General features: G+C 45.6%; 1 protein-coding gene and 1 pseudogene across 2 annotated transcripts; both read left to right on the forward strand.

The window, feature by feature from the left end:
- The first annotated feature begins 10,275 nt into the window (after positions 1-10,275).
- On the forward strand, positions 10,276-30,497 carry LOC143987852 (olfactory receptor 5AR1-like). The gene is made up of 3 exons (XM_077486950.1): positions 10,276-10,298; positions 21,412-22,464; positions 30,421-30,497. Exons 2-3 carry the CDS (start codon positions 21,627-21,629, stop codon positions 30,495-30,497), a joined length of 915 nt encoding a protein of 304 aa, XP_077343076.1. The 5' UTR covers positions 10,276-10,298; positions 21,412-21,626.
- Positions 30,498-40,448: 9,951 nt separating this feature from the next.
- LOC143985989 (small ribosomal subunit protein uS7-like) lies at positions 40,449-51,874 on the forward strand (annotated as a pseudogene). Its single transcript, XR_013276218.1, has 5 exons — positions 40,449-40,597; positions 43,855-44,062; positions 46,190-46,318; positions 50,701-50,799; positions 51,749-51,874. The product of XR_013276218.1 is annotated as a small ribosomal subunit protein uS7-like (transcript).
- Positions 51,875-72,089: the final 20,215 nt, after the last annotated feature.

Here is a 72,089-nt window from a genome sequence, read left to right on the forward strand (position 1 = left end):
ACTCGCTACCACATGGTACTTACCACTGTGGCAGTTGTTCACGATCTCCCTGGGTTCGGGAGGGCCCAGGCATTAGAGTACCTAATGGCCAGTGGCACAAATCAAGTACCTTTTCTAACTGCTCGACACAGGGTGTCATATATATTATGACCTGTCGGTATGGAGCATTCTACATTGGCAAAACAAAGTGACAGCTCGGACCAAGGATTGGAGACCACAATTACTACTAGAAATTATTACCCCAGTCACTAGACATATTGATCTTCACCACAAATACCATACGGAAACGGTCTCCTTCTTTGTCCTCAAAGTAATTTCACCAGATCCCAGGGGAAGGACTGGGACAAGCGTATACTTCAATGTGAGACTCTATAGATCGAACGTTTAAAAGCTATGATGCCCCCTGGGCTTAATGAGGTCAATTCATATAAGTCTTTTTTATGAGTTGAGACTAAGTTTCATATGACTTAATACCCTCAGTAGTAATTTTTCTTAAAAATGTTTTCTTACATCTTTTCCTACATCTTTTCTTCCTTTTTTTCCTTTTGCTTCTTTTTCTTCATGTTCTTTTGCTTCTCTCTGCAGCTATTGTTATATGTGATCCACAATCTGGTCCAATTAATGTGACACACCAAGGTCCAGTGTGTGTCATAGGCCAATGCCCAATTTCATCATGGCTGTCATGGGTCTTTGTGTTTGGGAGTTGACAGGGCCAGCGCAAGCTGGCATTTGTATGTTCTTGCTCCATCTTGCCCACTTTCATCATGGCCGCCGTGGGCTCTGTCCACCTGGGATGATGTTTCTTGTGTGGTGAACTGGCTGCGTCTGTTCTGGTGGATGTGTGGATCCACAGTGAGGGGCGGACGACAGCAACTTGTGGACCTCCCCTCGCTATGCTTTGGGACACTGGCTCGCTGGAGTAGGTATTACATTCCCTATGTGAGGTCGTGCCCATCACAGACTTCGTGCATGGGCATTGCGTGTGCGCACTGTATATGTCAAGCCTTTGTACGGTACCATGAAAGTCCACAATAGCCTCTATTAATCTTCTCTCCATTTTTATAGGACTTGGGTATCATGGCCAGTATATTTTATAGGACTTGGGTATCATTTCTAAAAAACTGGCAATTCCTTTCAATATGTATTACTTACTTACCTGTAATGAAGTATATTCCACAATGTGCAGACTACTGGATTCTGTAGAAATCTTCACTGCGGGGCTGCCCTGTCCTCTTCCTGCTGCTGAGTTTGTGGAACTGTGCAGGTTAACAGGTGTGGGTCTCCCGGCTCTGTAGCACTAAATTACAGGAACTACACTACATCTGAAAACCACAAGTCTAAAATGCTGTTTAAGGAGAAGTTCTAGCCTGTTAAAAAAATATAAAAGTCAGCAGCTACAAATCCTGTAACTGCTTAATTTTAATATAAGGACACTTATCTGTCCAGGGAGCCTACGATGTGGCACCCGAAGTAGACCCATCCAACAGCTCCGGGTGCAGGCACCGACAACCTTACTAAGAGAAACCGAAAGTGAAGCCTTGCAGCATCACAGCCTGTTTCCTACTGCGCATGTTTGAGTCGTGCTGCATGCGCGTCCCAGTCGAAGTCACGTGGCGTGACGTAACGCGTAGGATACCAGAGGCAATAGAGACACCGGAACAGACGGATAGGTACGAGCGCGGCGCTCGTTTTTACAATGTACTACTGATACTAAGAAAATTTTAATTTTTTTACCTGTTTTACTTAAATAAACGCTAATACTGTTTGCAACATACTGCACTATGGCAGGCCTCTTTTATCTTCTTTCTAACACATTGAGTACCTGCCTGAGTGAGTCAAGTTACTGACGCGGAAAGCGGAAAGGCAAAGGAAGGAACCCCCCCCTTCCCCCCCCGTCCTCCTGGTTTCATCCCATAGGAACGCCTAAGAAAAAGGCCCATCCGGAGGGATCCATTCCTTCAAATTTCACTACATGCTGTATACCTTACAGCAGTAAGGTAATCATTCATTTTAGCCACAGGTGTCAGTGACACTGAAGACCTCTAGCACATCACTTAAAGGCACAGTACCACCGAATATTAAGATAACAGCACAAAGTGTCCTTGTGAAACACTTCCACACTTCCACTACTATTGCACTTTGGACCAAGAAATAGACGTCCAATAATTTGCACTAAGAGACTTGATACACCTATTTTATTTTAAGATATATCATTTTTTATATATATATATATATATTTTCATTTTTTTATATATATATTTTCTCCTATTTCTTTTATATATTTTTTATATTTAATCTTGTTTATTGATCTCTTCTTAATAAGTACTGTATGAATTATTTATATATTTTGCACAATTATCACAGATCACTCACTCGCTGATTTATTTTTTGCAATTTTGCACATAATGGATATACATTCCATATATAATTTTTAAGACTCTTTGCACTTTCGATATTTTAATGGTGAATATTTTATTGGTAAATATTTATGTCCTTTTTAATGTATTTACGTATTTATGCAATTCTCTTTGGCATACGATATTCATATATTTGCACCTTATGCTTGTAATATATGTCTTTCTAGTTAGTATCACCAGTTGATAATTTCACAAATAGGATTACATAGAATTCTATATAAGGAGAGTAATTCAGTGTTCATATTCAGTATGGCTAACTGTGGAGAAAGTTTGATGGGGAGGTGGCATATATCCTGTATAATATGCTCCACCTCATTCCATAGGTCTCCAGAAGGTAGGTGTGGAGTGTGGGTGGAATTTGGCCATTCTCTGTGGTGTTAAGTTCCACCTCGTATGAATTTTGTGGGTTAGTTCCCATAGAGAAGTGCAACTAGTGGTTTTGTAAATTGATTTCAAGGCTGTTTGCCATTGTTGTTCAGAAAAATGTAAGTCTTTCTTCCAGTCCACAAAAGGTTTATATTTGTGGAATACTGTTTTTCTTGTAATGTAGAGTAGATTAACCACTTCAATACCAGGCACTTAAACACCTTCCTGCCCAGACCAATTTTGAGCTTTCAGCGCTGTCGCACTTTGAATGACAATTGCGCGGTCATGCTACACTGTACCCAAATGAAATTTTTATCATTTTTTTCCCACAAATAGAGCTTTCTTTTGGTGGTATTTGATCACCTCTGCGGTTTTTATTTTTTGCTAAACAAATAAAAAAATACTGAAAATTTTGAAAAAAAAATGTTTTTTTTTGTTTCAGTTTCAAAACTTTGCAAATAAGTAAGTTTTCTCCCTCACTGATGGGCACTGATGGGGTTACACTGATGGGCAATGATAAAGCGGCACTGATGGGCACCGATGAGGTGGCATTGATGGACACCAATATGTGGCACTGATAGGCGGCACTGATGGGTGGCACTGATGGGCGACACGGATGGGCACTGATAGGTGGCACAAATTGGCACGGATGGGCATGGATAGGTGGCACAGGTGGACATGGGTAGGCGGCACAGGTGGGCATGGGTAGGCGGCACAGGTGGGCATGGGTAGGCACTGATAGGCGGCACAGATGGGAACTGAAAGGCGGCATTGTATTATAATATATTGTACTAATGGATGCCAATCAGTGCCAATCAATAATGCATGCCAATCAGTGATGCCCATTGTGGGCACTGATTGGCATCCATTATGGGCACTGATTGGCATCCATTGTGGCACTGACTGGAATCCCTGGTGGTCTAGGGTGGCATACCTTGTCTTTGGCATCCCTGGTTGTCTGGTGGTGTCCCTGGTGGTCCAGTGTGGGCATCCTCGGGGGGGTTGTGCTGATAATCGATCAGCACAGACCCCCCCTGTCAGAGGAGCAGCCGATCGGCTCTCCTCTACACGCGTCTGACAGACGCGAGTGAGGAAAAGCCGATCACCGGCTTTTCCTATTTACACTGTGATCAGCCGTGATTGGACATGGCTGATCACGTGGTAAAGAGTCTCCGTCGGAGACTCTTTACAGAGATCGTAGTTGCCGGGTGTCAGACTGACACCCCGCAACAACGATCGCCGTGATGCGCGCCCCTGGGGGCGCGCAGCGGCTCATAATGCTGATCACGTCATATGACGTCCGGTCAGGATTATGAAACCACTTTGCCGCCGTCTATTTGCTATAGGGCGGGCGGCAAGTGGTTAATGAGGTGCCTTTGGTAGGTGTGTTGCTTGAGAAGTAGAAGTTCCATATTGTGAGTGGTAGTTCTCCTTCTAATAGTGGGTGAGCTGTGAGACATTTTTGAATTCTATGGTAGGTAAAGAAATCTGTGGTGGGTGTTTTATATACTGTTTGTATTTGGGTAAAGGATTTATGCAGTATCTCAGATCTCAATTCTGCGGTGTAGGATGTTTGGTTTGTTAACCATTTGGGTATGAGCAGATCAGGTGACAGTAATTGGAGGGTTTGGTTGGTATTTGTATGCATTTGGTGGGTAATTGGGACCATTTGGTGGAGTGTAATATTCTCCAGGCCTTGAAGGAGAAGGGATCTCACCGCTCCAGGAGCACACATGCAGGCTGTAAACTGTCTCTTCGGCTGGGAAGCCACAGGTGCTGGCTATTACTGCTAGTTTGAAACGTCAGCAATTTTTCCTTGTTTGCTGTGTTTGTTGAGCTGTGATGTGATTTTCCAATAAAAGAAAGTGGTCTTCTGAAGAGTGCGGCAGTCCAGAGCTTATTTTTCGTCTATTCTGCAGGCCTTGACCAAGGCTTGTATGGTTGGTGAGAATAAATTGAGATTTGGGTGTCTGATTGTGCTGCTATACAGCCAACATTTAGGCTGGGTTCACACTGCTGCGGGGGGAGATCCGGATGTGATTCGCACCGCAAATCACATCCGATCTCCGTAGCGATGCGAGTTCAGCCATACAGATAGTATGACTGAATTCGCATCGCTCCCGCAGCAAACTCGCACGGGACCCTTTTTTTGGTCCGCAACAGAATCGGATCGCATGGGGGTTTACACCATGCGATCCGATTTCTGTGCGAGTCGGCAGATCGCACTGCGATATGCGGACGGATCTGGGGGTGTCATTAACATATCATTGACACTCCCAGCCGTCCGCATAGGCCAGTGTGAACTGCCGGCGGGAGTAATGCGATGCGGGAAAACGCCGCGGATTCGCGGCGTTCCCGCATCGCAGCGGTGTGAACCCGGCCTTAAGGTTGTGTCCTGGTGTCATGGTGTTCTCGATGTTCCCCCATAATGTGGTTGGATGTGTGTTTACCCAGTTCTTCATTTGGTGGCTAAATATTAATCCTTAATATCTACATAACCCATGCCTCCTGCCAGTTTGTGTTTGACAATTTTTTTGTGACTCCATCTGGATTTTTTTATCTTGCCAGACGTATTGGTGTATAAAGGATTGGATAGATTTGATGTATGAGTTGGTAAGTGGAATAGGTAGTGTGCGGAACATGTAACGCAGCTTAGGAAGTATGAGCATTTTAAAGGCTGCTAGCCTACCAGACCAGGTGAATTCAAATTTGGAGAGTTTGGAGGTTTTCTTCAATAAGCATCTGTTTTGCTTCAGTGTAATTGCTGCTAAAGAGGTTTCTGGTAGATGTGATGATTGTAATTCCTAGATAAGATATACCTGTTTCACCCCATGGGTACGTATAGAAATTACAGAGAAGGTTGCTAGTTATAGCATCTAGGCCGAGGTCTAGAATGTATGACTTATTTTCATTGACCTTGTAATAAGAAATGGCACTAAACCTTTGTATCACAGATTGTATCGAAGCCAGGGAGGATATAGGGTTAGTTACCATCATGATTACATTGTCGGCAAACTAATTGTTCTACTAATCCAATCTTGAATCTTGTAATTGATCTGGTTGTTCTGATATATTCAGCCAAGGGCTCCATTATTAAATTGAAAATAAGGGGCGATAAGGGGCAGCCCTGGCGAGTGCCATTAGAGATTGGAAATGGTTTAGCATCTCGTATGTGTACACCTGTGCTGAAGGTCTCGAGTATAAAGTCATTATTGCTGTGGCCTTGGAGTCCAAACTTAAGAAGTGTAGCTCGGAGATATGTCCAGTTGACTCTATCAAGTGCCTTCTCTGCATCCAAGGATAGAAGCAGAGAAGACGTTCGCTCAGACTCCGCATTGTGAATTATATTGATAATTCTGTGGGTTGCATCATACGTTTGTCTACCTTTTCGTGAACCCGGATTGGTCTGGGTGAATTAGTGATGGCATAATGTTTACTAATCTTGTTGCTATGAGTTTAGCGTATATTTTTGTGTCAATATTGAGAAGCGATATGGGTCGAAAATTTTGTGGGGAGGTGGGATCCTTACCTGGCTTCAGTAGTGTGATGATTAGTGCATTTAACATTTCCTGTGGGAAAGAAGAGGAGGCAGCGTCATTGCACATTTGGGCCAAGAATGGAGCAAGAATGTTGCGGAATTGTTTATAGTACTCCCCGGTGAGACAGTCTGGTCCAGGGGATTTGTTAGACGTTACGGACTTGATTACCTCTAAAATTTCTGTTGGAGAAAATGGGGCATTTAGCGTTTCCAATTGATCCGGGGATACTTTTGGAAAATTGATTTATTTTAGAAAGGTTTCTATTTCCTCTATGGATGGTTGACTAGTGGTGGAGTCATCTTTTCAATTATATAGTTTTTATAATAATGACTAAACGCCTCTGCAATGGCTTGTGGGTCTATTCGTTTTTGTTTTGTGGAGGGGTGATAGAGGTGTGGTATTTTTGTTTTAATATGATGGCCTTTGATACTAAGTGCCATGGCTTTTCCTGCCTTATTCCCTGTGGAATAGTGATTAGCTTTAAATCGTTTTTGGGCTCTGTCATATGAGTCAAATAGTAGATTACGTAATTCTTGTCTGAGAAGTACTAGTTTTTCTTTAAGTTTAGGATCAGACCTTTTTTGATTTTGTTTATCTGTGGTTTCAATTTGGGAGATGAGGGTGTCAAGACGCTGTGATCTCCTCCATTTCTCTCTAGCACCTATTTGGATAAGAATCCCTCTAATGACTGCTTTATGAGCATTCCAAAGTACTGTGTTATTTGATGTCGTTCCCTGGTTTAGAGCAAAGAATTCTTCTAAATGTTTACGAATAGTGGCAGAATGCTCAGGTGATTGTAGGATTGAGACGTTGTCCACAGCTTCATACGTGGGGAAGTTGGCAAATCGTTGATGGTTATTGACACTGGTGCATGGTCAGACCAGGTTATTGTGTCTATAGATAATTCAGATACTTTGGGTCGACTTGTCGACTAGGAAATAGTCAATTCTGGTGTACGAATTATGCCGGTGGGAAAAAAATTTGTAATCTCTTTCAGTTGTATGGTGGCATCTCCATACATCGTATAAGTCATTGCTGTGTAGGAAGTTTCCCAAAGGTGAAGTACATCTGGTTTTACGAGAGGAGTTATCCATGGAAGTATTCGGTACAATGTTGAAATCTCCACAAATAATGAGGTTCCCTTGGTGGAATTTGGCGATTTTGGGCATCAGTTAAAAAGGAATTTGATTTGTTTGGTGTTTGGTACATATAACGACACAATAGTGTATCTAGCGTTGTCCAGAGTACAATCCAGGGCCAGATACCTGGCATCAGGATCAATCAAACTGTTGTGGAGTGTAAAATAGATTTTATTTTTGATTGCTATCATAACCCCATTTTTCTTAGTGAGGCCTGAAGCCTGGAAGATGTTGGTAAAGGATTTGTTAGTGTATTGTGGCTCTGCAGATTTTTTTAAATGAGTTTCTGGTACGCATATGATGTCACAATTACATTTTTGGGCTGTGTGCCATAGAGAGGTTCTCTTCGCCAGATGGTTCAGCCCTTTGGTGTTAAGTGAGATGAATTTTGGCATTTTGGCGAGGGGTGCAGTGTAATATATGGGCTATAATCTTACTCACAGTTAGTGGTGGTGTCCGTCTGTGCAGGAAGATCAGTTGATTGAAGTTCTCGTGCCCTTCTGCTTTATGCTCTCTCAGGGAGGGAGGGATGTGGGGTAAAGAAAATTATAAGATGAGGATAAAATAAACTTTAGCAATGAAAAAAGGGGTAAAAAAAATACAACAATAACTGACAGCAGTGAAGTGAAACTGGTACTGTTGTGTTGTTGTGGGGTGAAAGCTTGTGGAGCAATTTGCAACGAGCAAGGCATCCGACCGGGTTTTTGGTAGAATGGATTATGTGTGATCCTACTATTCTGGTAGAAGTCAGCACCCACCAGTATGGCAGGTTTCGTTGGAGGGTTGAGTGCTTTCCCTATGATTGGTTGGTGCTGGGTTTGATGGATTAGGAATCTTCAGGTATCTTCCACCATGGAGATGTTGTGTTTAATTCCATTTTTGGTGACTATTAGTTTGGTAGGAAAGCCCCATTGGTAAGGGATCTTGTGGTTGTTGAGAGGTTTAGTAATAGTGTTTAGTTATATTTTAGTTGTTGAGTATGCTGCGAGAGATCAGCGTACAATTGGAGATTAGCATCTGGTGCCGGGAGTTGACCAAGATGTCTGGATTTGAATACAAGTTGGTCTTTAGTGTGAAAAAAAAATATTCTCATCAGGACATCACGCAGGGTTTGGGGAGACGATGAATTAGATCGATTATAGTTCCCATAGGTGTGAGATCAAGTAGGAGCATGGAAATTAGTTTTCTGGCATATGCGTTAAGATCATGTGGGAGGACAGTTTCAGGGACCCCTCTGATCTTTATATTATTAGGACGGGACCTGTCCTTGAGGTCCGCCATCTTGGCTCTCATCCATTGTTGTTCATTGACTGTTTCGGGCATTTCACCCACATGTTTTTCAACAGTGTGCAGTTTTTGTCCCATATGATGTATTTGGGAGGAGAATCTGTTAAACATGTTGGAGATGTCATTGTGAAGGGCGCTCTGAAGGGAGATGAGCATCTCCTTCATTGTAGTGTCCGAAACAGGCTGATTTGAGGTAGGAAAGGCTGCTATGGGGGATATTATTATGATGGAACCTGTCCTCGAGGTCCGCCATCTTGGCTCTCATCCATTGTTGTTCATTGACTGTTTCGGGCATTTCACCCACATGTTTTTCAACAGTGTGCAGTTTTTGTCCCATATGATGTATTTGTGAGGAGAATCTGTTAAACATGTTGGAGATGTCATTGTGAAGGGCGCTCTGAAGGGAGATGAGCATCTCCTTCATTGTAGTGTCCAATACAGGCTGATTTGAGGTAGGGAAGGCTGCTATGGGGGATGGGAGAGCAGGGATGGTATTAGATGCAGGGCTCACCTCATTCCCTGCCGAGTCTGTATCCACGACTTTACTGGGCTGTTGCTGGTCAGTGAAGTGAGGGATGATGGTTGTGGCATCTGAGGAATGTAGTGGAGGTGTTATTTCCAAATCATCAGCATCCGGGAGATCTGTATAGGCCGCCGTTGCTTCATGATCAGGGCCGCGGGAGCCATCTTGGATTCTCTGCATTGAGAAGAAGTCTGTCAGTTTTTTAGACTGATGGAAATCTTTTTTCATGTGGTTCATTCCGGATGGTTTCGGAGTGTAATCTGGTGTTCTGACGGTCCGTGCAAGTGCTGAGGGCCACGAGAGCAGCGGGGATGCTGAGATGAAGTCTGGTCGGTGCAGGAGCTGTGTAATTACACGTCCATCTTGCTCGGCGGTTGGCCACGCCCACACACGGAAGTGTTTTTGACAGGTATCCATCCCCCCCCCCTCATTCATATAGCATTTGCTTTTTGTAATCCACCTGCCCTTGGCTCAAACATGCAAACAGGAGGGTGTTCTTAGCACCTTCTCCCCTTCTGAAAACTCTTGGGATGTATTAAACCATTTGCCTAGGTCAGAAAAACCAGGAAGTATCTGAAGAAATGTAAAAATAAAGTTTAAAATAAATCTGATATACTTTCCTGTCTATTTACTAATGCTAGTAGCATAAGGATTACAAATAGTCAATGTTAAGTAAGAGAGTGAAGTTCAGATTTTTTCATTTTAAATAATTAATTCAATGAATGATTAAATTAAATTAAAGTTTTTTTTTAACATAAGGAAAAATGGTTGAATAATGAAAAAAAAATATGATGTAATGATATTATCTATCACCTGTCCAAGTATGTATACTTTTTTTGTTCATCCTAGAGCTCATTAAATATTATTATTGTATAATGCTGCATTTAATAATGTTAATGACTTCTTGAAACAATTGGTCTCTGGGGGAGTTAAGCCCTTTGGAGACAAGGCCTCAGGTATATTTGATAATAAATAAAGTCTCGGCTCAGACACAATGGGATTAAGCGGTGAACCATCTTCATAGCTGGTAAGTGCACACAGATCAATGAACATTACATGATCCATTGACTGGTAAGAAGATAATTGATCAATGGAAAACACAATCAAGAAGTGACAACCTGAGTGTATAAGCAGTGTAAGCCACCTGCACATATATACAGTATATAATGAGATGATCCATAAAAAGAGGACTGTTGCATTGAGCACCAAAGCCATGTTCAACCAGAGTTCCATGGAACTCTAGGGTTCCTACAAATGTTGCTAGGGGTTCCTTGATCTGTGGCTGATTGACCTTCTATTTCATGGCGCCTGCAAAGTTCTAGGACCAACACCAATTGTCAGAGCCAGCTGTATGAACTGTAAATCTGTCTGTAAGGGTGGCATTGTGACCACCACTGCAACAGGGACATGCTATCCACTGCTCCCAAATTATCCCCTTAGAACCTAATTTTTTTCAAGGGTTCCTCTGCAGTAAAAAGGTTAAGAAAGGATGGGCTTTAGGGTTGAATTTTCACGTATTTGAGTAAAATGACAAGCAGAAAATCCGGTTTAACCACTTGTTGACCAGCCACCATCGTTATATACAGCGACAGGTCGGCACGTTCCTGCAAATCGCCATAGGTGTACATCAGCTCCTTAAAGGAGCCGTAGGAGGGGTGTGTGCATGCCCGCTGTACGGCGGGGCACCCGATGCACGTGGCCGGTGACAGCGATGTCCGCTGTCCATCTGGCAGGAACAAGAGCCTGAACGGGAATCTGTCAATGTAAACAGACAGATCCCTGTTCTGACAGGGGAGTTAAAAAGAGATCTGCTCTTCCTCCAGTCAGCCCAGCCCCCATGCAGTTAGAGACACATCCAGGGAACACACTTAACCTCTTGATCGCCCCCTAGTGTTAACCCCTTCCCTGCCATTTATACAGTAATCAGTTGCTATTCTTAGCTCTGATCACTGTATAAATGTCAATGGTCTCAAAAAAAAAGTGTCAAAAGTGTCTGATCTGTCCGCCGCAATGTTTCAGTCCTGCTAAAAATCACAGATCAACACCATTACTAGTAAAAAATAAAAATGCCATAAATATATCCCCTATTTTGTAGATGCTATAACTTTTGCACAACAAATCAATATACACTTATTGCGATATTTTTTTTACCAAAAATATGTAGAAGAATACATATTGGCCTAAAATGATGAAAATTTATTTATACATTTTTTGGGGGGATATTTATTATAGCAAAAAGTAAAAAATATTGTTTTTTTTTTTCAAAATTGTCGCTCTTTTTTTGTTTATAGCACAAAAAATAAAAACTGCGGACGTGATCAAATACCACCAAAAGAAAGTTCTATTTGTGGGGAAAAAGGACTTCAATTTTGTTGGGGTACAGCTTTGCACGACCGGGGCAACTGTTAGTTAAAGCGATGCAATGCCGTATCGCAAAAAATGGACTGGTCATTAAGGGGGAAAATCTTCCGATCTGTACAAAATATATGTATACTTTTTAAATTTAGCTGTATAGTTCTTGTTTCTATCATAACCTACCACCAAAGAACAACCCAAAATAAATTCTCCTGCTCCCGACAATCAAAGCAATACCACATGTGTGCATGTTATTTGTTGTTTGTACCCATAGTACAGCCCAGAAACAATAGTGTGCATTTTACTTTTTTATCCTGCATAAAGCACACGAATACTAATGAAATTTTTTTTTAATCCTGCCCAAAATATATTGACCATGACCTTTGACCCTAACCTTTACCTTTGACCCTTACTTACACACTACACACACACTAACCTTGGTACAAACCTAGACCAAACCTTCATCTAGGGCAGGGATCTGCAATTAGTGGACCTCCAGCTGTTGCAGAACTACAAGTCCCATGAGGCATAGCAAGACTCTGACAGCCACAAGCATGACACCCAGAGGCAGAGGCATGATGGGACTTGTAGTTTTGCAACATATCATATCCCTGATCTAGGGTGTTTTTCTTTATTTTATTTCTTTCTTTATTTTTTTTATACAAAGTTGTTTCTTTCTCTCTCTGCAAGAAGAGGGAGATATACAATGTATCTTTCCTATTCATTCACAAAGAGAGAAATACAGGGGTATCACTGTGTTAGCCAATCAAAGGCTATCACAGCGATCAGGTTACCCAGAACCAGTGCTGGATGCACACTGTGTGGCGTGCTCCCTGGACAAAGACAGATACGCATATATGCGGCTCCATGGAAAAAGAAGTGGGGCCGTATATATGCGTACTGTCGGCGTAAAGGGGTTAATGAATCCCTATGTGTCCACAGGCCATTATGATGGAAATACAGCCATGGTTCTGTCTATACAAACATTATGCACTGAAGGATCATGTAGGGTGACGCTACTTACGCCGCAGTCTAAAAATGTAAATTGCTTGGCTTCCATGATGAGCTAATGTCTTCAGAAATTTTGATATGACTAACCTGAAACAGATACTCAAATAAGAACTTCTGAGTTCACTCCAGTTTTATTTCAGCGACATCAGTTTTCGTGTTTTTTATACATATTATATTATGTATTTAAACATTAACATCAGTCTACGCTCTCAGCACCTACCAGCATGTTTTTGGAAGGTGCAGGCTCAGGCAAAATATGCAAACTATGTGCAGGTAGTGCCAACAAACCTAGTGCTGCCAAGTAGAAGTGCTGACCACTAACCCATTGTGCTACTCAATTAGCTGCAACTTTTGTGGATCATTAATTGAATGTATAGCACACCATGTTTTAAAAATAAGTCTGCTTTTATTCCATGAATATATATAATCACAGCAAATAATTCAATGTTTCTGACCTACGACTTGATGGAGGACCGGTGACACTCTCCAATGTTGTTGTACACAATGTCAGTGGTTGGTTGTTTCAGCCCCCACGTGATGATGGTTAAGGAGAAGCTTGGTTCTAGCATTTTCAGAAAGCCCCTAAATCCTCACACAAATCCACATTCATGTGACACTCTGGCTCCCAAGTCCTCTTTCTTAGCACAGCAAAGTTGGAGGGTCATTCTCCAGGACATTTCTCAGTGCCTATCCAGTGGCAGGTTCCTCTCTGGCTCCAGAACTGTGGCGACGTGATGACGACACCGCAAAAAATACAGTTTGGAGTGGGCACATACTGCAGCTCTAGATCCATGTTTCTCAACCATTTTTCAGTCAAGGCATCCATTAAAATAATGGACACTCTCAAGGTACCCTTTAAAATTATGGAAAGTCTCGAGGCACCCCATTCTAAAATGTAAAAAACTATACTAAAAGTTTTACATAATGCGGCAGCATCAACACATGGACATTAAATGTTTGAGGTGATTTATTCTTCCAAAGCAAAGACAATTTTGCACACTGGTACTGACCGCTATCCCAGTGTTTCTCCTCTCCCTCAGTTTCTCTCCATCACTCCGCTAATGAGACCCACAATGCTGATGGAGAGGGGCAGGAGAGAGTCATACAAGGATGTTGGGCAGATGATCAACACCCTTCTTATCAACACTGATTGACATCACTGGTTTTACTCATTTTTGGCCAATTCTTAAACATTTTGTCAAGGCACCCTGGTTGAAAAAGGCTGCTCTAGATCACCAATTTCCAACTGAACAGGCACCAAAGCTGTACTCATGACAGTGGATTTAGGTCAGTAATAAATGGATTTCTTAACTACTTCAGTCCCAGAGCCTTTCTTTCATTGTTTGTACACATGTTAAAATTCACATTTTAGGACTGAAGATTAGTGTAGTACCTTCTAGTGAGTGCTAGAAGTACTGTTAGGGTGGGTATGTTTTGTTTAGCTCAGGGCTAAGCCTGAGCTATGAATCTGGGTCAGGGTTCAGTGAATCAGGGCTGCATGACTCATTCTGACAGCTCCTCTACTGTCTCCCCCTGGTCTAGAAGGTTGTAGAATCTTCTAGAGCTAGCGGGTGGATGTTAGGAGGAGATGTCTTGAATATTTATGAGGCCTCTGCCAATCCCCAGGAATGGGCTGGCAGCGGGCACAACTTGCCTCATAAACAGGCATGAGCATGCCAGCAGGGGCAGTCGGGTGGAAGATGGCGATATAGTGCTGAGGAGGCTGCCGGTGGCCCTCAGGGGTACCTACTAGTCTGGGGAGGGAGGTGTCCTGCCTGGGACCGGGGTATGGGTGCTGGAAGGATCCTGCCACAACACACAGAGGAAGCCCTTCCAGGAGGCATGGGAGCAAGAGAGAGAGGACGGCGTGAGTAGGTCAGTACTACTGGGACCTGACAAAGGGGGGAGACTGCCACATGTAGCCAGTTCTCCCTGAAAATAGTAGTGGGCTTAGTCTTCATCCTTCCCCAGGAGATTTCCTGAGAGTCAGCTGGGTAGGCTGGTGACATGGGTCAGCAAGATGGGCTGGTGAAGAGTTGGTCTGGAGGACTGCTGTGAAGAAGTTAGCCTGGAGGGCTAGTGAAAGTGACATCAGCAGCCAAATGGGCTGGTAGTGACTGAAGAGGTGGTGTTGAGGTCAGTAGCCACAGGAAGAGAAGTACAAGTTGGTTACTGTATTCTGCTACACAATAAGGGGCTACAAATTCCTGCCTGTAAAGGGTTATTGCTTAAATCTGACTGAGAGCCTGTCAGATCCACTAACAGGGATCGAGCTGGAACCAGTTTACAAATGTGGGCAGGAGGAAAGTAGAGGAGACTGTGTATAGACTGTATATAGGAAGATGCCCTTGAAGTTGTTACCGAAGTTTGCCTAGTCAAGTGGGCATCCCATACCCTTCCATCCCTATCCCTAAGGCTCGGTTCACACAGGGGCGGCACGACTTGCAGCGCCGCGACCTGCACACGATCAGCGGTGACTTGCAAAACGACTTCTGCATAGAAGTCAATGCAAGTCGCCTGAAGTCGCCCCAAAGTAGTACAGGAACCTTTTTTCTAAGTCGGAGCGACTTGAGTTGTTCCTATTAGAACGGTTCCATAGTACAGAACGGAGCGCGCCTTGTCAGGCAGCGAAGTCGCCTGGATAAGCCGCCCCTGTGTGAACCGAGCCTAAGTTATTATCCCTCAATAAATAACAAAAACAAAGTCACGGACTGTTCCCTTTCCTGGGGTGCCTGGGAAAATGTGGTGTGCCTGGCTGTGCAGGGGTGGGGGATCAAAAACTCATAATAAAAACCCTGTTTGGACTCAACTCCAATGACATAAGGGGGATAGGGAAAAGGGAAATGGAAATACACAGTCCACTGTGCAAGTGCAAAATGAAAAAATGTATTACGGTATATCAAAAACACAAAAAAACAGGATTTTTAAAACAGCTTACCTGTAAAGTCCTTTTCTTTGATGTACATCAGGGGACACAGAGCCATAGTACTTATTATGTGGGTTATGTACTCCCTATATAACCCCTCCCACTACTGGGAGTCCTCAGTTTTGTAGCCAAGCAATACAAGTGTATGTACATCAAAGAAAGGGATTTTACAGGTAAGTTGTTTTAAAAATCCTGTTTTCTTTTCTTACATCGGGGACACAGAGCCATAGTACATATTCTCATAGCAATGGCAAATGAAGGGAGGGAGAGACAAAAAAAAAAAAAGAGGCCAGAGGACTGCCCAAAGGCAATATCCTCATGACCTTTAATATCGATTTGATAAAATCTGATAAACGTATGAACCCGAAGACCGAGTCGCGGCCTTATAGATCTGAGCCATAGAGGCCTGATGATGCACCACCCAAGAGGCACTAATCACCCTGGATGAGTGTGCTCTAACATAAGAAGGAAGAATTTTCTTCTTTAAGCTGAAGCTTGAACAATCACTGACAAATCCATTTGGAAAATAGTGAATTTTGACACTGCCTGTCCACATTTTGGACCCTCTGGCAGTACAAACAAAACGTGTATTTTGCGAACCTGAGCGGTCGCCTTTAAATAGACTCTGATCGCCCTTACTACATCAAGGGAATGTAGTGCCTTCTCTTCCCAGTGTCTTTTATGGAAACCCTGACGCTACATTTTCAACCAACACCCCATGACACCACTCATATTCTACTGTGCTACAGACCACCGGGACCAAAGTCCAATCTTCTTTCACCCCTCACGGAATCCTTTGCAATGCACACCCTAAAATTCAAAAATTTCCTGGCACTCGGAGATTTCAACCTTTGGGCAAACGAGCCTAAAGACCCCATCGCGACTGCCTGCATCAATCAACTAGAAGAACTGGGTCTACAGCAACTGATAGACTCCACGCATGGGTCAGGACACACCCTGGACCTCATTTTCAAACAGAACATCGACGTCAACATACTCGACAACATAACTCTGCCATGGACGGATCACCACGCCATCAAATTCAAAATCACTACCAACATCACCAATGCAAAATGGAAACCTGTAACAACGCACTGGACCAGATCGCATAAAAAACTGTACTCCGAAGCCTTCAAAACCACTCTGTCCAAAAAGATATCTACAATAACCTTAAACCACTCTACGGAGGAAACACTCAACTCCCTGAACAAGGCATTACTGCAATCAGCAGACTCGGTAGCACCAAAACGCAGGGCTCTCATCAGGAAGAAAAATGCTGGATGGTTTAATAGCTCCCTCTCCATACTAAAGCAAGAACGCAGAAGAGCGGAAAGAACATGGAGAAGAAATCACACCGAGGAAAACCTATTTAACTACAAAGGTCTGACAGAGAATTATCGGAAAGCAATCTTCAAAGCCAAAAAGGAAGGGATTGTTCCCAGCATCCTCAAACAAGGCATCGTCAAACCTCTACTCAAGAAACCAAACCTGGACCCTCAGGATCCAAACAACCGTAGGCCGATTACAAGCCTCAACACCATCTCTAAGATCATGGAGAAAGCTGTAGTACATCAGCTACAACTTCACCTGGATACTCACAAACTCCTGGACCCGCTGCAATCAGGCTTCCGCCCTGGTCATGGAACAGAAACCGCTCTCCTCAAGATTTGGGATGACGCCCTCGAAGCAGCAGATGACGGAGAGCCGTGTCTCCTCGTACTGCTAGACCTAAGTGCAGCGTTTGATACAGTAGATCATAATACTCTACTCGTCCGCCTCACAGAAGTAGCCGGAGTCCAAGACATGGATCTCCACTGGTTCGCGTCCTTCCTAGGAAATCGGTCACAGACAGTGAAACTAGGAAAATTCCTCTCCGAAACTCGGGCAGTCACCTGCGGAGTCCCTCAAGGCTCTCCGTTGTCACCCGTTCTCCTTAACATTTACATTCGCCCACTCCTTCAAATCATCAGATGCTCAGATCTCTTCTTCCACTCTTACGCTGACGACACGCAACTTTATTTCCGGATCAATGGAAAAAAAGATCACCAACAACAACTTGAAAACTGCCTCAAATCAATAGAGGACTGGATGACCACCAACTCCCTCCAGCTGAACCAATCAAAGACAGAGCTTCTTATCTTACACTCAAATCATAAGCCCGCAACCAAAACCTCCTGGTCTCCACCAACCGTCTTTGGGCAGACTATCTCCCCAAAGACCAAAGCGAAGAGTCTCGGGGTTATTTTAGACGCACAAATGTCAATGGATGCGCAAATAGGATCTGTAGTCAGTCGATCTCACCATCTGCTGCGCATGCTTCGCAGACTCATCCCTTTTATCCCAAAGAATGACAAAGCAGTGGTAGTTGGAACAATCATTAATTCACGACTGGACTACGTAAACTCGCTTTACATAGGATTACCACAATATCGACTTGCGCGATTACAACTGATCCAAAACACGGCGGCAAGGCTGATAACAGGAAAAAAACCCTGGGAATCCATTTCTCCTTCACTGAGGAGCTTACATTGGCTAACCGTAAAAAATCGGATCACGTTCAAGACCCTTTGCCTCACCCACAAATGCGTGCATAGAGAAGCTCCGCAATACCTAATGGAGAAAATAAATCATTACACACCAAACCGCAGTCTTCGATCAGCCAACAAAAACCTCCTCCTCGTGCCCAAAGCCCGGTATAAATCCAAGGGGGATCGGAGATTCGCTGTCCAAGGGCCTCGGCTATGGAATGCTCTACCAATCAACATCCGCCTGGAAGAAAATCACCTGGCTTTTAGGAAAAAACTCAAGACCTTCCTCTTCTAGCAGATGATCAAAGCTCGCCACAGCGCCTAGAGGCGATTCAGTTCGCAATGTGCGCTATATAAGTATTTCATTCATTCATTCATTCATTCCCCAGATTGAGGATCTGGGGAGAAAGGAGAAGGAATAATATCTTGGTTTAAATGAAATGCATATAGAGACCAAAATTAGCTGCGCTACCTACCCCCACTGAGGCTATTACTGTTTGTGCAAGGAAATTAAAATTAATCAGATAATTCCAATAGATTAAGTGAACAATTCATGTACAATCAAAATTAAGTGATAAATGCTCAAAAATGTAATATGATTAAATTAATATAGTGATTAATAACAGTTGATTATATTCAAAAAGTGAATAAATAATTATAAATGAATAAATAAATTCATTAATTATTGACTATAAGTAAACTAATTTAAATTAATATATATTCAATAAATAATTATAAATAAATACAGTGATTATTAATAGTTAAATAAGATAAAAAAACAGTGACAAATTAATAAAAAATTATATCCATAAAGAAGGTGAACCAGTGAACCACAACCAACGAGAAAAAGTCCAAACAAAAAGTCTTTATAATGGAAGAGATATCTCTTTAAGAGGGTGCCAGTCAGCCGTGCGTTCCACCTTCACCAAGCCAGAAACCCGTGAGTCAACAGTAGGAATGCACGCTTACCAGAAAGCGGTATGTAAACGCTCATGGAATTTGTCACCCGAACTGCACCAATCCTGACTCCTATTGCGGAAACACTTTCAAATGGACCATGAAGATTTCCACATCAGCAAGCAATGGTTTAGATGGTAACTCGGAAAACACAAAGAAAGCCTGTCATAGCGTAAACCAGGCAGGCTATTTTTATTTAACCACTTGCAGACCGGACCATTTTGCTGGTCAAAGACCAGATCACTTTTTGCGATTCGGCACTGCGTCGCTTTAACTGACAATTGCGCGGTCGTGCGACGTAGCTCCCAAACAAAATTGACGTCCTTTTTTTCCCACAAATAGAGATTTCTTTTGGTGGTATTTGATCACCCCTGCGGTTTTTATTTTTTGCGCTATAAACAAAAATAGAGCGACAATTTTGAAAAAAACGCATTATTTTTTACTTTTTATAATAAATATCCCCCAAAAATATATAAAAAAACCTTTTTTTTCCCTCAGTTTAGGCCGATACGTATTCTTCTACATATTTTTGGTAAAAAAAATCACAATAAGCGATTATTGATTGGTTTGCGCAAAAGTTATAGCGTTTACAAAATAGGGATAGTTTTATAGCATTTTTATTAATAATTTTTTATTATTTTTTTTTTACTAGTAATGGCGGCGATCAGCGATTTTTATTGTGACTGCGACATTGTGGGGGACCCATCAGACATTTTTGACACATTTTTGGGAGCATTGTCATTCATACAGTAATCACTGCTATATAAATGCAGTGATTCCTGTGTAAATGACACTGGCAGTGAAGGGGTTAACCGGTGGGTGGCAGTGTAGGGGTTAAGTGTTCCTAGGGGTGTGTTACTAACTGTGGGGGGGTTGGGCTTTCATTTAGTGAACACTGATCTCTGCTCCAATCACATGGAGCAGAGATCAGCGTCACTAGTTGCTAGGCAGAATGGAGAAATGCTGTTTACTCGGCATTTCCTCCATTCGGCCGCTCCGTGAGACGATCGCGGGGATGCCCTCGGCGATCTAGTCCGCGGGTCCCGCGACCGGACTCACGGGGGTCCCGACCAGCGCGGGATTGAATATTGGACGTACCTGTACGCCAATATGCCTGCCCGTGCCATTCTGTCGACGTACATCGTCGCGCGCTGGTCAGGAAGTGGTTAAATAAACAAAATATACTCACAAACACAGCAGTAAAAAAGCATGAAATGCCGGCCAGCATGCGAAAGCCCGTTCAGAAGGTCAATGTAAGTGCTGACGCAACTCCCCTCCTTGCAGGATGGACACAACCGATCGGATTGCCGATTCAGATTTTTGAGATCTAGAATGGGTCTTACCTCTCCGTTTGGTTCTGAAACTGTAAAAGGTTTGAATCAAAAACCTGTGCCCTGTTCCACTAAGGGAACCTCTGATATCACCGACTGGGATAATAGATGATCCAAAGCCTGAAAGAGAAATTTCTTTTTCTCTGGATCCTTGGGAACATCTGCCCTTAGAAAAAGTCCCTCTGTCTCTCTTTTCTCCTTATTTGTCCCTCATTTTGGTCTGATCTATATCATTGTATATAAAATGCACTATTTATCTTACAAAAAGTGTTTCCCAGTGCTAAACCTTTCATCCATTTTCTAAATCGTTGCATTTGTAAATTTTAAAAGCCAATATAAAGGAATCGTAGTGGTGAAAAAATGCACTTGTGAGTTTACTTAATGCTTTTTTTTTAAATAATTCTGCTTTAAGGGGGAGTGACAGGCGGTGTGTCCTATGCCTACATACTTTTGCTAATAGGTGTCCCGCCCCGTTCCCACCTCAAAAAGTTGGGGGGTATGGTTAAAACCCCCAAACATTATATATTTTCTGAAGATAGGGACCTATAAAATGGTGGTGAAACTTTTTTATGCCACATACCATTAGTGCGCTGTGAGATTCTCACAGATAGGGCCCACATCATCTTGTCTTTCCTCCTGACTGACTGTCCAAAAACTGTCCCTTTCATTAATTAGATTTCATTTCTTTCAATTACGGAGACTCAGAGATACATATAGGCATTTCCTAGGCCAGTCTTCCTAGGCATACCCACCTCTCCAGATGCACATCCACCAATTAAGGTATTTTTATATTTGTATAACTCCTCATAAGAGCCAGCCTAATGCTTGCATCAGGGCTGAGGGCTCCTGAGAGGAGTACTGAGGACGGGTGCTGTAATGTGTTCAGGAAGCCATGTACAGCACCCTGCTGGCCCCCACCCATCAGCCATGTTCTGGCTCCATTGCATAGAAAGGCACATAGACTCCTTGATGTCACATGATCTATAATAAGGTATGTAATGAAAAAGGTGAAAGTTTTTTTTATATTACTAGCATGCTGATGGCAGGGACACAAGCAACAACTAATACCTGATAAAGGTTCTACCCCCTCATCAATCTATCCAAACCTAAAAAGATGAGATTTCAGGAATCATGTTAAGATTTAAAGGGTTGAAAATGCAGACTAGAATTGATATTTCATCAGCTTTCATCAATATAATGCATCAATATTTCCAGCAGTGTGAAGAATACTTTGTATATTTTATTACATGGATTCAAATAACAAGACCATTGTTTCCTATTTTATAATCAATGGGATTTCAAATGTCCCCAAATTGCAACTTCTGATTTTCCTCCTGGTTCTTCTCATTTATCTTCTGACTCTTGGTGGAAACCTGGTCATTCTTCTATTGGTTTGCCTGGACTCCAATTTCCATACTCCCATGTACTTCTTCTTGGCCAACTTGTCCGTCTTGGACATGTCCTCCTCCACCACCACTCTGCATAAGGTTCTTGTAGCTTTTTTAACACAAGACAAGACAGTCTCTTTCCTGGGTTGCATAGCACAGTTCTACGTGTTCTCCTCCTTGGCCTGTAATGAGCTATTGATATTAACAGCCATGAGTTATGACCACTATGTCGCCATCTGCAATCCCTTACATTACTCTATCCTCATGAACCCAAGAGTTTGCACCCTCTTGGCCACAGTCTGTTGGGTCGTTTCTTTTTTAGAGGTGGTACCCTATCTTGCACTACTGTTGGAAGTCTCATGTTATAAATCCAACATCATAAATCATTTTTTTTGTGATCTTGTGCCTCTTCGCAGTCTCTCTTGCAGTGACACCTCTGCCTTGGAGATGTTGAGCTTCATTGAAGGACTATTACTTTTAAGCCTTACACCCTTTGTCCTCACCTTCACTCCTTATGTTTTCATTATTGCTGCAATAGTAAGGATCCGTACAAGTGGTGGGAGATATAAAGCCTTCTACACTTGTTCCTCACACCTCACTGTTGTTGTCCTTCTCTATGGAACCCTGGTGTGTCAGTATCTCGATCCAACCAGAGAGGACAGTTTAGAGTCCAATAAATGGTTTTCACTCTTTAATAGTGATGGACGAACTTCCGATGGGACGTTTCGCGAACGTGGACCACGAACGGGGACGACTGTTCGCGAAACCGAACGTTCGCGGCGGGCCCCATTGACTTCAATGGGAGGCAAACGTTTCAAACCTTTAGGTCGAATTTCCAGCCACAGGATAATTATTAGCTGGGCAAACATAGTCCCACCACATAGCCAATGACATAACACATGTATGAGGTGAATTTGGGATCGATAACTACAAGCATTCTTTTTTTATATGGAAAATTGTTCTGACAATTCAGGACTGTGGAGCGCATGAAGGCAATGGAGGAGAGGGAAGGTCAGGGACCAGGGTAGGCAGAGAAGAGGGTGCAGGAGATGATCACCAGCAGCGTGACATACAGCAATGACACATGCACCGTGATAGAGGCATCTGACAACAGCACCGTGATAGAGGGCACTGACATCAGCAGCATGACATAAAGCATTAACACCAGCACCGTGACATACAGCATTGACAGCAACACCGTGATAGAGAGCACTGACATCAGAAGCGTGACATACAGCACTGACATCAGCACCGTGATATACAGCACTGACAGCAGCACCGTGACATACAGCACTGACAGCAGCACCGTGACATACAGCACTGACATCAGAAGCGTGACATTAAGCACTCACACCAGCACCGTGATATACAGCACTGACAGCAGCACCGTAAGCAGCCCCAGGAGAAAATCAGCACAGCCAGGGATGGTGTGATCCCCTCATAATAAGAACCCCCAGGGGGTGCACATAGCAGAGAGTGAAGAAGAGGGTGCAGATCGAGAGGATGAGGAGGGTGCAGAAGAGTAAGGCTGAGTGAGCCACTCAACCAAGTCTGGTGCGTCCTTTAAAGTAATTGAACGCACCTTCTGCAACTTCCCACTTAGGCTCAAGGCTGTTGCTCCTGTCCTACCCCTACCACCCCTGCGGAAGAGCCTGCCTCTTCCTCTGCCTATCATTTTTTAAATGACCCTGTGACAAAACTCTTAGTCCCTATACCGATGAAGGACTGGTGCAGTATAGGGCAGCGGTCAGCAGTGGTGCACCTCAACCCTATGTATTGTGGACCGATACCGGTCCTTACAGAACAGCAGACTGTACCGCACTCAACCCTATGTACTGTAGCACCCTTCACCAAGTTACCAATCCTTATAAGGACCTTTGTGGACCAAGTAGGTTGTGTGTGACTGATTAGCAGACTGTACGTCAGTCCCTATACCGCTGAAGGACTGCTGCAGTATAGGGCAGCGGTCAGCAGTGGTGCACCTCAACCCTATGTATTGTGGACCGATAACAGTCCTTATAGAATAGCAGACTGTACCTCACTCAACCCTATGTACTGTAGCACCCTAGACCAAGTTACCAGTCCTTATAAGAACTTTTGTGGACCAAGCAGGTTGTGTGTTAGTGATTAGCAGACTGTACTTCAGTCCCTATACCAATGAAGGACTGCTGCAGTATAGGGCAGCGGTCAGCAGTGGTGCACCTCAACCCTATCTATTGTGGACCGATAGCGGTCCTTACAGAACAGCAGACTGTACCGCACTCAACCCTATGTACTGTAGCACCCTAGACCAAGTTACCAGTCCTTATAAGAACTTTTGTGGACCAAGCAGGTTGTGTGTTAGTGATTAGCAGACTGTACTTCAGTCCCTATACCAATGAAGGACTGCTGCAGTATAGGGCAGCGGTCAGCAGTGGTGCACCTCAACCCTATCTATTGTGGACCGATAGCGGTCCTTACAGAACAGCAGACTGTACCTCACTCAACCCTATGTACTGTAGCACCCTAGACAGACCAAGTTACCAGTCCTGATAAAGAGCTTTGTGGAACAAGTGAGTTGTGAATGATGAGCAGACTGCAGCAGAAGGGCAGCAGTCAAGTATAATATTCTTTCTATATTTGGAAGAAAGAATATTATACGTGTACAAGCCTATTACCGTACCACTGATACCAGTCCTGAAAAGAACCTTTGTGGAACTAATAGTAGCAGCAAGTCTTTAAACTGACCCTCACTGCCTGACACACTGCTTCCTTCCTGTCCCTATACAAAGTGGCAAAAAAGAGGAGACTGGAACGATTAGTGGTTACTGGAATAGCTCTTTTGTGGACCTGATAGTAACAGCTAATGATGATGATGATGACTAAACTGACTCTCCCTGTAGCACACAACGTCCTGTCCCTTTCTCTAAACTGACAAAAGACACTCAGGCTGCTGCAAGAATCAGTAGCACAGCAAACCTATATACACCTAACACCTATACCAGTCCTGAAAAGAACTTTTGTGTACCAAATAGACAGGCGGTGTGTCCTATGCCTACATACTTTTGCTAATAGGCGTCCCGCCCCGTTCCCACCTCAAAAAGTTGGGGGGTATGGTTAAAACCCCCAAACATTATATATTTTATGAAGATAGGGACCCCAGAGAATAAAATGGTGGTGAAGCTTTTTTATAACACATAACATTAGTGCACTGTGAGGTTCTCACAGATAGGGCCCACATCATCTTGTCTTTCCTCCTGACTGACTGTCCAAAAACTGTCCCTTTCATTAATTAGATTTCATTTCTTTCAATTACGGAGACTCAGAGATACATATAGGCATTTCCTAGGCCAGTGTTCCTAGGCATACCCACCTCTCCAGATGCACATCCACCAATTAAGGTATTTTGATATTTGTATAACTCCTCATAAGAGCCAGCCTAATGCTTGCATCAGGGCTGAGGGCTCCTGAGAGGAGTATTGAGGACGGGTGCTGTAATGTGTTCAGGAAGCCATGTACAGCACCCTGCTGGCCCCCACCCATCAGCCATGTTCTGGCTCCATTACATAGAAAGGCACAGAGACTCCTTGATGTCACATGATCTATAATAAGGTATGTAATGAAAAAGGTGAAATTTTTTTTGTTTTTTTTTATATTACTAGCATGCTGATGGCCGGGACACAAGCAACAACTAATACCTGATAAAGGTTCTAACCCCTCATCAATCTATCCAAACCTAGAGATTCAATAGCCAGTGCGGCTCTTCTGCTTGATTCCGAGCATGCGTGGAACTTTGTGCGTCGGAATTGTGTACACACGATCGGAATTTCCGTCAACGGATTTTTTTGTCGGAAAATTTGAGATCCAGATCTCCAATTTTGTGTGTCGGAAATTCTGATGGAAAATGTCCGATGGAGCTTACACACGGTCAGAATTTCCGACAAAAGGCTTCCATTGGAAAATCCGACCGTGTGTATGCGGCATAAGGCTCCATTCACACCTTGCGAATGTGTGACAAAGTGTACAAAAAATGCAGCGGCAAACGCAATGTGCGGTGTGATTGATTGATCAAAGCGCACCGCAGCCACATCAAAAAAGGTGTCTGCGACTTTTTTTTTATTCACACTAAAAACGAATTGCATGGGTGTTTGTACCCATGTGATCCCATTTAGACAAACGCACTGCGTCTGCGACCAGCTTTTGGGGTGTCGTTAACTGTCCGTTGCCACCAGCAGCACTATGGGGTGCATGAGTGTGAACCAGGGCTTTAGAACTTTTATTCCCGCAAGTTGCGTTTTTGGTTCTGTAGACTTTGATGGAAACAAAACCACAGTGCTTGTGTTTTTAATACGTTTCTGCTGCATTTTTGCTGGTTTTGGGACACCTCCCAAAAATGCGCCAAAAACGCGTGTGAAAAACACAAAACACACCCAAAATGCATCAATCGCAACCTACATATGTGTGAATCAGGCCTTTGAAGCCCACAATAGTGCGTCGCACCTGTGTGCATTGCACAGGGTTGCAGGGTGCTTGCAGAGCAGCCCCACTCACTGTCCTACTACCGCCCAATAGAACTGCATCAGTCGCATTTGGTGGTGGCACTATGGCTGCAATATGTGTACAGCCATAAGGATTCAGGGGGCAGTAAAATCATGGCTGAACTGCCTAGTATTACCGCCCCCTGACCTCACGTGTGAAGGAGCCCTTAAGGCCCGTACACACGGTCGGACTTTTTGACAACAAACATGCAAATTAGCTGTTTTGGAGCAACATCCGACTGTGTGTACGCTCCATCGGACAAACTTTTTCTGTTTTCATCGGACTTTTGTTGGCTCTGCGAACGGACAAACTTTTTGACAACAGAAGTCCGATGGAGCAAAGTCCGACCGTGTGTATGCAAAAGCATCGGACTTTTGTACAAGGTACAAACACGCATGCTCAGAACCATTGCAAACGATCAGACTACAATACAGAAGTTGACCAAAGGTGGCGCTGGAGTCATTGAACGTCCTCTTTTGAAGTGGCGTCCGTACGTTGTGACGTCACCACGTTCGTGTTTGTTGTCAAAAAGTCCGACCGTGTGTATGCAATACAAACTTGTGGACAACACACTTTGTACAAAAGTCCACGGAAAAGTTTGTACAAGTCCGACCGTGTGTATGGGGCTTTAGTGTCACTGTAAACTGATGGGTTTGGTTCTGCTTTAACTGTTTGTGCTCTCAACCCAATTATGAGGCCATCATATGTCTGGTGACAGATCTGATCTAGGATTGCCACCTCATCCCTTGAAACCCGATTACATATGAATTATACAGGGTTTGGGGCTAATTTAATGCAGATAAGGCAATAAATATTTTTAACCACTTAAAGACCGGAAAGGATTTACCCCCTTAACCACTTCAGCCCCGGACCAATTGTCAGCTTAAGGACCAGAGGTCTTTTTACAATTTGGCACTGCACTGCTTTAACTGGTAATTGCGCGGTCATGCAATGTTGTACCCAAACGAAATTTGCGTCCTTTTCTTCCCACAAATAGAGCTTTCTTTTATTTGATTGGTATTTGATTGCCTCTGCGATATTTATTTTTTACGATATAAAAGGAAAGACTGAATTTTTTTTTTTTTTTAAAGATATTTTCTACTTTTTGTTATAAGAAAAATCGAATGACCTAAATTTTAGTCATACATTTAGGCCAAAATGTATTCAGCCACATGTCTTTAGTAAAAAAAAAAAAGTCAATAAGCGTATATTTATTGGTTTGCGCAAAAGTTATAGCGTCTACAAACTAGAGTACATTTTCTGGAATTTACACAGCTTTTAATTTATGACTGCCCATCTCATTTCTTGAGGTGCTAAAATGGCAGGGCAGTACAACCCCCCCCCCCCCAAATGACCCCATTTTGGAAAGTAGACACCCCAAGGAAATTGCTGAGGGGCATGTTGAGCCCATTGAATATTTTTTTTTGTCCCAAGTGATTGAATAATGACACAAAAAAAAAAAAAGTTTACAAAAAGTTGTCACTAAATGATATATTCCTCACACATGCCATAGTTGTATGTGGAATTGCACCCCGAAATATATGCTGCTGCTTCTCCTGAGTACGGGGATACCATATATGTGGGACTTTTTGGGAGTCTAGCCGCGTACGGCACCCCGAAATCCAATCACTGCCTTCAGGATTTCTAAGGCCGTGTACACACGCGGGGACTGTTCACTCAACTCTGTCCGCTGAACAGTGTTTCAGCGGACAGTCCGCTCGTGTGTGGGCTTCAGCGGACAGTTTCAACGAACAGTCTGCTGAACAAAGTTTTTCGAAATTTCCGAAAAACTGTCCGCCGAAACTTGGTTTCAGCGGACAGTCCCCGCGTGTGTAGGCTTGTTCGACAAACTAAGTTGCGCGCATGCTCAGAAAGGATTTCCACGTCAGAAGGTTGCATTGCAGTGTATTGGACGTTGAATTTTTCAATCCGTCGTACGTGCCGAAACGTCATCGCGCTATGTTTCAGCGGACTGTTCGTTCGTCGTGTGTAGGCAAGTCCGCTCATGCAAATTTTGAGCGGACTGTTGCGGCAACTGTTTGACGAACAAAGTTGAGCGAACAGTCCCCGCGTGTGTACGCGGCCTTAGGGTGCAAATTTTTGATTTCACTCCTCACTACCTATCACAGTTTCGAAGGTCATAAAATGCAAAATGGCACAACCCCCCCCCAAATGACCCCATTTTGGAAAGTAGACACCCCAAGCTATATACTGAGAGGAATGTTGAGTCCATGAAATATTTTATATTTTGCCACAAGTTGCAGGAATATTACAATTTTTATTTATTTTTTTTGCACAAAGTTGTCACTAAATGATATATTGCTCACATATGCTATGGGCATAAGTGAAATTACACCCCAAAATAAATTCTGCTGCTTCTCCCGAGTACGGGGATACCACATGTGGGGGATTTTTTGGGAGCCTAGCCACGTACGGGACCCCAAAAACCAAGCACTGCCTTCCGGATTTAAATATAAAACGCTACCAAAATGAACTTAGAGATCGCAGGGATCAGGCCTGACTCTGCGAACGCTGCAGTTATGTGTTTAGTGTTTTGTAAGTGACAGTGATCGATCGATACTGCACTTGGGTGGGCTGGGCAGAGGGGCAAAACACAGGTGCTAGCAGGTATCTGGGCTTATCCCGCTAACAATGCCTTTTTTTGGAACCCTAAACTGCTGGAGACACTAGTATAGATCTGATCAGATCAGATATTGATATGTTCAGATACTATACCACTACGGGAGGTGTATGCTTTGCGTGTGGGTGTTAGCGGTACTGGCACTAACCTAGCGCTGCCTGGGGTGACGCAGACCCTGACCGTAAAACCTAATTGATATCACCCGCCGGGTGATCAGGGGGTTAAACTTTTAGTGGGTAATAAATGGTGGGTGCCCTGATGCTATAAAACGCAAACTAACCAGAGTCACCCGTAACACTTATACGGTGATCACTGGTGAAAGGGTTAACTAGGGGCAACCAGGGGGTTAAAATCTTTATTAGGTAGTATATGGGAGTCCCTGACGCTATATAAAAACCTGTGAACCTAAAAAAATAACTAGCTGCCTAGTGGCACCAGTGACGCTAATGCAGCGATCAGAAAAACGATTGCTTATTTTGTGTGTTGGAAATTCCGATGGTAAATGTCCGATGGAGCCTATACACGGTCGGAATTTCCAGCAAAAAGCTCCCATCAAACTTTTTTTTCTTTGGAAAATCCAACCGTGTACGGGGCATAAGGCCCCTTTCACACATGCGGACATTATATCCGTATTTCATCCATCCATCCGTGCTGACAGCACGAGGACAGAAAAAAGCCGATCACCGGTGGCAGTGAGAGGGACATCAGTCCCGATCACTGCAATCTGCCGCCAGCTTCTCAGTGCCCACCTGTGCCCCCTACAAGTGTCACCTAGCAGTAGGCAACAGTGCCGCCTACCAGTGCCCACCAGCACCATCTGTCAGTGCCTAAAGAACAGTGCTGCACAGTGTCACCTATCAGTGCCCATCCGTGCCCCCCATCAGTGCCGCCTTATCTGTGCCCATCAGTACCGACTTATCTGTCCTCATCAGTGGCACCTTATCTGTGCCTATCAGTCCCGCCTTAAGTGCAGCCTATCGGTGCCCACCAGCGCCGCCTCATCAGCGCATATCAATGAAGCAGAAAAATTACCTGTTTGCAAAATTTTATAACAAACTATTAAACATGATTTTTTTTTTTTGTCAATTTTCCAGCTTTTTTGGTTTGTTTAGCAAAAAAATAAAAGTCCCAGCTGTGATCAAATACCACCAAAAAGAAAGCTCTATTTGTGGGGAAAAAAAATTATAAAAATTTCATTTGGGTGCAATGTTGTATGACTGCGCAATTGTCCTTCAAAGTCTGTCATCGCTGAAAGCTGAAAATTGGTCTGGACAGGAGGGGGGTTTAAGTGCCCGGTAAGCAAGAGGTTAAGTCCGTATTGCCATAGAATTTTCAGGCGGATCCTTTGGTGGCGGGGGTGGCGGGGATCATGGTAATAATCGGCATCCTCTGATAATGTTTTGTATCTTCTGTGTTGGTTTAATTGCTTGTGTGTTATTGAGGGGTTTCTCTAATGCTCTGTTATCATCTCCCCTCTGACACTAACTTTTTTAGCTTCAGTACGGATCATTTTGGCCGACATGGACATGGCAACAGAGTTTTCAGATACTCCTTTAGCAGTTGTAAAATGAAACATGATTTTGCCCTGGGCCTGTTTACATTTCTGATCCTCCAATTCCCTCTGCAGTGCTATGTGCAGTAAGAAAGGATCAGAGTACTTTTATATTTCTAGCCTTAGGCCGTCATTACTGTAAGGCATGTACCAAGTATCTTTTTAAAGAATGCAGCTGAGAACTGTATGCATCTAAACTAACCGTGTAGCATAAAACCGACTCTGTTATATTATAAACAACCCTTTTAGGACTTGGATAAAAATAGCTGGTTGAGCCGCAGTTTTACAACCCCTCGATTGTCCCCTTAATCTGAAACGGTGGCTGGACGCACATGAAAAACATCACAGCGCAGGCAAGAATGATACCCCCATAGGTGCGCGCAGCCTATTGTATCCCAGAGTTCAAAAAACGTGTCTGTGTGTGTCTGTAAGTGTGAATAAGCCCCTATTTTTTAAAATTATATGTTACATTTTTAATTATTTTCACTTTTTTATTTATGTTCCAAATTTTTTTACATTTTTTGGAAGTCTCACTTTTGGGACAGAGAAGGGGACTGAGTAAACACATTCCCTAGTTGCTTTCTGCAGGCTCAGTTGCATGCCTGTGATTGATGTTTTGCATGAATGAACAGGAAGAGCTCTGCACAGCCTCCCTGTTCATTCATAAATTGAAGCAGCATGGGGAATCTGATAGTGGACAGGAGAGGGTGACCTGTGTGGTGGAGGTGCAATTAGAGGAACAGTTCCCCTGTATGGCTCTCTGTGCAGCAGCTGAAAGCAGCGGGAGGGAGGAGGCGGAGAAACTGGCTTTCAGCTGGTACAGGCCGAGCTGTTTAGGGGATCAGATCCTATAATTGGCCCCTGCAAATCCTAATGTGACAGGGAGGTTGCACAGGCCCCTTGCAGCATGGGAGGGATTGCCATTTAGACCCCTGAATCTCCGCCAGTGGCGCACGGGGTGATTAGGATGTGGGTACACCCGGCACACCCCATGCACCAGGGCTCAACAAATCCCAGTCATTAGGTTGCCATGGTGACTGAAAATTGCAAACCTGGTGCTTTGGCTACACTGCAGCAGCAATCTGGATTCAGTCTCCCCATGTGACCCCCCCCCCTGTGGGTGCGCAGCCTAAGGCCGCGTACACACGGGCGGATTGTCTGCCCAACTAAGTTCGTCAGACAATCAGACAGACAGTCCGTTCAAAATTTGCATGAACGGACTTGACCACACACGATGAGCAGACAGTCCGCTGAAAGCGTGCGCGATGACGTGTACAGCACGTACGACGGGACTAGAAAAACGGTGTCCTATACACTGCAATGCAACCTTCGGCCGTGTAAATCCTTTCTGAGTATGCGCTATACTTAGTCCGTCCAACATGCCTACACACGAGCGGACTGTCCGCTGAAACCAAGTTTGGACGGACAAAACCAAGTTTGAACGGACAAAATTTCGGAAATTCCGTAAGACTTTGTTCGTCAGACAGTCCGCTGAAGCCCACACACGAGCGGATTGTCCACTGAAACACGGTTCAGCGGACTAAGTTGGACAGACAATCCGCCCGTGTGTACGCGGCCTAAGACACCGGGCTAGCCCAGTAATTGGGGCAGCAGCTTTGCAGCCTGCTGGAGTGGGATAAAGCTCTCGTTTGTGGGTTCTGATGCCCTCCTCTGGCAGGCAGGGCTGTGATGAGCGCAGCATGCCTGCCGTTCTGACTGAGGGCTTTCCTTTCTTGCTCTCACTGCCCACCCACCTCTGACATCTCCTTCCCAGTTTGACAGCTGGGTACTGGTGTTGCAGGCTTGACCTGGCACCCTTTCCTTAATGCTGGTGAGTGGATGGGCAGTGTGACAGGGAATGTACACAAATAATGAGGGCACTCATCATCAATGCAGCCCCATCACTGCCGCATATTAGTGCCCATCAGTGCCTCCTTATCAATGCCACCTATCAGTGCCTCCTCATAAATGCCCCCTATTAGTGCTTATCAGTGGCACCTATATGTGCCTCCTTGTCAGTGCCACCTAATTAGTACCTCCTCATCAGTTCCGCCTATTAGTGCCTTCTCATCGGTGCCTCCTCCTCAGTGCCTCATCATTAAGGCCCCCTCATCCGTGCCGCCTATCAGTGCCTCCTCATCAGTTCCACCTATTAGTACCTCCTAATCAGTTTCTCCACATTAGTGCCGCCTACCAATGCCACCTCATCAGTGCCTCCTCATCGGTCCCCATCAGTGTCGCCCTTCGGTGCCTATCAGTGGTGCCTATTAGTGCCCATCAGTGCCACCTATCAGTGCCTCCTCATCAGTTCAACCTATCAGCGCACATCAGTGAAGGAGAAATATCACTTTGCAAACTTTTATAACAAAAACCTTTTGTTTTTCGGTCTGTTTTTGTTTGGCACCAGGAGTGAGCAATTCCTATTACCTGACGCCCTGGACATGTAGTTCTGGGCGCCAGGCAGCTGATTTAAAAAACTGGCTCCTAACTTTTTTTAGTTGGCTCCTAGATTTAAAGCAAATTTGTCAAGCCGTGGCCTAGGCTATAAGAAGATTGCCAAGACCCTGAAACTGAGCTGCAGCATGGTGGCCAAGACCATACAGTGGTATAACAGGACAGGTTCCACTCAGAACAGGCCTCACCATGGTCCACCAAAGAAGTTGAGGTCACGTGCTCAGCGTCATATCCAGAGGTTGTCTTTGGGAAATAGACGTATGAGTGCTGCCAGCATTGCTGCAGAGGTTATAGGGGTGGGGGGGGGTCAGCCTGTCAGTGCTCAGACCATACACCGCACACTGCATCAAATTGGTCTGCATGGCTATCGTCCCAGAAGGAAGCTTCTTCTAAAGATGATGCACAAGAAAGACCGCAAACAGTTTGCTGAAGACAAGCAGACTAAGGACATGGATTACTGGAACCATGTCATGTGGTCTGATGAGACCAAGATAAACGTATTTGGTGTCAGATGGTGTCAAGCGTGTGTGGGGGAAACCAGGTGAGGAGGACAAAGACAAGTGTGTCTTGTCTATAGACAAGCTGTGAGAATCCAGCTGTGAAACGGTAATTCTCTGGTTTTGTATAGTGAGAGACTTCCTATCTTTTGCAGATCCAAAAGTACCTGAACTTTCCTTCCTAACCCTCCACCCTTCATTGAGGGACTGTGTTGTCTCTCTCTTCCAATAAATATCCCAAAAAGCGGATCCAGTGTCGGTTTCTACAATTCTTTTGGGCCATCTACCTCAGGAAACCCCTAGACGCATCGAGATCAAAAAGGTAACGGTAAGCCCATTAAAATCAGCAGCTCCTTTGGGGGTCAGTGCTACATAGACAAGTGTCATTTCTTCAGTGTTGTCACATGCAAAGATAGAAGAAAACATTTACACAAATGTGACTGAGGGGTGTACTTACTTTTGTGAGATACATTCAATGAAATAAAACAAATAAAAAAAAATCTAATTTCTTCATCAATTTAGGCCAATGTGTTTTCTGCTACATATTTTTGTTTAAAAAAAAAAAAAAAAATCAAATAAGCGTCTATTAATTGGTTTGTGCAAAAGTTTTATATATATGTATGTGTTTTTTTTTTTTGTTTTTTTTGTTTTTTTTCCTAGTAATGGCGGAGATCAGCGACTTATAGCGGGACTGCGATACCGCGGCGTGCAGATCGGACACTAACTGACACATTTGACAGCTCTATTTGTGGGGGGGACGGCATACATTTTATTTTGGTACAGCGTCGCACGACCACGCAATTGTCAGTTAAAGTAACGCAGTGCCGTATCACAAAAAAAAAAAAATAATGACCTGGTCATGAAGGGGGGGTAAATCTTCCGGAGAGTAAGTGGTTAAAGTGGTTGTACACCCTTACAAACCACTATGACCTACAGGTAAGCCTAGATTAAGGCTTACCTGTAGGTCCAAGAAATATCTCCTAAACCTATATGGTTTAGGAGATATTTGCCCGAAAACAGGCACCGCTGTCTACGGCGCATGCGCCATAGACAGCGGCGCGCAGGCGCACTGAGCGCGGCATTCTCAATGACGGAGCTGCCGCGCGTGTCGGCTCCCGTGCGCATGCGCGGGAGTGACGTCATCGCGGCTTCGCCAAATGACACCGGCGAAGCTGCGAGACCCCACCAAAAAGATGGATGAGGCGGACTACAGGGGACAGTGGCGACTTCGCGGGCTCCTGTGTCAGGTAAGTGACACACAATGGACTACTATGTGATGTATAGTAGTCCATTATGCTTTGCCTTTGCAGGCTCTAGTTTTGCTGCTAGATTCTCATTGTCACATCTCAATAAAGTTGATACAAGCACACCATGCAGCTACCCCTGACGACCCGTCAGAATTGGTAATGGAAGTGACATTCCATTGCCATCATCTTGCTACACTGCGCACTCCTCCACAGTAAAGATGCACCAAGAAGGGGGCAAGCGGACATCTTGTTACACCCACTGGAGTTTTGCATCTCACAGTTATTTTTAACCTCTTGGCGCCCGCCCTATAGCCGAATGACGGCCGTAGAGCAGGCGCTTTCGTCCGGGAGGCCGTCCCTGGATGTCCTGTTTACTTCCGCAATGCGCGCCGCGCATCGGGGAAGTTCTGTGTTTGCCCCGGAGACAGGCAAACACAGATCGCTGTAAACGGCCGCTCACAGCGGCCGTTTACAGCGCAATCGCCGTGTCCAATGAGAGATGATCTCATATGTAAACATATGAGATCATCTCTCAGCGCCGCTCTCCCTCCTCACACAGACAGAGTGTGAGAAGGGAGAGATGAACGGCTGCAGCGGCCGTAAGTGTAAAAAAAAAAAAGTTAAAAAAAGTGCCATCCTGCCCCAGTGCCATCTGTCATCAGTGCCACATAGTGCCATCTGTCATCAGTGCCACATAGTGCCATCTGTCATCAGTGCCACATATTAGTGCCATCTGTCATCAGTGCCATTTGTCATCAGTGCCACCTGTCAGTGTCACGTACCATCTGTTGTCAGTGTCACCAATGCCACTTATCAGTGCCATCTGTCATCAGTGTCACGCGTCATCGGTGCCATCTGTCATCAGTGCCACGCATTAGTGCCATCTGTCATCAGTGCCACTTGTCATTGTCCTGGTGCTCCAGGGCCTTCAAAAGTGTAATAGGTAGTCAACAGGTTAGATGTGTAATTTATGCTCCTAGAACACATGATGGCGCTCCCTGCATGTTGGGCCTCTCAATGTGGCCAGGCTGTGAAAAAGTCCCACACTTGTGGTATTGTAATACTCAGGAGGAGTAGCAGAATTTTTTTGGGGGTGTCATTTGTGGTATACACATGCCATGTGAGAGAAATAACCTATTACAATGACAATTTTGTGGAGAAAAATTTAAAAAAATGAAAAAATGTTAATTTTGCAAAGAATTGTGGGAAAAAAATGACAACATAAAAAAGCTCCCCATGCCTCTTACTAAATACCTTGGAATGTCTACTTTCCAAAAAGGAGTAATTTGGGGGGTATTTGTACTTTCCTGACTTGTTCGGGTTGCAAGAAGCGAGATAGTCCACCAGTACATTAGATGTGATCAATTTTGTGCGATTCGCACCACAGCTTGTGGACTCTCTAACTTTCACAAAGACCAAATAATATCCACTAATTTGGGTTATTTTTACCAAAGATATGTAGCAGTATAAATTGTGGCCAAAATTTATGAAGAAAAATTAATAATTTGCATAGTTCTGTCACAGAAAAAAAGAAATATGCAGGTTTTTTTTAAAAAATTTTCGGTCTTTTTTTCATTTATAGCGCAAAAAATAAAAAACCCCAGAGGTGATCAAATACCACCAAAAGAAAGCTCTATTTGTGGGAAAAAACGGACAAAAAATTAATTTGGGTACAGTGTTGCATGACTGAGTAATTGTCATTCAAAGTGTGAGAGCACCGAAAGCTGAAAATTGGTCTGGGCAGGAAGGGTGTTTAAAGCGGTTGTATACTCTTTTTTTGTAACTTTTACCTACAGGAAAGCCTATAATAAGGCTTACCTTTAGGTAAAAAAAATATCTCCTAAACCTGTACGGTTTAGGAGATATTCCCCTCGGTATGCGCCGCTGACTGCAGCGGCGCATGCGCACGAGGGGATTCTCGGCCTGAAAATCCGGCAGTGGCCGGCGGCCGGAAAGAAATCTCCCGTGCGCATGCGCGGGAGTGACGCTATCGCGGCTCCAGCCACTCACAGCGCCGGAGCCGCAATACCCGGAAGAAACGCAGAGGGAGCATGTGAGCTCCCTCGGCGTGGATCGTGCCAGATGTCGGGGGCCTCGTTCTAAGGTAAGTAATTCATAATGAGCTAGTATGCGGTGCATACTAGCTCATTATGCCTTTTGCTTTGCAGGTGTTAAAAATGAAATAAAAAAATAGCGGGTTTACTACCGCTTTAAGTGCCCAGTAAGCAAGTGGTTAATAGTAAACTGAGGATATATGGTGAATAACAGTATTTGGAAATCAATCGGACTAGTTACATGTTTAATTATAAAAACAGCGGTGTTCTGTCAGATTAGAAAACCTGTGAAATCAGCAGGTTTGCCGTTGTTTTTAAAATTCAACATGTAAATAGTCCGATAGATTTCCAAACATTGTATTTCACCATATAATAACTGTGAAGTGAAATGCAAAACTCCGGTTGGTGTAACAAGATGTCCGCTTGCCCCTTTCTCGGTGTGTCGTTACTGCGGAGGAGTGCGGGGTGTAGCAAGATGGCGGCGATGGGACGCCTCTTCCCCCTACTAATTCTGACGGGTCGCCATTGTAGTGTCACATTTTGCTGCCTATCACAGGATGCTGCGGAAGTGACGTTGCCGCCAGAAATTGCGTACTGCGCATGCGCGATGCGTTCCAAACACTCGCGCCGTGCGTTTCAACATAGTTTCGGCAATACAGTTCAGCGAAACCATCACATAATGTTACGGAAGTGATGTTACACATAACACAAACACTGGGCCGTTCGTTACAACACTAATACTTCCCTTGTTACCTAGTAGGTTTTGCATTGCTGGGACTTGTAACTTGGGACTCCGTAACATTATGTGATGGTTTCGCTGAACTGTATTGCTGAAACTATGTTGGAACGCACGGCGCGAGTGTTTGGAACGCATCGCGCATGCGCAGTACGCAATTTCTGGCGGCAACGTCACTTCCGCAGCATCCTGTGATAGGCAGCAAAATGTGACACTACACGGGGCTCCGGGCGGAGCGGGCCCGGTGTAATTTGTATGGGGGGGACACCGGGAGTGGAGGAGAGGCGGGGTTTGCTCGGGGGGGGGGGACACGAGTTCTCCCTCCCGTGTGTACACTGTGAGGCCTGGACATTCCTGTGTGAGGGGGGTGGGGAGTACACTTTCTTTTACAACTGGAATAAAGACAACCTGACACCAATCACTTCTAAATGTGGTAACGAGGGCTCTCCTCTCCCTCCGCCATGTGTCCAATCCTCCCACCATGGAGGGATCTGACGGTGTGTGTCAGGCTGTACAACCAGGCCATATATTCTGACATGTTACACACCCTGGGGGATAGGACAAGTTTTAATGTTAGCCCCCTTCTCAGAGCCACCCTGCCCTTTTACCTTCCCTTTCATGCCCATACCCTACCCTATTGCCTTCCCACCTTCTGCCTGTCCCTTGCCCATTCCATGCCCCCCTGCCTTTCACCTTTCCATTCTCTTTACCTTGCCCTCTTCTCTTGTCTTCTGCCTTGGCACCCTTTCCCCGCACCTGCCTCAGTCACTGCTTACTACATGTCTCTTCTTCTTATTATTATTATTATTATTATTGGGAAAGCTTGAGCTACCAATCCTCAGGCCTGATCAGTCACTTGAAGTTGGGGGGGAGGTGGAGACGACATAAGCCCCGTGTAATCCCCCGGAACCTTCTGACATGGGGCAAAGGGTGCAAACAAGGTATAGAGAAGAGAGGTCAGGAGTAATAATGCCTGGTGCACACTGGTGGGGCTTTTCGTTTATCCCAGTGGGCTGAACTAAAAAAAAATCCCTACGCTCAGACCCCTTTCATACTGGGGCACTTTGCAGGCACTGCAGCGCTAGAAATAGTGCCAGCATAGCAACCCGAAAGAGCCCGAGGGCTTTCACACCGGAGCGCTGAGCAGGCGGGACTAAAAAAAAAAAATCCTGCTGGCAGCATCTTTGGCGCGGTGTATACACCACTCCTTCACACTGAAATCATTGGGGGTAGTACGGCTATACCACCGGCAAAGCAGCGCTTTGTAGGTGGTTTTAACCCTTTCTTGGCCGCTAGTGGTTTGTAAAAGTGTCCCACTAGCGGTAGAACAGCGCTGTGAAATTGACGGTAAAGCACTGCTAAAAAAAGCGGGGTTTTACCGTCGACACCACCCCTGTGTGAAAGGGGCCTAACAAAAGCAATATTGGTACAGCGATCTCCCACACTGACTGTGTTTTCACAGAGGGACTGATTACCCCCCCCCCCCCCCCCCCCAATTGGCCATTGGCTGCAAGCACTGACTGGATGCTTGTTTTTCCAACATGTCTCTTTATTAAGAACCCTTTCACACTGGAAGCATTTTTTCAGGTGCTTTAGTGCGAAAAATAACGCCTGTAAAGCACCTGAAAAAAAGCCTCATCTGCAAGCCCCCACGCTTGCACACTGGCGCGATGCACTGGCAGGACGTCCAAAAAAAAAAGTCCTGCAAGCAGCTTCTTTGAGGCGCTTTAGGAGTGGTGAATACGCTGCTCCTCAAAGAGAAGGTCCACAAAAAAAACAGCCGCTACAAATACTGCAGCTGCTGACTTTTAATAAATGGACGCTTGCCTGTCCTGGAGTCCAGCGATGTCGGCAGCCGAGCAATCGCTCAGCTGTTGCCGGCGCCATTCTTGGTGAGGGAAATCGGGAAGTGAAGTATTGCGGCTTCACTTCCCGGTTCCCTACCGCGCATGCTGGAGTCGCGCAGCGCAATGAGAGTCCGCGCTGTCTTTGGGACCTGTGTGTGTTCCAGCGGGCAGCCCGGCGGGTCAGGAAGATGCATGGACTCCCGTGGGAGTCTATGCCCAGAAATGGGTGCTTATACCTGTCTTATGGCCCGTACACACGATCCGAATATCATACGAAAACGGTTGTTCGATTTTCAGATAGTGTGTGCGCTACTTTCAACAGCCGATCACGACCCTTCATCCGATATTCGATCAGACATTCACGGAAATTTTCCTCGTACGATTCCAGATCGTATGATTTTCTTTTAGTCAGTACAGTTGTCATCCGAAAATACAATACAAACACATTACAACACGTGACATCACTTCCGATGATTTTTTATTTATTTTCCTCTATTGTAAAAGAATTTTCGTGACTTTATTTGGCTATTCAATTTCTACTTGTTGTTGTTAACCAAAAACGGTCGTGCGATATTCGGATCGTATGTGTATGGGGCATCTGCACCCCCTCCCACCTGAAAGGTGTCAAATGTGACACCGGACATTTCCGAAAAGCAGAGGTTAAAATTGTGTGAACCTCTGGTTCATGCGCTCCTGCCCATTGAAATCAATGGGCAGCGCCTGCAACAGGTGCTTTTAACCCTTTAATCGCCCACCCACAGTAACAGTTAAAAGCGCCTCTAAAACAAGCGGCACTTTACCACCGACGCCCGGGCGCTATCAGTGTATAAGGGCTGTAAAAGCCGATCGTTAGACCAGTTTCTGACACAGCTGTATAAACTGACCGAATGTTACCGGCTGATCTTCAGCCCATCTGTACCCAGCAATAGGAGGAGCTCAGACACATCCCATTTTGATCCCGCTGGGAAGCAGTCTTGGTGCACGCCAAACAGCCAAGGAGGTCCCCACCCTACAGTCGTATGTAAACCTAATTGGCAGTGCCCAGTGACAGCTTCCATTGCCAGCAAGTTTCCAGCTGTTGAAAATATATAGTGATTTTCCTTTTTGGTTTAGGAATTGGTGATCTGTCTTGTTGGAATCTTCTGGTTCATCTAACGTCATTTTTTGTTTTGTTGCAGGATGGCAGACTGGGAATCTGTACCCGTTGGGGCCGAGTCCCCTGAAATTAAACTGTTCGGGAAATGGAGTACCGATGATGTCCAGATCAATGACATCTCACTGCAGGTATTGGGTGAGGGCTGGGAATGAATTTTCTGACAATGTGATCCATACCGGCCAAATTATTATTTTTTTTTTTTTTGATGAATGAATTCTGGCTGCCATTTTGGTTTTATGGGCCTTACCTTCACCTGGTCCCTTGGTCTGTCTTTATGAATGGAGTTTTGTGGGCCAACTCATCCCCTGGGTTATATCAGAAAGGAATTCAAGGGTGGTTGTCTGACTGTTGTGCTCTCACCCATGAGGCTAATTAAGGCAGTACTCATTGGGGGGAGCTGCACTAAAGGCCAGAGTGTTCATACAGGATGCTTTGTCTGCAGTGTAACTCAGTAGCACTGATTCTTATTAAATAATGGGTTCGGTGTCACTGAGCTCCCTGCCTAATGCTGCAGCTATCACACAGGCAGATGCAGTGTCTGGGCGCGTTCAGTGATGCAGAATATGGTAAAACTGCAGGTTGCAGTGTCACTGAGCACAATGTGTCTGGCCACTGATCTTCTTTATTGGTGCAGCGGACACTCGGAGCTCTGCTGGACGAGCCTGTAGGGTCAGAGCATCACTGCCTGTGTGAGCGGGTGCCCACAGGTGGTGCTGCCGTCTGAGGCAACCATCTTTACTGCATCCACCCCTGGTTGGCCTTGTACCTGAGGTTAGGTGCTATATCACTTCTAATACTGAAATAACCAGTCTTGTGACTGCAATAGGCAGTGAAAGGCCCTCTTTATCCACTTAGGGACCAGTCCTCTTTTTCAGATTATGTGTTTACATATTTAATACAGGTTTTTGTTTTTTTTGCTAGAAAATTACTTGGAAGCCCCAAACTTTATATACTTTTTTTTTTTCTAACACCCTAGGGCAGTGATGGCGAACCTTGGCACCCCAGATGTTTTGGAACTACATTTCCCATGATTCTCAACACTGCAGAGTGCATGAGCATCATGGGAAATGTAGTTCCAAAACATCTGGGATGCCTAGGTTCGTCATCACTGCCCTAGAGAATAAAATGGTGGTCATTGCAATACTTTTTTACACCGTGTTTGCGCAGCGGTCTTACAAGCACACTTTTATTTTTTATTTTTTTTTTGGGGGGGGGGGGAATCACTTTTTTGAATAACAAAAATAAAACCGTAACATCAGCCCAATTTTTTTATATTGTGAAAGATGTTAAGCTGAGTAAATTGATACCCAGCATGTCACACTTCAAAATTGTGCCTGCTCGTGAAATGACATCAAACCTTTACCCTCAAATCTCCATAAGCGAAATTAAAAAAAAAATTCTACAGGTTGCATGTTTTGTGTTAGAGGAGGTCTAGGGGCTAGAATTATTGTTCTCACTCTACCGATCGCGGTAATACCTCACGTGTGGTTTGACTACCGTTTTCATATGCGGGCGCTACTCACATATGCGTTCGCTTCTGCTCGTGAGCTCGTCGGGACGGGGTGTTTTAAAAAATATATATATATATATATATATTTTTCTTTTTATTTACACTGTTTTTAAAAAAATAAAATAAAAAATGGATGACTTTTATTCCTATTACAAGGAATGTAAACATCCCTTGTAATAGAAAAAAGCATGACAGGTCCTCTTAAATATGAGATCTGGGGTCAAAAGGTCCCCAGATCTCATAGTTGAAAGTAATTTGAAAAAATGTACCTTTTTAAGAAGTATGGGCAGAAGTGATGTTTTGACGTCGCTTTCGTCCTGCTATGGACATGGGTGGGGGTCATCTTCCCCTCACCTGTCTCCATACCCAGGACATGACAGGTCCCGATTGCCTCTGCCGCTTCCGACGACTCCAGTAAGCAGCGGGAGGGGGGATGGCACCGAACCCACGGCAGAGACCACCATTATTGCACACACGACCAGCACCTGAAGGGATAGATATCTCGGTTGTGGCAGCAGTTGCTGCCGTTACAGAGATATCCCTCTTCAAAAAATGAACGTACATCGTCGTGTACCGGTCGTAAAGTGGTTATGGAGGGGTCTGTGCCCTTAAAGAGTTTGTGAACTTCCCTCTAAGTAAGCCTTATTCTAGGCTCACCTACAGGTACTGTAAATATCTCCTTAAACGTGCGTCATTTAGCCGATATTTACTGTATACTCATCGGCGCATGCACTCTGAAGGAACAGCCACCCCTTGCTGGTCCTTCAGGAGCGTGTGTCGTGACTGCATGCGCAGGAGTGACGTCACGTGGCTTTGAGTCGGAGCCGAAGTCCGCTGCCCCGGAAAGAAGACGGGCAAAGATGGATGCGGCCATTTGCGGGTAAGTGCCACATAATGTGCTAGGATGCGATGCATACTAGCACATTGTGCCTTTACTTTGGAGGGGGGGGGGGGAAACTCCAGTAGAACAGGAGACACTGGCTGGAGAGGGGCGGTGGATCCCTCAGGGGGTGGGGGCGCTATGTAGCCACTATGATGGGCTTTACATTAAAGTGTTACTAAACCCACAGCAGTAACATCAGTCTGTATATATGCAGTGGTTCTCTTCCCTGTTCTCAAGTACCCCCCAACAGGCCATGTTTGCAAGTTTTTATCTTGCACAAGGGCTTTAAATCGGTCAATGGCCTTGAGGACAGGGTTGAGAACCACTGTAGTAAAGCATGCTTGTTATACTCGCTGGAAGCTAAGGGGTTAATCCTCTGCATCGTGTAAAAAGGCTGTTTGATCCTGTCTTCTCTGATCCTCTTCCCCAATCCATCTCCTGAGGGAACAGCCTTTGGAGTCACTGTGCATATGCTCAGTTTGGTGTATACTACTAGGGAGATTTTTTTTTTTTTTTTTGATGGTGCATGTGAGGGCCAATCAGCACTTTCCATACAGTCAGAGGTTCTGCAGCCTCAGTCATAGGACAGTCAGAGTAGAATGAAAACTCCTTCTACAGACTTTAACCAGACACTGATAGAAGTCACAAGACTGCTATATACTGCTGATGAGAAAAGGTTTTTAGCAGTTTTATATTTATTAAAATAATTGCATTTCTATGTCCTGTGGGAGAGCAGATATAGTGTATGCAGGGTCCTGGGTTTAGTAACGCACTAAAGCCGGTTACCTCCTGAAACAAAATATACTGGGATGATGTGTAGCTGCAGGCATCTCGCTAGACCCACCTGAAGTCAAATGACTTGTGTATGCGGTCACTAGAATTTATGACATGTTTTAATATCGGTGTTGCTGCTTTGTATTGTGTATGACAGGCATACTTTAATGTGATCTGTCTGTGTTGCCTTGAACTTACCATGACCATTTGGTTTCCAGGATTACATTGCTGTTAAGGAGAAGTATGCCAAGTACCTTCCACACAGCGGAGGACGTTATGCCGCCAAGCGCTTCCGTAAGGCCCAGTGCCCCATTGTGGAGCGTCTGACAAACTCCCTCATGATGCACGGCAGGAACAACGGCAAGAAGCTGATGAGTCAGGATTACAAAGCACGCCTTTGAGATCATCCACCTGCTGACCGGTGAGGTAAGTGACTTCTCCTCCAGAAAACCCCTTATGGGGTGCACTATGACAGTGCCAGTAATGTTTTAGTGCTTTATGATTAAAAGGAAGTAAATGTTCCAGTGCATGACAACACCAGAGCTGATGGGTCAACAAGCATTTAAAGTGTTTGTAAAGGTTCAGGGTTTTTTTTTTTTTTTTTTTTTTACTTTAATATATATATATATAAACGTAATACCTGCTTTGTGCAAGGGTTTTGCACAGAGCTGCCTTGATCTTCATTTTCTGGAGTCCCGTGGTGGCACTCCTGGCTCTTCCTCTTCCAGTGTCCCCACAGAGAGCCGCTATCCATGCCGTGTCCCGCTGCTGCGTCCATTGACACATGGCTGGACTCACCCTGGTTCCTGTGCCACTGGATTTGATTGATAGCAGTGGGAGCCAATGCTGCTGTTATCTATCCAGTGAAGACCCGAGACAGCTCCTGGAGCTACTGTGCTTGTTCTCGTTGCTGGAATGATGGGGGGTGGGGTGGGGGGGGACGTAAACAAGGTGTTTGCTTTCGATGACATTTTTCGGGGGGAGGTGGATGCGCGCTATAGCCGAATGATGGCTACAGCGTGGCTGTCCAGTTCTGGGATGGCGTCTATTGACCTCCCAGATCCCGCGTACCTGCCACTATCAGTGTGAGGAGGGAACCGATAACCGGCCAGTGTTAAAGGGTACATTTACACTGATCATCCGTGCAGCTTCATCGGTGCCACCCCTTTCTCCGCCCTATTGACCACATATGTGGCACTTGCACAAATCATGTCTCGGGATCAGTTCACATCGGTATGCTGTGAAAACTGCATGCAATGTCTGGGCGTTACAAATTCTGCCATACAGGTCCGAATGCAATACAAATTGGACAGGACCCTTTTTGGTCTGCACCAGAATTGAATCACATGGGTATTAAAGCGGAGTTCCACCTAAAGTGGAACTTCCGCTCATCGGAAACCACACCCCCCCCCCCCAGTGTCAGTTGGCACCTTTCAGGGGGGAGGGGGTGCAGATACCTGTCTAAGACAGCTATTTGCACTCGCGTCCAGGCATAGACTCTCACGGGAGTCTATGCCATTTCCTGTCTCGCTGCGCTGTCTGCTGGGACACGCACACGGATCCCAGAGACAGCGCGGACCATTTCTATTGAGCTGCAGGACTCGTGCATGCGCAGTAGGGAACCGAGAAGTGAAGCCGCGATACTTCACTTCCCGATTCCCTCACCGAGAATGGCGGCAGCAGCCGAGAGCCGATCGATCGGCCTTGGCTGCTGACATCGCTGAATCCTGGGACAGGTGAGTGTCCATTTATTAAGTCAGCAGCTGTAATATTTATAGCTGCTGGCTTTTAATATTATTTTTTTCAGTGGAATCCCTCTTTAACACCTGTGCGATCCGATTCGTGTCTGAATTGGCAGTTCGCACTGCAATGTGCAAACTGATCTGGGGGTGTCGTTAACTTTCGCATAAGACCCTTTTACACGGGTTCTGCTGGCGGCATCTTGACTCAAGTGGAAGTTCTCCCCTCTTTCTCCCTGCTATCTTCTGGGACACGTCACGGGTCCCTAAAGATTGCTCTGCCATTCAGGACATGCGACATGTGCAGTGCACAATCGTAGATCGTGGGACAGTTGAGTGGCTGTTAAAAGACAGCAGCTACACTTTTCGTAAACAAACGGCTGCAACTTCACTTTAAAACCTGCCTGAACTTCATAATCAGCCCCCTCTCCTCCTCCTGATCTGTATTATGCCCCAGCTTTTGGCTTTCAACATTGTCAATAATTTTTTCCCAAGCATGTGAAAGAACACATACCTGGCATCCCGTTGGACATGCATGGTCAAGCAAATGGTAAGAAGAGTTCTCTTCTAAAGTCACTTGCAGTGGCCAGTTGAGGAGAGCATGCATGTCTAAAGACATCCCAGGAATGTGTTCTTGTAAATGATTCAAGAGCATTTACGAGAACAGGGGGTACACAGTTTCTGAGGGTGTGGATAAGCAATTTGGTAGCTCGCAAAAATTTTATTTAGGGAGAAGATGTGGAGGTGTTTTGTAGGAGATCCTGTATACTTTTTTTCCTCTGATACATTTATTTATTTATTTATTTTTTTATAGAACCCCCTGCAAGTGTTGGTGAACGCTATCATTAACAGTGGCCCTCGTGAAGACTCCACCCGTATTGATAGAGCCGGAACAGTAAGAAGACAGGCCGTGGATGTTTCTCCACTGGGGAGAGTCAATCAGGTGACTGCAGATGAAGTGTTTCTTAATTGGTTCTTCCAGCACAATACTTTAAAGTCCTTTTTATAATGTGTTGCCAAACTGATGTCGTTTTTAAAGTTTGTTACCCCCAACACTTCATATTCCTTATGTGTCTGCTGTACCATGTTCTTGTGTAAGAGGGTCTCCTGTTCTTTTGGATTTCTTTCTTCCTTTGTGTAAAATCCCTGGCGTTCCTGTCATGTGTAGCTGTGTTGGGAACTCTGTATACTCTCAAATGACCAGACTTGTTCTGACATGCCATTGTTGCACAGTCAATCGCTAAGCTCAGTATGCTGCTGCTTTTCCTCCTCCTCCCCAGGTCTTATGTAGCTGAGAACAGAGGGAATGTGATCACTTATTAAAAAGAGGGGCAAATGGGTGGTTTTCCAAGCAATTGTTTACAATCACTTTAACCAGTTCCATACCAGCCTATTATAAAATGACACTGGCGGAAACACTGTCCCTCTGAGTGGATGTCATGGGGGCACGTGGAGATCAGTGATGAGGTGTGTCCCTTGGGACGCGGCTCTTTACCCCGATCAGAGATGGGCTAATAAAAATGCACAGCCAGTCACAAATAATGACCAAAATGGCTTTAGTGTCGTTTCCACTTTCTCCTCAATGTGTGAATAGGAGACCTGACTAAAAATGTATCGTACAGTGCCTTACTTCCCCCCCCCAATAAAGGACCTGTCACTAGCCCATCAGAGTACCTGAGTACAGGAAGTCCCCAGGTTTAAGTTTTTATTTTGTATGCAAGTTGGAACAGGTACACTATTTTTTTTTTTTTTTTTTAGTTTTTTTTCTCCTCTCTGCTCTGTATAGGGAAGGGTTAACACCCCCTGTAATGTTTGCTGTCTGTGCCTCTGTTCAGAAGATTTCACCTCACTTTCTGCCCCTGTGACAATTGGATTTAAAAAAAGATTTGGATTGGTGATAAAGCATCAGTGGAGACACATTTTTGCCGGATAACTCTTACAGGAGTGAATTTCCCTTCCTAGGGGTAGATTTCTTCTCACTTCCTGTTGTCTCCTTCCGTTTTTAAGTAGGCGTTATTTGTAAGCCGCATGTTTCAAGGGGTTGTAAAGGTAAATGTTTTTTTTCCCCTTAATGCATTCTATGCATTAAGGTGAAAAAACATCTGACAGTGCCGGCAGCCCCCCAAACCCCCCCCCCCTTTTACTTGCCTCACCCCTCGAAAGTCCTGCGCTCGCTCCCGACTTCCTCTTCACCACTCAGCCTGGCCGCTGATTGGCTGGAGTGGATGGATTGAAGGCAGCGCAGCCATTGGCTCGCGCTGCTGTCAATCACATCCAATGACGCGGGGGGCGGGGATATGTGATACAGCGTGCGGCTATAGCCACCGGCTGTATCACGGGAGCGCGCCCGCAGGTGCTTCTCACCAATGCGAGGGAGCTCGCATGAGCGTGAGAAGCGCCTGCGGGAGGAAGCAGACAGCCGCAGAGGGACCCCAGAAGACTAGGTTCGGGGCCACTCTGTGCAAAACGAGCTGCACAGTGGAGGTAAGTATAACATGTTTTAAGAAGAAAAAAATAAAAACCTTTAGGCCGCGTACACACGGGCGGACTGTTCGCCCAACTTTGTCCGCTGAACAGTGTTTCAGCGGACAGTCCGCTCGTGTGTGGGCTTCAGCGGACAGTTTCAGCGGACAGTTTCAGCGGACAGTCTGACGAACAAAGTCTTACGGAATTTCCGTAAAACTGTCCGCTGAAACTTGGTTTGAGCGGACAGTCCGCCCATGTGTGGGCCAGTCCGCTGTACTTTCGAAATGAGCGAACTGTTCCCGCCCGGAGAAAAGTCCGCTCATTTCGAGCGTGTCTCCAGGTAGGCGGGGCCCGCGAAGGAGACTTCACGGGCCCCGCCGCCTGGTATGGACTTAAAGGGGAACCCCAACGCTGAAAAAAATCGGCGTGGGGGTCCCCCCCCCAAGTCCACAACAGACCCTTGTCCGAGCACGCTACCCGGCCGGCCAGGAAAGGGGGGCGAGTGAGCGCGCCCCCCGTCCTGAGCCGTACCAGGCCGCGTGCCCTCAACATGGGGGGTGCCTTGGAGAAGGGGGGGCCGCGCAGCCCCCCCACCCCAAAGCACCTTGTCCCCATGTTGATGAGGACAAGGGCCTCTTCCCGACAACCCTGGCCGTTGGTTGTCGGGGTCTGCGGGCGGGGGGCTTATCGGAATCCGGGAGCCCCCTTTAATAAGGGGGCCCCCGGATACCGGCTCCCCACCCTATGTGAATGAGTATGGGGTACAATGCAGCGCGCCTCTGGCATTCCGGCCGGAGAGAGCATCGTGTCAACATCTCCTGGAGAAGAAGAAGAAGAACCGAAGGCGGCGACAGAAGACCGGGCCACCGCCTCTAAAAGAGCTATAAGAAGGCGCGGTGGCCCGGCAGAAGAACCGAAGAGGCCGGCGGCGGGGAGGAAGAAAGCCGGACTCCTCCGCTAGCAAAAGAGCTACAAGAAGATAGCGGAGGAGTCCGGCGAGAAGACCCCCGAAGACGGAAGACCCCCGGAGCTGTGCAATAAAATATTTTATCTCGTGTGTTGTGTTTTTTTTTGGGTACTTTTATTTTACAGGTGAATGGGTAGGGGTACATTGTACCCCATACTCATTCACATAGGGTGGGGGGCCGGTATCCGGGGGCCCCCTTCTTAAAGGGGTCTCCCGGATTCCGATAAGCCCCCCGCCCGCAGACCCCGACAACCAACGGCCAGGGTTGTCGGGAAGAGGCCCTTGTCCTCATCAACATGGGGACAAGGTGCTTTGGGGTGGGGGGGCTGCGCGGCCCCCCCTTCCCCAAGGCACCCCCCATGTTGAGGGCACGCGGCCTGGTATGGCTCAGGACGGGGGGCGCTCTCGCTCGCCCCCCTTTCCTGGCCGGCCGGGTAGTGTGCTCGGACAAGGGTCTGTTGTGGACTTGGGGGGGACCCCCACACCAATTTTTTTTTTTTGGCGTTGGGTTCCCCTTTAAGTCCATTGACACGCGCTCGAAATGAGCTGACTGTCCTCCGCGTGTGTGGGCGAGTCCGTTCATTTCAAAAGTTGCGCGGACTTAGTATGACGAACTTAGTTTGCCGTATTAGTCCGCTCAAAAAGTGCCGTGTGTGGGCAAGTTCGTTCATTCAAAAGTTTGAGCGGACTGTTTGACGAACTTAGTTTGGGCAGACAGTCCGCCCGTGTGTACGCCGCCTTACAATCCTTTTAACCCAGGGACCGCCTGTACTGATCTGCAGCCCATGCCTCCTAGAATGTGCGTTGGGGTAATTTTGTGGGTAATTTAATCGTCTTGGTAAACCAGGAACTTCAAAAGTGTAATAGGTCATCAGAAAATTGTAATTTATGTTCCTAGATGGTGAGATGGTGCTCCCTGCATGTTGGGTCTCTAAGTGGCCAGGCTGTGTAAACGTCTCACATGTGGTAGCTCCATACTCAGAGTACCAGAATGTGTTTTGGGCTGTAATTGGAAGTATACCTATCAGAGCTGCACGATTCTGGTCATAATGAGAATCACGATTTTTTATTTATTTTTTGATAGAAAAATGTAACCTTTTTCACATACAAAAAGGCTAACTTTACGTGGTGTGTTTTTTTTTTTATTGCATTTGAAAGATTTGCTGCTGAGTGTGACATATTGCAACAACTGCTATTTTATTTTCTAGGGTGTCTACTAAAAAAGTGTGTGTAAAATAGAGATCTATATTCTCAAATTTTTTTGGGGGGTTCCAAGTGACCCCAGGGTTTAGTTTTTAAGTGTACCTGTCATATGGTACCAAAGTGGAGTTCTGCTAGCAAAATCTGGTACAGTGGAATGTCCTAGTGAAGTGATGGTTCCATTAAGATTTGCTACATGCCCAGAACTTTAAATGGCATTTGGGCAACAAGTGCTTTTCAAAGCAACCACAGGTCCTCTGTATATTTTATATGGTCTCATTTTGGACAAATTGGTGGCTTTTTTTTCTAGTGTGACAAATGTGTCTGGACACAGCACTGTGCATAATGGTCACTTGCACATTGGACCGTTGGCTGCGGCCGGTTTGTATATAGCCAGAAATACTGACCCGGGATGCAGACTGCCTCCAAGGTTGATTGGGGCCCTTCATCGCATGTAACTATACGGGTGAGCAGTGACATGCGTAGGGTGGCTACACATGCCACTTTTAGCGTTTGAATGAAAAAAATAAATATCTGGTCAACAACGATGGTTGCCAATACCCAAAGCATTTTGCCTTTTGCTACAGTTATCCTTGAAGTGCTCCTGCAGGGACATCTATGCTAGAATTTGTGAATCTTCCCAATTTATGTCTATCAGATTCTGTCTCTAAATCTTGCTCTTGTTATCTCAGGCTATCTGGCTCTTGTGCACTGGAGCTCGTGAAGCTGCCTTCAGAAACATTAAGACCATTGCTGAATGTGTCGCCGATGAGCTCATCAATGCAGCAAAGGTAAATGATGGGTGCATTGAGAATAATTTTAGATGTAAACAAAGTGTCTAAAGTTGGGAGTATAAATCACTAAATATTAGCAATGGATCGATATTAGTGCCGATACTGAGTATTTTCACACGAATGATCTGTGATTTTAACAGTTTACATTTGTGGGAGCGACTTGTGTGTGTATTTTCTGCAGGAGCGCTGTAAACCTTTTCATTTTACTGTCCCTTAAAAAAATAAAATCTGATCACTTTTGCTGTCACAAGGCATGTAAACATCCCTTATAATCAGCAGTGACAGGTACTCTTTAGGGGGGGGGGGGGGGTGTCTAAAAGACCCCAAATGCCCCCCCCCCCCATAGAGCTTTCTTTTGGTGGTATTTGATCACCACTTTTTTTTTTTTGTGCTATAAACAAAAAATGGCAACTATTTAGAAAAATTACTTTTTGCTATAATATCCCCAAAAAATATGTAAAAATATTTTTTTTATTGGTGCATTAACCTCTTCCCGACCGCCTGGTGCAGATACTGCGGCAGAAGGGCATGTACAGGCAGATTAACGTACCTGTATGTTGCACGCCGCCGGGAGCGCTGACCATCTCACAGTGATGAAGAACGGGGAGATGCTAATGTAAACAAGCATCCTCCCCCTTCTGCCTAGTGACACTATTCACAGCTCCCTGTGATCAAGAGCGCTGATCAGTGTAGACACACACACCCTACAGTTAGAATCACTCCCTAGGACACACATAACCCCTACAGTGCCACCTAGTGGTTAACCCCTTTACTGCCAGTCACATTTACACAGTAATCAATGCATTTTTAATTGCACTGATTGCTGTATATCAAACTCTTATTGCGATTATTACCAAAAATATGTAGAATATTTATCGGTCCAAACTGAGGGAAAAAAAATAATGCAGGTTTTCTCTAAGTCTAATCTTTGGCTTTTTCCTTTCAGGGCTCCTCTAACTCCTACGCAATCAAGAAGAAAGATGAATTGGAGAGAGTTGCCAAGTCCAACCGTTAAAGTTGTCAAAAGCCTCCTGTTGCTTATCTTGCAATAAAATCAAAAAATTGTCACCCATTTCTGGTCTTTGCTTGTATTTGTAGCCAATTGTGGTGTGATATACTTTATTTTGGTGTTTAGATGTTTTATGTTGCACGTCTTGGGGCCCCTTTCACACGATCAGTCCTGTCTGTTTTTCAGGCAGATCCGATCAGGCCACCCATTTCTGTCTATGGTGAGTTGTATGTAAGCGGATGTGTCTGATGACACCTGCTTGGCATCGGATTCAGTAAGATCCGCTGAAAACATGTATGGCGATACATTCACCCTATGTCCAGCGGATCGGACAGGTGGTCCATTTTTCGTCCAATCTCCCCATAGAGGAGAGGTCTGTCTCTGCACAGTGAGCGGAGAAGGACCTGTCAAAATTGATCCTCCCTGTGTAAAAGGGGCCTTTAGCCCCATACACACGGACTGACTTTCAGGCGTCATTGGTTATTCGGTCCGTGTGTATAGCACTGTGTCTAACAGAAGCTGCCTGTTTACCCGCCTTCTGTCGGATGAGCATGCTGGAAAACCAGCAACTGTTTTGAGTATTCCCCTGTCTGTACACATCTCAGTACAATGATTCACCCCCCACTAACGTTGGATAGTTAGTACAACAGCTCCAACCGTGTGTGTGTGTGTGTGTGTGTGTTTTTTACATTGCAGCCAGTACACAGTAGTCCAGTCACTCAAGTCAGTGACTGCTGGTATAACTTGGCTTCAGGATGCACCAAATGAACTGAAATGTTGTGAGTCAACACTGTTGACTGTCTCTTCAGGGTGCACCCACCTAGTTGTATTTTGTCTCTGGTGAACTACAAGTCCAGGGACACCTTTTTGTGAAGATATATCCAGAGTCAGTATCCGGAGTGAGCTCTCCCAAAGGTGACAAGGACAGTCTCTAGAATCCTTAAGGCTTGTACCCACTGCCCCCTTGGTACTTTAATGTTCTCTTCTAGTACCAGCCTCTGTACTGAATGACTCCAAGTCTGAACTTCCTGCACTGCTTTTAAGGACTCTAGATACAGTGGTGTGAAAAAGTGTTTGCCCCCTTCCTCATTTCCTGTCCCTTTGCATGTTTGTCACACTTAAGTGTTTCGGAACATCAAACCAATTTAAACAATAGTCAAGGACAACACAAGTAAACACAAAATGCAATTTGTAAATGAAGGTGTTTATTATTAAAGGTAAAAAAAAATCCAAACCATCATGGCCCTGTGTGAAAAAGTGATTGCCCCCCTTGTTAAAACATACTATAACTGTGGTTGTCCACACCTGAGTTCAATTTCTCTAGCCACACCCAGGCCTGATTATTGCCACACCTGTTCACAATCAAGGCATCACTTAAATAGGAGCTGCTTGACACAGTAAGGTCCACCAGAAGATCCTTAAAAGCTACACATCATGCTGAGACCCAAAGAAATTCAGGAACAATTGAGAAAGAAAGTAATTGAGATCTATCAGTCTGGAAAGGGTTATAAAGCCATTTCCAAAGCTTTGGGAATCCAGCGAACCACAGTGAGAGCCATTATCCACAAATGGCGAAGACATGGAACAATGGTGAACCTTCCCAGGAGTGGCCGGCCGCCCAAAATTACCCCAAGAGCGCAGCGACGACTCATCCAAGAGGTCACAAAAGACCCCACAACAACGTCCAAGGAACTGCAGGCCTCACTTGCCTCAGTTAAGGTCAGCGTTCATGCCTCCACCATCAGGAAAAGACTGGGCAAAAATGGCCTGCATGGCAGAGTTCCAAGGAGAAAACCACTGCTGAGCAAAAAGAACATCAAAGCTCGTCTCAATTTCTCCACAACACATCTTGATGATCCCCAAGACTTTTGGGACAACATTCTGTGGACCGATGAGACAAAAGTGGAACTCTTTGGAAGGTGTGTGTCCAAGTATATCTGGCGTAGAAGGAACACTGAATTTCATAAAAAGAACATTATACCAACAGTAAAATATGGTGGTGGTAGTGTGATGGTCTGGGGCTGTTTTGCTGCTTCAGGACCTGGAAGACTTGCTGTGATAAAAGGAACTATGAATTCTGCTGTCTACCAAGAGATCCTGAAGGAGAATGTCCGACCATCTGTTCGTGTACTCAAGCTGAAACGAACTTGGGTTCTGCAGCAGGACAATGATCCTAAACACACCAGCAAGTCCACCACCGAATGGCTGAAGAAAAACAAAATGAAGACTTTGGAGTGGCCTAGCCAAAGTCCTGACCTGAATCCTATTGAGATGTTGTGGTATGACCTTAAAAAGGCCGTTCATGCTCGAAAACCCTCTAATGTAACTGAATTAGGACAATTCTGCAAAGATGAGTGGGCCAAAATTCCTCCAGGACGCTGTAAAAGCCTCATTGCACGTTATCGCAAATGCTTGGTTGCAGTTGTTGCTGCTAAGGGTGGCCCAACCAGTTATTAGGTTTAGGGGGCAATCACTTTTTCACACAGGGCCATGATGGTTTGGATTTTTTTTCACCTTTAATAATAAAGACCTTCATTTACAAATTGCATTTTGTGTTTACTTGTGTTGTCCTTGACTATTGTTTAAATTGGTTTGATGTTCCGAAACACTTAGGCCGCATACACACGCGCGGACTGTTTGCCCAACCTTGTTCGTCAAACAGTTTGGGCAAACAGTCCGCTCAAAATTTGCATGAGCGGACTTGCCCACACACGAGCGGACTGTTTGACGAACAAGGTTGGGCAAACAGTTCGCTCAACTTTTGAAATGAACGGACTCGCCCACGTAAGGAGGAGGCAAATCCGCCCATTTCGAGCGCGTGTACAGGTAGGCGGGGCCCGCGAAGGAGACTTCGCGGGCTCCGCCGCCTGGAATGGGCTTAAAGGGAACCCCAACGCCGAAAAAAATCGGCGTGGGGGTTCCCCCCAAGTCCACACCAGACCCTTGTCCGAGCACGCTACCCGGCCGGCCAGGAAAGGGGGGCGAGCGAGCGCCCCCCCCCCTCCTGAGCCGTACCAGGCCGCGTGCCCTCAACATGGGGGGGTGCCTTGGGGAAGGGGGGGCCGCGCGGCCCCCCCACCCCAAAGCACCTTGTCCCCATGTTGATGAGGACAAGGGCCTCTTCCCGACAACCCTGGCCGTTGGTTGTCGGGGTCTGCGGGCGGGGGGCTTATCGGAATCCGGGAGCCCCCTTTAAGAAGCCCTGCGCAGTCACTTATATAGTGACAATGGGGCGGGGTCACATGGTATATGTCACATGGGTTGGTCACATGGTGACCCCGCCCCCTTACGATGTCATAGTCCCCATGTGACATCAACCCATGTGACCAACCCATGTGACATATACCATGTGACCCCGCCCCATTGTCACTATATAAGTGACTGCGCAGGGCGGCTCTGGCATTCCGGCCGGAGGGAGCGACGTGTCAACATCTCCTGGAGAAGAACAAGAAGAAGAACACGAACGGAAGTCGGCGGCGACAGAAGACCGGGCCACCGCCTGTAAAAGAGCTACAAGAAGGCGCGGTGGCCCGGCAGAAGAACCGAAGGTGGCGACAGAAGAACGGAAGGCAGCGGCGACAGAAGACCGGGCCACCGGACCAGGCGCGGTGGCCCGGCAGAAGAACCGAAGAGGGGGACAAGACCCCCGAAGTCGGGAGAAGAGGCCGGCGGCGGGGAGGAAGAAAGCCGGACTCCTCCGCTAGCAAAAGAGCTACACACACATAGCGGAGGAGTCCGGCAAGAAGACCCCCGAAGACGGAAGACCCCCGGAGCTGTGCAATAAAATACTTTTTCCATGTGTTGTGTTTTTTTTGGTACTTTATTTCACAGGTGAATGGGTAGGGGTACATTGTACCCCATACTCATTCACATAGGGTGGGGGGCCGGTATCCGGGGGCCCCCTTCTTAAAGGGGGCTCCCGGATTCCGATAAGCCCCCCGCCCGCAGACCCCGACAACCAACGGCCAGGGTTGTCGGGAAGAGGCCCTTGTCCTCATCAACATGGGGACAAGGTGCTTTGGGGTGGGGGGGGCTGCGCGGCCCCCCCTTCCCCAAGGCACCCCCCATGTTGAGGGCACGCGGCCTGGTACGGCTCAGGAGGGGGGGGGCGCTCGCTCGCCCCCCTTTCCTGGCCGGCCGGGTAGCGTGCTCGGACAAGGGTCTGGTGTGGACTTGGGGGGAACCCCCACGCCGATTTTTTTCGGCGTTGGGGTTCCCCTTTAAGCCCATTCCAGGCGGCGGAGTCCGCGACGTCTCCTTCGCGGGCCCCGCCTACCTGTACACGCGCTCGAAATGGGCGGACTTTCCGAGCGGGAACAGTCCGCTCATTTCGAAAGTACAGCGGACAGGCCCACACACGGGCGGACTGTTCGCTCAAACACAGTTTCAGCGGACAGTTTTTCGGAATTTCCGAAAGACTTTGTCCGTCCAACTGTCCGCTGAAACTGTCCGCTGAAAGCCCACACACGAGCGGACTGTCCGCCCAAACACTGTTCAGCGGACAAGGTTGGGCGAACAGTCCGCCCGTGTGTACGCGGCCTAAAGTGTGACAAACATGCAAAGGAACAGGAAATGAGGAAGGGGGCAAACACTTTTTCACACCACTGTATATGGGTCCCTGAGCTCTAGCTGGAGCTGGGACCCAGATGTTTTTTTTCTTATCTGCAGCTAGCAGTCCAGAGTCCCTCAGCCCCAAGGCTGGGTCTTTTCCCATAGGAATAAAGACTAGTTATGCCCACCTCCAGCCCCCTGCAGGTCACCCACCCCAACCAGGAATTGGCTGAGACCACATGAATTATCAGCCCAGGGTTCGCTTCTTCCACCCATTATATTCCAGAACTTGGCAGAATGCAGTGGGAAGTAGTTGAACCTGTAACAGCCAAAAGCATTTGAACACTGCTCCTCTTTTACTAGGGAACCAAAAGCTAAATTTGCCTCAACTATAGCAACCTAGCTATAGGAGGGTGCTACAGTCAATGTATTTTGATACATCTGATGCATTTGTTATTCACCTAAATAGAACATCCCTGTAAGGTCTGTATTTTGAAATTGATGCCCATTTAAAATCTAATTTAAAGCCTTGCCAGAAGCGTGGAATCTGTTGCAGCTGCAAAGGAGGCCCAACTCCACATTAAAGGGTGTGGTTTTAGTATTGGGTGTCCAAGCTCATATATGTGCGATGGCCAGGTGTCCATAAAGCTTTTGGCCATATAGTGCAACCCCCAGGCACCAGTCTGTGGCCTGTTGATGATCGAGCCGCACGGCAGAAGGTGAGTGGTGACCACAGTCCCGGATAGGACTAGCGCAGACCGCAGTTGCCACTGAACTCCTGCTGTATGACCTGTTTCTCTCGCCCCCTGTCCTGCTGGTAGGATATCATTGGCAGACGGTGGGAGACCCTAGATGGGACAAACAGGCAGAATCCTGCCTCTGCCCTGCTAAAGGTAGGACTGTGCAGGGGAGGCAGAGCCTGAACAGGGTGGAGGGCATGGTGCACTGGGGTATAAAGGTGACTGCACTATAAAGGGCACTGTAGTTGTTACTGTGCCCCTTTACAGTGCAGTCCCCTGTATATATCACGGTGCATTCACATCACGGCCCCCTTTCCAGTGCAGTCCTAATTACATTCATGTAAAGGGGACTGCACTGTAAAGGGACACTAATGTAAAAGAGGGGCTTGTGTGACAACTGAAGACACTGTGGAACTGCCTTAAATGGGGGACTGTTGACACTGATATAAAGGGGGTTGCGGTGTGAAGGGGGCTGAGGCATGACTCCATGAATATATCAACCTCCTGGTCCCTGGAAAAACTGGCTGGCCCTTGTACCAAAAAGGTTGGAGACCGCTGATATAGTGTATCTAATTACATTATGCAGTGCACATAGGATCCTTGTTTGTAGTTTAGCAATGATGTAGAATGAAAGGAAACCTGTTAGAGGGGTTTGTTCATATGAGTTACATTTTTGACCTTCTTAGAATGCTAGTTTTCTGGCTGTTAATCCTCTGGCTTCATTACATCTCGAGTCACTTGACATGTAACAAACAGATAAGGAATTCTGCATTTTTCCCTTTCTGTTATTTGTTGCATGTTTGAGGCCAGGCACCCGGCTTTATTCAGCAATAGTTCTCTTGTGACATACAGTACCTATTATAATTTGTAGAGGGTTTGGGGTTTGTGATCATGTATGTTTAAAGGTGTTCCAGCGGGGATTTTTTTTTAATAAGGACACTCACCTTTCCATGGCGCCCGCGATGTCGGCCGCCCGAGGCCGGGCCCGTCTCTCTGGTCCCGGTGCCACCATCCTCACTAAGGGAAACTGACAGTGGAGCCTTGCGTCTTCACTGCCTGTTTCCTACTGCGCATGTGCGAGTCGCACAGCGCTTTGTGAATGGGAAGCGCTGTGTTGGGAAACGCACAGTTCCCAGAAAACAGCGTGCCCCATTATCCAGAAGACCGAAGATCACAGCGGAGTAGGAAGAGGCAGATTAGGAAGACTGCCTAGCAACAGGGATTTCTGGTAAGGTACATTTTTGTAAAAAATTTTTTTTTTATTTTTTTTTGGGTGGCCCTCCACTTTAAGGAGGCCTGTAGGAGGTTTTACTTAATATTTTGCAAAAGCTCTAGTAATTAGTACTGCTTGGACCAAAAAGGGGGTAAATCTCTTAAAGCTTGTCCTGAAAAATTTACTTTTGGTGGCACTAAAAAAAAAAAAAAAATCAGGCAGTATTCTACCATATAGCAAAGCAAATCACTTGGAGTTTGGATTATTAATTTTCCATTTTCCGGGCACCTGTTGTCCCCTAGTAGTGAATTTACCTGGTATAGCAGGCTCTACTTTTATATATTTTTATTTTAGATATAGCCTACTTTTAGGCTCCATTCACACTTGTGCGATGTGTCGTGACTGTGAACACTAAAGTCACATGACGACTTTCATGAGACTTGAGTGTCATAGACTGCAATATACACCCTCAAGTCACATGAAAGTTGCTCCTGAAAGTTAGATGTGTGACAGTTGTTCATTATCTTTGGTCAAAGCCAAAGTTGCATCCAAGTCGCACCCATCCAAAGTTGCATCATAGTTGCACAACTTTGGAGTCAAGTGTGAATGGAGCCTAATGGTCCTGCAGGCATCTCCCCCTTTTTTTTTTTTTTTAAACAAAAAGTGCAAATATTTGTGTTTGTTTACAATGTACTCGTATTAAATCCCTGTCGAAGCAGAAATATCAGGTTGTACTGCTATACCAACTCTTGATTGAGCTCCATTCTAATAGCAGACCCTATCAAATAACCTAGGTGTTCGCAGGTTTAAACAAGACATATGTAAATGGACACTTTTACCCTCTTATGGCAGCCCAGAAAGGGTTATCCCTCAGTTCAGGGAGGTACTGACTTTTAAATGGTGTGTTCAGCTAAAACTTCTGAGTTTTGGATATAAATAGCCCTGTCGGGCTTTAACTGATATCTGGGGGCTCCATTACAAAGCTTTATCCATACTTATACCAGGAGTGGGCCAGGACGCCTGAAGATGTTTTCTGTGACAAAACATGTTGGGTGGAACCTAAGCTATGGTCTCCATTAGGTTTGCCAAGGCTTCCGAACGGACTTTGAGCTTCTTTCATTTATTTTCATGTGAGGATCCTCTATTCTGAATAAATGCAGCAGTTTTATACAGTGTTATACTATCGTTTATTTTGTAATGTCTTTCTGTTCATTGTTGTGATCTTGTGTTGTCTTTTGTGTGTGGCATGTGTTGCAATAATTTCCTTTTGGGATTAATAATGATTAATGCTGAATCTAAGTTATGTGGTCGGCTTTGTTTCTCTACTCATGTTTTCTGCTGCCCTCATTTCATTGTTGAGTGGATCGGAGTCTGGATTGTGATCCGTGCCAAACTGACCATCTTGTACTAACAAGTCTGCTATAGGTGGGATGTCGTAATTAGGTTAATGACGCTAAAGGAGCTATCCTCCCCAAAAAGTCATTTACCAATATCTATATACAAAAAAATAGGATTTTTATATACAGCTTACCTGTAAAATCCTTTTCTTGAGAGTACATCACGGGACACAGGAGCTTCATTACATAGTGGGTTATATAGGCACCTCTGGTGATTGGACACTGGTTGACCCAATTAAAGAGAATTCCTCCCCTATATAACCCCTCCCATTAGGGAGGCACCTCAGTTTTGTAGCAAAGCAATAAGAAACCACGTAAAACCCAAGAGGGGTGGGAGCCCTGTGTCCCGTGATGTACTCTCAAGAAAAGGATTTTACAGGTAAGCTGTATATAAAAATCCTATTTTCTTGATCATACATCACGGGACACAGGAGCTTCATTACATAGTGGGATGTCCCATAGCAATGCTCAGGTTGAGGGGAGGGAGACACAGATCATAATTGAAGACCGCCAGGGACTTGAGGACCTAAACTGCAGCCTGCAGTACACTGCGCCCAAAGGCAATATCCTCCTGCCCTCTGACATCCACCTGATAGAATCTGGTGAATGTGTGGACTGATGACCAAGTCGCAGCCTTACAGATCTGAGCCAGGGAGGCCTGGTGATGCACTGCCCAAGAAGCACTTACAGCCCTAGTAGAGTGCGCTTTCACCTGAAAAGGAGGAATCTTCCCCTTTAAGTCATAGGCCTGAGAAATAACCTGTCTGATCCACCTCGAGAGAGTGGACTTTGACGCTGCCTGACCCCTTTTAGGGCCTTCTGGCAGAATAAATAAACAGTCAGTTTTCCTTATCTGAGCAGTTGCCTGAAGATAAAGACTGATTGCTCTAACCACATCTAAAGTGTGTAAGGATTCTTCCTCTATGGACTGAGGGTTTGGAAAAAAGGATGGTAGGATTACATCCTGATTCAGGTGAAAACCTGAAACTACCTTAGGTAGAAAGGACCCGTTGGGACGCATGACCACTCGGTCCTTATGGATAATTAAATAGGGCTCTTTACAGGAAAGAGCTGCCAATTCTGATACCCTTCTAGCCGTGGATATGGCTACTAGGAACACCAGCTTCTTTGTCAGGAGAGTTAAAGAAGCCAGATGCAGAGGTTCAAATGGTTGGGCTTCTAAGGCCGAGAGAACCAAATTCAGATCCCAAGGGCATACCGGAGGTTTGACTGGCGGTCTCACCCGCATAGCCCCCTGGATAAAAGCCCGTACTAGGGAATGTGATGCAAGCGATCTTTGAAAAAAGACCGATAGGGCCGAAATCTGCACCTTGATGGTGCTTATGGCCAAATTCATTTCAAGGCCTGATTGGAGAAAGGCCAAGATTCTGCTAATGACATACCTTCTAGGATGCCATCTCCTGGGTTCACACCAGGAAACATATGCCCTCCAGATCTTGTAATAGATACGCCTGGAGGCCGGTTTTCTGGCATTGACCAGAGTGGAGAGGACTGGCCCCGAAAGACCACGGCCTCTCAAAATGTGGGTCTCAGCAGCCAGACCGTCAAATTCAGACTGCGTAAAGCAGGGTGGTAAATTGGACCCTGTGAGAGCAGATCTGGCCGGAGAGGGAGGGTCCATGACCTGCCTACTGCCAACTTCATGATTTCTGCGAACCATGGTCGCCTGGGCCAAGCCGAGGCCACTAGAAGGACCGGCTTCGTCTCCCTCTTGACCCTTCCCAAGAACCTCGATAACAGCGGGTTCGGGGGGAAGGCATAGATCAGATTGTACTGATCCCAGGGAACTGTCAGAGCATCTGACCCCCGAGCAAGTGCATCTCTTGTCCTTGACACAAAGTTGTCCAGTTTCCTGTTGAATCTGGACGCAAACAAATCCACGTCTGGAGTGCCCCACTTGTGACATATGTCTTGAAACACATCGGGGTGCAGAGCCCATTCTCCTGGGCACAACTGCTGGCGGCTGAGATAATCTGCCTGCCAATTCTCCACTCCTGGGATAAAGACTGCAGAGAGGCACGGAACATGCTCTTCTGCCCAGACAAGTATGCGATTCACCTCCTTTTGGGCCACCAGACTTCTGGTACCGCCCTGGTGATTGATGTAAGCCACTGCGGTGGCATTGTCGGACTGAATCCGAACTGGGAAACCTCGCAGTCTGTGAGACCACTCTCTGAGTGCCATGTAAACTGCCCGAATCTCCAAGACATTTATGGGCAGCAGACTTTCGGTCGCAGACCATTTTCCCTGCGAGCATGTTTCCTGCAACACGGCTCCCCAGCCTGTCAGGCTGGCATCCGTGGTGACAATCTTCCATGAGAGGGGAAGAAAGGTTTTGCCTTTCAGCAAATTTTTGGTCTGTAACCACCAGACAAGACTTTTGCGTGCCCGAGGGGATAAACGCATAGGAAGATCCAGGGATTGGGGCTTCCTGTTCCAAATCGCAAGGATGCATCTTTGCAGGGGCCTTGAGTGGAACTGGGCAAATGGAACGGCCTCGAAAGAGGCGACCATCTTTCCCAACAGTCTCATGTACAACCGAATGGAGGAGGATCTTCTGCCCAGAATCAGGCGCACTAGATCTCCAATGACCAAGGCCTTTGGCTTTGGAAGGAACACCCCGCCCTGAGCGGTGTCGATAATCAGACCCAGGTAATCCAACCTGGTGGTCGGTTGTAAAGACGACTTTTCTAGGTTTATAATCCAACCTAGGCGGCCCAGATGTTCTAGCGTTTTGGTGACGCTGCGACTTAGGCATGTTGCAGTTCTCTCTACGAGAAGCAAGTCGTCTAGGTAAGCCATGACGGCTATGCCCTGAACTCTTAAGATTGCTAAGAGAGGGTCTAGAATCTTCGTGAAGACTCGAGGGGCCGTGGCTAGGCCGAACGGCAGGGCCACAAATTGAAAATGGCGCTGCTCTACCGCGAACCTCAGAAACTTCTGGTGTGCGGGAAATATTGGCACATGGAGATATGCGTCTTTGATATCTATTGATGCCATGAATTCTCCTCCTTGCAGGGAGGAGACCACAGTGCGTATTGACTGCATCCGGAAGGTCTGGATGTGTAGAAACCGGTTTAAGTCTCTCAGATCCAAGATAGGTCTGACACTTCCGTTTGGTTTTGGAACGGTGAAGAGATTCGAATAGAAACCTGAACCCTGATCTTTCGGGCTCATCTCTACTATCACACCTTGGGATAGTAATTGATCTAAGGCCAGAAATAGCGGTTTCTGCTTTATCGGATCCCTGGGGATCCTTGACCTTAGAAAACGGGAAGGTGGAATCTCCTGAAACTCTAGCTTGTAGCCCAGAGATACTGAAGAGATCACCCATTTGTCCTGAATCTCTTCCCACCAGGCGCCTGCAAACTGCAGGAGCCTTCCCCCCACTCGGCCGAGCGGGGGCGCCCCTTCACAAGGATGTCTTGGAGGTCTGCTTGGCAGGCTTCCGCCCCCAAGTCTTTTTCTGTCCCTGGGCTCGGCCCTGAGGCTTTGCAGCCGAGGAGGGCTGAGAAGGCCGTCGCCACTGTTTAGAGCTTGACGCTTCGGGAGAGAGAGTACGCCTGAATGAAGGACGTTTACTCTTCTTGACTGGAAGGAGTGTAGATTTACCTCCCGAAATATTTTGGACGAATTTATCTAATTCCTCTCCAAACAACCGTTCCCCTTTAAACGGGAACCCAGTCAAATGCTTTTTGCATGACATTTCAGCAGCCCAATTTTTTAGCCATAGAGCCCTACGCATGTGTACCAACATGAGGGACAAACGTGATGCTTGTTGGACAGAATCCAAAATCGCATCAATTATGAAACATAAGATGTGAGGCATCTCTGCATATTTCTCTACTTCCTCATTAGGAAGGAGTTCAAACATCTGTTTAACCTGTTCCTTAAGGAACTGACACAACCCCACGGCTGCGACTGTAGGTTGCACCACAGCGCCGGCCATGGAAAAGGAGGCTTTTAACAAGGTTTCCAGCCTTTTGTCAGCTGGGTCCTTAAATACCTGCGCATTATCCAAAGGACAAGTTAGGTTTTTATTCACACAAGAGATAGCCGCATCCACAGATGGGGCCCCCCATCTCTTGGTGAAGCTTTCCTCCACGGGATAATACATAGAAAACCTCTTGGGAGGAGTAAACAGTTTATCGGGATGTCCCCAGTCCTTATACATCAAGTCAGCCATTAAAGGATGAATTGGGAAGGAACAAGCAGTCTGTGGAGCTTTCCTGACTCCCAGGGAAGAGACAGAGGATGTAGCGACTTCAGCAGCTGGCATTCTGAACGTGGTACGCACCAATTCAGTGTAATACTGCACCTGCTTTCTGAGTGCCTGGGAGGAGGGGACTGACTCCTCATCCTCTGACTGATCCGACTGCTCATGATCCCTTTCCAAAGATAGGGATCTCTCCTCATTTTCAGAGCAGCTGTCTGAGAGAGGGATTTCAGCAGAGGGAGGGGATCTACCCCTTTTCTTGCTATCTTTTAGGGAAGCAGAAATAAAATTCATTATCCTCCCTTCAAAACTCTCCAATGAAGCCCTAAGGGAGTCCTCCGTGACATAGACCGGGGCTGCGACATTAGGAGAGGCTGCAAAGCCTGAAAGGGGCACTGACTCGTCTTGAGATGCAGGCTCCACTCTTGCAGAGGGGGATGGTAATCTGCATGCACTTTTAGAACCCCTAGACCTAGGCGGTGACCTGCCAGTGCTTTTGTTACCTGCCCCTGAAACCCTCTTACGAGGAGACATAGTACTGAGCTACAAAGCAGAGTTACTAGTGTAAAATGCAATCACTTTGTTGTGCTTAAAGTCTCACAATAAATCAATATAAGCTTAACTGCACAATATGATGCTGAGTAGGTGTCTTAAGGTTCGCCTGGATCCAATCCCACGGATGCTTACAGCCCACAGCTCCTGTGTCTCACCTTACAGTCCCCTGACGCTCTGGGCTTTTAAAAACGGCCGTTTTGGCGCCTGCATTGCAGTCTGGAGCACTTGATTGTGCACAGCTGGCAACCACACCCCCCCCCCCTTTCCCTATTAGGCCGGGAGCGCGCCCGGCGCGCGTGCACGCGCCCGCGCGCGTGCACGAGGACCGTGGGATCCGGAGGGGGGAAGGGGAACCCAAAAGGAGTGACCTGGGACCCCCTGATCTGCGTGGGACCCCTTTTTCATTTGTATTGTGGCAGGGACTGCAAGGAAACGTGATAGCTGGGAGGACCAGGCATTTCACTGAGCGTGTTTGTTTGAAAGGCATGTAAGTATGCATCAGGCTTGCTCTTACTCCCTCAAGTGGTGGAAACCAGGTAAGACATACAACTACTCAAAATGAAGAAATCCATTCATATATTAAATATATAGGATGACTTCCCATACCTGTTCCCCGCCGCAGGAATTGCTGATTTCAGACCAATTCCAGCCTTCACCCATCACGGCGGGTATTGTTAGCCAACCTTCAGGCGTATCTGGGAATCTTACGAAAAGATTCTCCTACCTGGGCCTTGTAGAAAACTCTGCCAGAACTTACGGGCGCCCTGAGTAAACAGTACCCCAAGTCTGGTTGTCCCAGAGTCCAGTCTTCCAATGGAGAGGACTTACAGGCAAAACCTCGTGTCTTCGGCAGACGAGGCCCGGGTACCATACCATCTTGGGAGTCAATTATCGGCCCGAGGTATGGATCCGGTTTGTTGTAGCCCTTCGGCCCTCGCCGGGACCCGCATAGAGCTAAGTTTTACGTGACCATCGACCAGACACTGGCGAAAAAACTGAGGTGCCTCCCTAATGGGAGGGGTTATATAGGGGAGGAATTTTCTTTAATTGGGTCAACCAGTGTCCAATCACCAGAGGTGCCTATATAACCCACTATGTAATGAAGCTCCTGTGTCCCGTGATGTATGATCAAGAAAAGGGATTTTAGGTATACCTCCCATTAGGGATGAGCCGAACACCCCCCGGTTCGGTTCGCACCAGAACTTGCGAACGACCCCCGCGTTCGGTACGAACGTTAGAACCCCATTGAAGTCTATGGGACTCGAACGTTCGAATTGGAAAATGCTAATTTTAACGGCTGATATGCAAGATAGTGTGCTAAAAAGGGTTTGGCGATCTGCCTCCTGCCTCAGGGGACATGGGTCACTGCAAAAAAAAGTTTTAAAAACTACCGTTTTGGCGGGAGCACTGATTTTAATGACGATTAAAGTGAAAAAAAAAAGTGAAGTATTCCTTTAAATATGGTGCCTGGGGGGTGTCTATAGTATGCCTGTGAAGTGCCACGTGTTTCCCGTGTTTAGAACAGTCCCTGCACAAAATGACATTAAACGGAAATAACACCATTTAAAACTGCTTGCAGTTTTAATGTTATATCTGGTTCCTGCAATATGGTTGAAAATCATTCAGAAAAATGGCATGGGTAGCCCTCCCTGCCCATTACCAGCCTATTTGGGTCTTGTACACATATTAAGGGGAACCCCGTACCCATATTAAAAAAAGGAAATGCGTGTGGCCCCCAGGCCCTATATACTCAGAACAGCAGTATACAGGCGATGCAAACAAGACAGGGACTGTGTAGGTTTGTTGTGTTAAGTTGAATCTGTTTGTCATTTTCAACTGGTACATTTTTAAAGTGTAGCTCCAGTCAAAAAAAATATTTTTAAGCTTTTTGGAAAACATAGGGAAGGGTTATCACCCCTGTATAATTTGTTTTGTCGTCCATCTTTTTTCATCTCACTTGCTGCTGTCTCCTTCCGTTTGCAAGTAGGAGATGTTTGTAAGTTGGATGTTTGAAAGTAGGGGCCTGCCCTATATTATAGCGGCATGTACTGGGTACAGAGCATGCAGACAGCACGCACTATCTCCTAACACTACTGACTGCAAGCTCTATTATTAACCACTTGTTAGCCCAATGTTTGCATAAAGTGAAAGATGAAGTTATGCTGAGTAAATAGATATCAAACATGTCACTCTTCAAAATTGCACATGCCCGTGGAATGGCGCCAAATGTCGCTACTTAAAAAATCCCCATAGGCGACGCTTTAAATATTTTTTTACTGGTTACATGTTTTGAGTTGCAGAGGAGGTCTAGGACTAGAATTATTGCTCTCGCTCTAACATTCTTGGCGATACCTCACATGTGTGGCACATGCGAGCACATGGGGACATGGGCGCTTTAATTTTTATTTTATTTTTTTATTGTTCATTTTACTTTATTTTAGTTTGACATTTTTTTTCCCAAAAATATATTTTTGATCACTTTTATTCCTATTACAAGAAATGTAAACATCCCTTGTAATAGGAATATGGGGTGACAGGTCCTCTTTACAGTGAAATCTGGGGGGTCAATATGACCCCACATCTCACCTATCGTACTGGCGAGTTGGTAGAAGCACCGGAGGGCGGTGAGGGGTGGGGGGCGTCTATGGCTGGGTACTTCAGGGTATCACCGAGTATGGCTGGGTATCTCTGAGTATGGCTGGGTATGGCAATTTATGGCAGGGTATTACAGAGTATTGGCGGGGTATTGGCGGGGTACTACAGAGTAATAGCAGGGTACTGCAGAGTATTGGGGGTACTGCAGAGTAATAGCAGGGTACTGCACTGCAGAGTAATGGCGGGGTACTGCACTGCAGAGTAATGGCGGGGTACTGCACTGCAGAGTAATGGCGGGGTACTGCACTGCAGAGTAATGGCGGGGTACTGCACTGCAGAGTAATGGTGGGGTACTGCAGAGTAATGGCGGGTACTGCAGAGTATTGGGGGGTACTGCAGAGTAATGGGGGTTACTGCAGAGTAATGGGGGGTACTGCAGAGTAATGGCAGGGTACTGCAGAGTATGCACTGGTATTGCAGAGTATTGGCAGGGAATTGAGGGGTTAAATTCGGTGAGCAGCGATGTGGGCACTGCCGATGCAGCCCACATCGCTGCTGACACCGATCTCTTTCCCCTCCGCTGTACCGATCGGTACAGAAAGGGGAGGGAGGAACAGGCGTCATAACATGACGCCGGTTTGTTTCCAAGTGATCACTCCGTCATTTGACGGAGCAATCACGTGGTAAACGGCCGCTATGAGCGGCCGTTTACCGTGATGCGCCGGGTCCTATGGACCCGGCGGTCACGGATGCTCTCGAGTGCGCACACCTCGGGGCACGCGAGAGCAGAATTCTGGGAGGCCGTTAATTAACGGCCTCTCTGAGTTAAACAACCGCCCTGAAGCCATTAATCGGCAATGGGCAGTTGTTAAGTGGTTAAAGCTAGATCACTAGCTATATAGGTGAGGTGAATATAGTGGTGTATACTGCAGTCAGGGCACAGACAACAACCACTACACAGCAGCAAGATAGGAAATCAGCCAAAAACGATTGGTGTGTACTGTGTTGAAGGTACACAGAACACCCACTGCTTCAGATGCAAAGTAACACACTACAGGAGGCCGCCTTAAAGGCGGCCTTATATAGTGTGGGGCGTGCACTACACAGCCTGAGCTATGATTGGCCACAGGCATCCTGCCTGTGGCCAATCATGGCTCTCCTCGCTGCCGGCGCTGCGATTGGCCAAGCATGCGGGGTCACAGTGCATGCTTGGCCAATCATCGGACAGCAATGCACTGCGCCAACGCAGTGCATTGTGGTCCGCGCGCGCGTCACTCGAATTTTGACGCGAACGGCCAAAACGTTCGGAATTCGCCGAACGGGCGAACAGCCAATGTTCGAGTCGAACGTACGTTCGACTCGAACACGAAGCTCATCCCTACCTCCCATAGTAAACTTGTAGCACAACAAGCCAGTAAAAATATATTCTATGTGAATACAAAGTTACAATAAAATCCACCCAAATGGGCATTAAAGTCACATTTTAAATATGCATTGGATGTATGTTTACAGAGGAAATTGACGTGTGGTTTTTTGTTTTGTTTTTTAAAACATGAGTCTACAGGATAGACAAGAAGTGGAACCAAAGACGATGCGTTTCGTGGACTGATCCACTTCTTCTGGTCTCAAATGTGTGTCATATGTTCCTTTTAGTATAGTTCCTCTCATAGGCACCAATTTAGGAAAAAGGAGCGGGCATCAAATGGCAGTTAAAAACAGCCCCTCTGCTCACCAGCTGTCAAATAAGATGTATATATCAATCTATACCCCGGAAAGCGTTCTTTGATGATGAAATGCGTCAGTGGACCCTCTTGCTGACATCATTGCCTACTGGAAGTAACCACTAATTGCCAGATCTGGTGATTTTATTAAATAGTTTATTTTTATATATACTGAGCAATATTACAAATGCAACACTTTTGTGTTTGCCCCTATTTATCATGATCTGAACTTAAAGATCTACGACTTTTTCTTTGTACACAGAAGGCCTATTTCTCCATTTTATTGAAGATAATACAGTACATATTATTAGTACATATTTTACAATAAAATATGATATATATAACATGAATAGAGAAACTTCTCAAATAAACATAGAAGAGTAAAAATAATAAATTCATGTCTTAAAAACAAGGTATACGAGTATGTGTAAACTTTTCTGCACTTTTCAAATTATAATTATTATTGTTAGTACAATACTTGGTGAGGTTAAGATTAAACTAGAAGAATAATAGTACAATATTTGTAAAGATTGAATAAACAAAGTATTGTCTATTTATGACAGATCTATCTAGGTTCTGTCAGGAAAGGAGTCCATCCAAACGGGGCCAGGTTCCAGCTATTGGCCTGGTTTGTCCCATATGGATGGACAATGATCCCGACCATCCCAAGTATGTCTTATGTAACTTTACCTATAGTAATAAATATAAATCTATAACCTACTATATGGTTGAATAATATAAGATGGAATTAAAGAGTTTAATGTAAAGTGGGAGAGGGGGGATCATCAGAAGAATCAATGATGTTATGGATCATATAGCAGTAATGGGGGTGAATATCAAGTTATCACAAGGTAAGAGGAGTGGATTATTAAGTCCTGGTGGTAGATGGTGGTTTAATCCAGGGGGACCACATCTTTTCAAACTTAGCAATATTATCAAGTAAGGTCGCTTCTATTTTGACATGAATCGTAGCTTGTGTTTACACGCTGTTTAACTGACACAACGCAAAGTGTATTTGATTTCCAAGCCTTCGCTATGGATTGTTTAGCAGCCATTGTAACATACAGTAGAAGCTTGAATTGACAATGTGTTAGATTAGATGGTTTGCTGTTTAAAAGGGCCACCAGTAGATCAGGTAATATGTTTATTGAAAATATCGTAGAAAGTATATTAAATATTTTTGACCAAAAGGTTTGAACAATGGGACAGGTCCACCAAATATGAATAAGCCCTTGTACACGCGGTCGGAGATTCCGTCGGATTGTGTCCTATCGGAGCGTTTTGTCGGATATTCCAATTGTGTGTGGTATGCATCGGACTGTTTCCGTCGGACCAAATTATTGGTCGGAAATATTTTCCGATCGGACATACTCCGATCATGTGTAGCCTACTCCGACGGACAAAGTGCCACGCATGCTCAGATCAAATTCCTAGACCAAAGCTATTGGCTACTAGCCTGAACGTAGTCCCGTCGTTATGAAATAACGTCATCACGTTATGTACAATCGGATTTTCCGACAACTTTGTCCGACCGTGTGTATGCAACAGTTTCGGACAAAATCCAACGGATTTGGTTGTCAGAATGTCCAACCTTGTGTACAAGGGCTATGGGTACCAGAGTCGCAACAGCCTTGAAAGCATTGGGAGGGTTATTGGTGAATAAATTTGGATATTCTTGCAGGAACTAGATACCACCTAGTAAGAACCTTGTAGTTCGTTTCAAGGGCTACAATGTTTGGAGAAGCTGACTTTGTAGCAAGCCAAATTTGAGTCCAATCTAATGTGTCAGGTTGGAGATTTAACTCATTCTCCAGTTTAGATGTGGAGGATGTGTGTGAGAGTAGCTGCGTATATAAATCTGAGATGAGTCCCTCGTCTATGGGGGTCTGTTGTACAAGATCTTTCAAAGATTGTAAAATTAGGAGATGTCAAATTTGAGGGAGAATATTGTGACAGGAAATTCTTAATTTGTAAATATCAAAAAGTTTCATGATGTGGTAATTTGTGGGTATTACAAAGTGTAGGAAAAGGTGTGATTTTGTCAGATACAAGTGATGGGCTCGCATAAGATCAGCATTAAGCCAGGCGGAGAAGGAGAATGGAGAGGTCCAAGCTGGGTAAAAGAAGGGATTATTCATGAAAGAAAGAAGTGGGTTATGTTGAGATTGGAGACCAAAATGTGTTTTAAGTCTATCCCAAATTGAGAGGCTATGTTTAGTAATAGGATACGTGATTGTACGGCTTTGAGTTGGTGTAAGCCAAAGAAAATTTGATGCAGAAAGTGGATCACATTCAACTGATTCAATTGCTACCCAAAGTGGAATTTCTTTAGTAGCATGATATTTGGGTAATTCAGCAAGTTGTAATAATATTTTGAAAAGTTCGGAACACTCAGACCTCCTTTAATCTGGGGCATGTACAGTGTAGGTTGTGGTAAACGAGGTTGAAGTTTGCCCCAAATAAATTGAGCTGTCTTGCGTTGAAAGATTCGTAAAAAATGTGCATTAACCTGGATAGGGAGCACCCTAAATAAGTATAAAATCTTAGGCAATATTGACATTTTTACCACAGAGATTCTACCCAACCAAACCAGTGGTAAGGATGACCATCTTTTCAGTAAAGAGGAAAGATGAGCTAGCATGGGCGGGTAGTTTGCTGAGAATAAATTGTCAGGATTAGCTGTGAGTGAGACTCCTAAATAGGTTATATGTGTTGTTGCCCAAGTAAATGGGAGGGAGTTTTGTAGCTGTGTTTGCAATTCTGGTGTGAGTGAAATATTCAGGGCTTTAGATTTATGTGGATTTATTTTCAGGCCTGATATTGAACCAAATTTATTAAATGTATCAATGAGATTTGGGGCTGATATTAGTGGAGGTGTAGGGAATATCAAAACATCATCAGCAAATAGACATAATTTGTGTTGTGTCCTAATTCAAGGCCTTTTATGTTTGTATTGGATCTTATAAGTTTGGACAACGGGTTCTATTGCCGGGGAAAAAAGAAGAGGGGACAAGGGGCATCCCTGCCTAGTTCCTCTTTCAATATTGAAGTGGTCAGATTGAAATCCTGAGTAGGATATGTATTCTTTCGGGTTTTGATAAAGAGAGGATACCCATGTCAGGAACTGTGCTCCAAATCCCCATTTGTGAAGAACAGCATCAGGATAAGGCCATGACAGAGAATTGAATGCCTTCTGTATGTCAATTGAGAGGAAGCAGGCAGGGATCCGGCATTTTCGGGCTATATGGGTTAGTAAGGTAGCACGACGA

Source organism: Lithobates pipiens, unplaced genomic scaffold, assembly GCF_037356315.1.
Source record: "Lithobates pipiens isolate NorthernLeopardFrog02 unplaced genomic scaffold, aLitPip1_a1.2 Scaffold_1, whole genome shotgun sequence".
In the NCBI taxonomy this organism is placed as follows: domain Eukaryota; kingdom Metazoa; phylum Chordata; class Amphibia; order Anura; family Ranidae; genus Lithobates; species Lithobates pipiens.

Coding starts and splice junctions, on each gene's coding strand:
- LOC143987852 (XM_077486950.1), top strand. CDS start 21,627: ATGGATTCAAATAACAAGACCATTGTTTCCTATTTTATAATCAATGGG. Junction 22,465..30,420: donor ATGGTTTTCACTCTTTAATA/GTGATGGACGAA, acceptor TAACTTTTTTAG/CTTCAGTACGGATCATTTTG.